Below are 71,488 nucleotides of genomic sequence, written 5' to 3'. Positions count from 1 at the left end.
CCTCCTCCCGGAACCAGAATAAACGTGGATCCTCCCCGCCCTTAGTCCATCCGCATCAGAGCTGGGGGGTTGGCACCCTTCTGTTGGCACCCAGGATGCTGAGGCCCCAGGATGGCTGATTTGCCTGAAGCCGCAGATGGACCGGAGCACAGGGTTGGGCTGGAACCTGAGCCTCCACGCTCCAGCTGGTGCCCCCCGGCGGCAGCTGCCCTGGCTCCTCAGGAAGGGTGTGGGGTGTCGCTGCCAGGGCCACCAGCCCCGCCCCACTCCCGGGAAACAGAGTGCCTGCTTCAGTCACACACTGTGGGCTCACTCATGTGCGCCTGATGCCCAGGGCCCTGCAGATGTGGAGTGGGGCGAGACCCTCCAGCACCCGCCTCTGCCCTGGGCCTCTGGGATCTGCTGTAGGTGGAAGGATGGACACCCCCTCCATCCCGGAGGGTCAGCCTTCTCTGGGGAGTCTGCTGGGCTCTGGGACAGTGAGAACAGGAAAACGGGTGACCGTCCCTTTCCGGATGTGGGGTGGGAGCAACACAAAGGGAAAAGCTGTCCACAGCTGTCACACAGAGCCGGGACAGTCACCCCAGTCCAGCCTGGGTTCCGCCCAGCGCCAGCCCAGCACAGACCGAGGCCCTAATAATGTTTGCTGGATGCCTTCAACACAAGTGTCAATGCCCAGAATCTCCTTGAGGCTTCAGCCAGGCATGCCCGCCCCATCCCCCAGTCTGGGAGCTGAATAAGGACGGGGTGGTGGGGGTGGGGGGTGACAGGGGGCACCGTGAGGTGGTGGCGGCCTCCATGAGACAGGCAGGCCGCCAGCCCAGGGCCGGGGGTAGGGGTGCCTTGTGTGCGGCTAATTAAACAGTGACTGTGATGAATCGGGGAGAGGCTGCTGCTTGCTAATTAAAGGTGCGGGCGTCTTGCCTGGCAAGGGTGGAACCGTGTCGTGGGGCCAGGCCAGCAAGGACGGTGCTGGCTCCGGGCCTCTCAGCAGGAGCCCCGTGACCCCCTCCCCACTTCCCTATCTCTCCTCCCCACCTTGCCCGGGGCCTCGGACTTCCCCTCCCCACCAACCCAAATTGCTTTCCTGATAAGGGCCTGGGCGTTGGGGAGGAGGAGCCTGGTGGGTGGGCATCATTTTGAGCCCTTGAATCTCCTATCACCCCCTCCCTCCAAGACCCCAGAGTTGGGCAGAGGAGTCCAACCCTGACAGCAGCTGGCTGCTGGAAACGAGGCCCCAGGACAGTTTTTAGAGTCGTAGACGCTGAGACTCACAGGCTTAGGCATCATCCAGGTTTCCGGCAGATGTTGCCAGGCTCCTGCTTTGCCTCAGATGCCTGGTGGGCGTGAAAGAGATGGAGGGAAGCTCTTTGGGCCTCAGTGCTTCAGTGCCGAAAAAGGCCTATCAGAGCAAATGCTCTCTGACCCCTGAAGGTTCCTAGAGAGTGGATACGAGGACCCCAGGGCTGCCTCTCTCTGCCCTGCGTTGGCTTAGCCAGGAGGCTCAGTACCTAAGAGCCTGGGCTTTGGAGGCCAGACGCCAGGGTCCAGGTTCCAGCCCCACCATCGGTCAAGTGTGTGACCTCAGGCAACACAGCTTAGCTGCCATGTGCCTCGGTGGCCCCGTCCTCAGCTGGGGGAGGTCATGCTGCCTACGCGAAGGCTCCCAGAGGGGATCAAAGAGAGAGACAGAGAGAGAGAGAGTCTGGGTGAGATGCTCTGCACGGTGTCCGGTCCATGGAACAGACCCAGGAAGTGCCCGCCATTGTTATCGGAAAACTGGGGCAGGCGGGCGGGTGTGGCCTGACACCCGTCTCGCCTCCACGTGACCTCCGCGGGCAGCCCCGTGCTCTGAGGACCATCACGCTTGACACAGGGAGAGCGTGTCGCTCTTCACACAGGGCTCTCACATCCTCCCTGACCCCGACAACCTTCTGAGGAAAGCAGAGCAGCAAAGCTCAGGGAGGCTCAGCAAGCGGCCCAGAGTCCTGTGGCTGAGGAGCAAGGGCAGCCCCACCTTTGGGGGGGACCCCGAGTCATGAACCAGCCACCACGGAGGGAGCTGAGGGGAAGGAGAGAGCCACTCTTGACCTTCGAGGGGGCCGGTCTGCAAGGGGAGAGAAAAGTACAAGTAATGGGCTTCCCTGGCGGCCCAGAGGTAAAGAATCTGCCTGCCAAAGCAGGGGACACGGGTTCAATCCCCGCTCCGGGGAGATCCCACATACCACGGGGCAACTAAACCCAGGTGCCACAGCTTCTGAGTCTGTGCTCGAGAGCCCCAAAGCCGCAACGACTGAAGCCCACACGCCTGACAGCCCATGCTCGGCAACAAGAGAACCCACCGCAACGAGGAGCCCATGCGCTGCAGCGGAGAGTAGCGCCCCCACGTGCCGCAACTAAAGAAAAACCCATGCGTGGCAACGAAGACCCAGCGATAAACAAACACCGGCACACACAGAAGTAATGGAACCAAGGCGAGCTGCAGGCATCCAGGCGAGGGGCTGTGGCGTCCCTCCGTGCCATGGGCTGAGAGAGGCTGCTCTGGAGCTTGGTGGCAAAGCAAAGGTTCTGCTTCTGTTTGAGGGTCCGGTCAGCATTAGGAGAGTCTGGAAGGAGCCTGATGGAGCCCCTCTGGCCTTCTCAGGAGAATCCTTTACAAACAGGGTCAGACACTCTGCTCTCGGAAGTGCCAGGTGGTCCCTAAGGTCCATAGTCCCGATTTCTACAGTTCCGGGGTCTGCCATGTGAGGTATCCAGGGGTCCAGATACTGTGGTTTCTGAGATTACACTGTCCAGGGCCCCCATTGAGAATCCATCCATATGCAAAACGGGCTGTGAGGTGTCCCTTCCAGGTGGCCAGGCACTCCCCAGGATAGGGGCTCCCTACTGCTGGGTAATGCGGTGGGGGAAGGGTGCATTACCCATAAGAGGCCTAGAGACAGTGGAAACCTTTTGAGGTTGAGAAACTCAAGGCTATTGGCGTTGTCAATGGGACATGGCCTAATGAGGCCAACCCAAAGCAGACAGAGATGAGGGCAAGGTTGCTGGCTTTGGCCGTAATGTCTCCATCCTCCCTCCTCAGAGATCCGTGCTAAGCCAGAGCGATGCATAACCACTAGTGGCTCCAGGAAAACACGTCCTGCCTTTCAGCCTCCCTGGGGCCACCTGCACCGGAGCCGGGCCAAATGCTGGTCTGGGGCGCCCTCTGGTGGTCTTCCTGGGGAGCGGCAGAAGCAGCAGTGGGTTTAGGGATGTGTAATGGCACCCCACTCCAGTACTCTTGCCTGGAAAATCCCATTGATGGAGGAGTCTGGTAGGCTGCAGTCCATGGGGTCGCTAGAGTCGGACACGACTGAGCGACTTCACTTTCACTTTTCACTTCCATGCATTGGAGAAGGAAATGGCAACCCACTCCAGTGTTCTTGCCTGGAGAATCCCAGGGACGGGGGAGCCTGGTGGGCTGCCGTCTGTGGGGTCGCACAGAGTTGGACACGACTGAAGTGACTTAGCAGTAGCAGTAGCAGTCAGAAACAGGGGAGGAGGCAATGGCACCCTACTCCAGTATTCTTGCCTAGAGAATCTCTTGGACAGAGGAGCCTGGTGGGCTGAGATCCATGGGGTCACACAGAGTCGGACACAACTGAAGCGACTCAGCATGCCTGCATGCATTGGAGAAGGAAATGGCAACCCACTCCAGTATTCTTGCCTAGAGAATCCCAGGGACAGAGGAGTCTGGTGGGCTGCCATCTCTGGGGTTGCACAGAGTTGGACACGACTGAAGTGACTTAGCAGCAGCAGCAGCGATCAGAAACAGAAGGACTTGAGTGGCTCACTTGTTCCTCTGCACAGATGGAAACACCGAGACCCAGGGAAGGAAGGATGGAGCGACTTGCCCAAGATCATGTAGAAATATAGCGGTCAAGCCAAGAACAGAACCCAGGCTTCCCTCTGTACCAGTGGCTGCCCTTGGTGGGTCTCAAGGCATCTCTACTAGGGGAAGGAAGGCTAAGTGTCCAGCAGGCTTGACTCTCCAGTGACTGTGGACAGCTGGACGGAAGGTGGCTGAGCAATTGTGTCATGGGGCATGCAACACTTCCCCTCCCTGGCCTTGGGGTCCTCACCTTTAAAACCTGGGGCTACCATGTTGGCAAGGGGCAAGGGGACTGAGATCCTTCTCATACACACTGGTGGTAAGACTCTATCCAGCCAACCTCCCAGGAAATCTTAAAATGAGCCTTCCTACAGTGAGTACTGCATTTAATGGTGAAAGACTGGGTGCTTTCCCCCTGAGATCAATAACAAGGCAAGAATATCCACTCTCACCATTTCTGTCCAGCACTGTACTGGAAGTTCCAGCCAGGGCACTCAGGCAAGAAAAGAAAGTCATTAAGATTGCAAAGGAAGAAATAAGACTATCTCTATTTTCAGGTAACTAACGTATATAGAAAATCCTAAAGAATCCACCCAAAAAGACTAGAATTAATTAACAACTTCAGCAAGGTTGAAGGATAGAAGTGGAATATACAAAAATCAATTGCATCTCTATGCATTTGCAATGAACACTTCAAGAATGTAATTAAGAAAATAATTCCATTTACACTAGCATCAAAGAGAATAACATGTAAAGGACTAAACGAAGGCAGTATGAAACTCATACTATAAAACCTATAAAATAGTATTAAAAAGAAGTTAAAGAAGACCTAAATAAATGGAAAAACATCCCATGTTCATGGATCTGAAGATCTAATATCATTAAGATGGCAAGACTCCCCAAATCCCCATCAAAATGTCAATTTGCACCTTTGCAGAAATTGACAAGCTGATCTTAAAACTCATATGAAAATTTGTGACCCCCCAAATAGCCAAAACAATATTGAAGGAAGAACAATGTTGGAGGACTCACCCTTGTGATTTCAAAACTTCCTGCAAAGCCACAGCGATCAAAACAGAGTGGTCCTGGCATCAGGACAGACACGTGAGATGAACGGAATAGAATTGAGAGTTCAAAAATAAGGCTGCACGTTTTCAGTTAATTGGTTTTCAGCAAAAGTACCAAGACAACTCAGTGGGGGAAAGCACAGTCTTTCCAGCAAATGGCGCTGGGACAACTGGCTGTCATTTGCTGCTGTTTAGTTGGTAAACAACTAAACTCTTCTGCAGCCCCAGGGACTGTAGCCGACCAGGCTCCTCTACCCATGAGGTTTCCCAGGCAATAATACTGGGGTGAATTGCCATTTCCTGCTCCAGGGGATCTTCCCAATGCAGAAATTGAACCTGTATCTTTTGTGTCTCCTGCATTGATAGGCGGATTCTTAACCATTGAGCCACCAGGGAAGCCCCCTTCCTCACACCCTACACAAAAATTTACTCAAAATGAATCTAGACCCAAATGGAAAAGTTAAAACTGTAAAACTCTTTGAAGAAAACATAGCCATAAATCTTCATGACCTAGTATTAGGCAAGAGTTCCTTAAATATGACATCAAAAGCATAGCAACAAAAGGAAAAAAAATAGAAAATCTGGACATCATCAAAATAAAATTTTTGTGCTGCAAAGGATATCATTAAGAAAGTAAAAGACAACCCATAGAATGGGAGAAAATATTTGCAAATCATGTATTTGATAAGGAATCACAACCAGACTATATAAAGAACTCTTACAGCTCAATAATAAAAGACAAATAAGCTAATTTAAAAATGGACAAATGATGACCACACATTGATCCAAAGAAGATATATAAATGGCCCTTAAGTTCATAAAAGGTGCTAAATATCATTAGCCATCAGGGAAATGCAAATTAAACCCATAAGATACTACATCATGACCACTTGGTTGCCTATTAAAAAAAAAACAGATAATAACAAGTGTTGGCAAGGATGCGGAGAACTCAGAACCCTCACATACTACTGGGAGGAATTTAAAAGGATGCAGCCACTTTGGGAAATCATCTAGCAGTTCTTCAAAAGGTTAAATGGAATTAGCATCAGTTGACAGTTCAGTAGCTCAGTCGTGTCCAGCTCTTTTCAACCCCATGGACTACAGCACGCCAGACCTCCTTGTCCATCACCAACTCCTGGAGCTTGCTAAAACTCATGTCCATCCAGTCAGTGATGCCATCCAACCATCTCATCCTCTGTCGTCCCTTTCTTCTCCTGCCTTCAATCTTTCCCAGCATCAGGGTCTTTTCCAATGAGTCAGTTCTTTGCATCAGGTGGCCAAAGTATTGGCACAAAGAATTAGCATATGACCCAACAATTCCACACCTAGGAGATGTATATCCAAGAGAAATGAAAACATACATTCACACAAAAACTTACATGAATGTTTACATTCATAAAAGCTAAAAGCAGAAACAACCCAAATGTCCATAGACTGATGAATGAATAAAATAAATTGTGGTGACCATGCAATGGAATACTGTTCACCAATAAAAAGGAATTAAGTCTGATGCATGTATGACATGGATAAACCTTGAAAACATTAAGCTAACTGAGTCAGTTACAAGGGTCACACATCGTATGATTTCATTCATAGAAAATGTCCAGAACAGGCAAATCCACAGAGGTCCAAAGAAGATTGTCTTTTTAGGGGAGGCACATGGCATGTGGGATTCTAGTTTCCCAATCAAATCTGTGCCCCCCTGCATTGCAAGCATGGAGTCTCAACACTAGACTGCCAGGGGAGTCCCAAGAAGATTGTGTTTTATGGGAATGGCTGCCTCAGACCAGTGGAGAGGACTGGGGGAAATGGGAGTGGGGTCCTTCATGGGATGATGAAAATGTTCTAAAATTGACGGTAGTGATGGTCTCACAGCTCAGCGTGTGCTAAAAAACACTAAATCATATGCTTTAAATGGGTGAATTATGTATGTTGGAGAAGGAAATGGCAACCCACTCCAGTGTTCTGGCCTGGAGAATCCCAGGAATGGAGGAGCCTGGTGGACTACAGTCCATGGGGTCGCACAGAGTCGGACACGACAGAGTGCGCACACACACATATGTCATGAGCCTCATATCTGAAAAAAGAGCCTGTGCTTTGGACCCACGATAAGACTTCTAGAAACTCCTAGGGAATTGTTCACAAAAACATGCCAAAAGCTTTCCATCACAGTGTTGTATGTAACGGCAAAATTGTGAGAATAACCTAAGTGTCCCTCAGTAGGGAAATGAGTGGGTTATGTTCATTCCTAGGATGGAACAATGGATTCATTAAAAATGAGAATCACAAGGACAAGGCCCAGGATACACTGCAAGATTTTTTAATTTTTTAAAAACAAGTTACAAAAATAAACCTGTAGCTTAAAGGGACTTGGGGCTTCTTGGTAGCTCGGTGATAAAGAATCCATCTACCAATGTGGGGGGTAGGGGTTCGATCCCTGGTCCAGGAAGATTCCACATGCCTCAGAGCAGCTAAGCCCGTGCACCACAACTGCTGAAGTCCACACGCCCTGGAGCCTGTGCTCTGCAACGAGAGAAGTCACGGCAGTGAGAAGCCCACATGCCACATCCAAGAGTGGCCCCTCTCGCCACAACTAGAGAGGGCACAGGCCCAGCAGCACAGACTTCGAGCTGCCATGAATAAACAAGTGTTTTAAACAATAAGAAACAAGAAAGGGATTTAAAATACAAGATTTTTTTTAAAGCCAAATTATAGCATCTAGGGTTTTCCTCGTAGCTCAGCTGGTAAAGAATCCACCTGCAATGCAGGAGACCCCAGTCTGACTCCTGGGTCAGGAAGATCTCTTGGAGAAGGGAATCGCTACCCACTCTAATATTCTTAACTGGAGAATTCGATAGACAGAGGAGCGTGGCGGGCTACAGTCCATGGGGTTACAAAGAGTCAGACACGCTTGAGCGACTAAGCACAGCACAGCATCTAGGGATGCACACTTGAGTGATAACAAGCAAGAAAGTGATTGTCTTAAAAATCTGGATAGTGGAAACTTTTTTGGGGGGAGGTAGGGAGCATGACTGAGATGGGGCACACTGAGGACTTCTCGGGGCAGGGAAGAGTTCTTCCACCCGGGCAGAGGTTCCAAGGTGTTTGCCTTATAATATGCTGAGCTGAGCAAGCATTTTATGTAGTCTTTCTATGTGTTATATTTTACAATAAAAAGATTTAAAAGGGACTTCTCTGGTGGTCCAGTGCAGGGGACGAAGGTTTGATCCCTGATTGGAGAGCTCAGATCCCACAGGCTGCAGGGCAACTAAGCCCAAGCACCACAACCAGAGAAGCGGAGAGCCACGACGAAAGGTCCCGCGTGCCGTAACTAAAATCTGATGCGGTCAGATAAATAAATAATTTTAAAAAAAAGAAAAAAGATTTAAAAAGGAAAGTAGGGCTTCCCTGCTGTCTCAGTGGTAAAGAATCTGCCTGCCAGTGCAGGAGACATAGGTTTGATCCCTGGTCCGGAAAGATCCCACATGCCAGAGCAACAAAGCCCGTGCGCCAGGATTACTGAGCTTGTACGTCAAAACTACTGAAGCCCGTGCGCCCTACAGCGCATGCTCTGCGGCAAGAGAAGCCGCCACAGTGAGAAGCGTGTGCGACGCAACTCGACAGAAGCGCCCGCTCTCCGGAACTAGAGAAAAGCCCAAGCAGCAGTGAAGACCCAGCACAGCCAGAATTAAGTAAATAATTACATACTTTTTAAAAGTATTTAATTATTCAATTTTTTAATTAAAAATATACTCATTCCAATTTTTAAAAATTGAGTATCATAGGATTCCATTCTTGTAAAAACTCTCTACCCCTATATGTGGATATGCAGAAAAACAGTCAGAAGTTTGAAATTTGGGGTGCTCTTTTTTTTATATTTTTCTATTTTTTTTCCTGCAATGAACAGAAATTACTTTTACAGCCAGAAAAAAAAAAAAAAAGAATAAAGCTTTTTGCTGTGTCTTGGATATTTCCCTGGAGCTCTGGCACTGTGTGAGAAGAATGGGAGATTGGGATGGCCCTGAAGCAGCTGGCAGACGGCCCAGGGGCTGGGCAGGAGAAGACCAGGCCTAGCCACAACCCCAAGGCCCAGCCTGGACACTCGGCCACCTTCAGGTTGCAGGTGGCAGCTGCTGCCGGGCCATCATGCTGGCTTCCTTCTCCAAAGATGCTGGGAACGCAGTTTGGCCTGGCGAGCTGGATGGATGTCACACCGCTCCCATCTGTCCAAGTCTCCTATCGTGGGCCAAGGAGGAGAGCTGCAGGCAGAGGGTGGGGGCGGGAGAGGTGTGGGGCAGGTGCTCACCCTGCCTGGCTTTGCTACCACCAGCAAAATTCCCATGGAAAAAAGATAAATGAGTACTTTCTGCATGCTAGGCACTCATGCTGGTTGGAGCTGGGGGAAGGGGGTCTTGTGGTTCATTTTATTGAGAACTCCAAATGACCTGGGGCTTCCCTCGTGGCTCAGATGATAAAGAATCAGCCTACAATGCAGGAGACATGGGTTCGATCCCTGGGTCGGGAAGATCGCCTGGAGAAAGAAATGGCAACCCACTCCAGTATTCTTGCTTGGAAATCCCATGGACAGAGGAGCCTGGGAGGCTACAGTCCATGGGGTTGCAAGAGTCAGAAACGACTTAGCTACTACGACCATCAGCAGATGACCTAAAGGGTGGGTGGGATTGTCATCTTCATATTACAGGTGGCCAAAGTGAAGGCCAGGGAGGACTTCCCTTGTGGCCTAATGGTTAGGATTCTGGGTTTTTGCTGTGGTGGCCTGGGTTCAATCCCTGGTCAGGGAAGATCCTTCGAGTGCGTGGCCGGGGAGGCCCCCGGAGCAGTCACTATCCTTGAGTCTGGACTTAGCCAGGCCCCTCATGTATACAGCTTCAGCGACTCCTCACAGGATCCCTGGAGGGTGGCTGCCCTCACTTTGCAGATGAGGGCGCAGAAGCTGAGGGAAGAAGTCAGCTGCCCACCCCTTACAGCACCTGTGCGAGAAGGATGGCAGCCTCTTGCAGCCTTGAGGGGGTGGCCATGTGCCCACCTCTGCGGACCAGCTCCTAGTCGAGCTAGTGATTGTATTATAATCTCGGGAGCATGTGTGACAGTGGCCACTTTCATGGACACCCTCTCATTTGCTGCTTTCAACAGGCTTATAAATCTTCAGTCTGGCTGTATTTCCCCCCATTTTAAAGCCTGGAAGCCCAGACAGTTGAGTGAGGGGGCCAAGAGGACCTGGAGCCTCCATCACGCAGCTGCTGTCCCTGGCCTGCCCTGGGGATGACAGGCGCCAAATCCTGGAGAGGGGTGTGGACAGTCTGCTTCCCGCTGCTCTCCAAAGGAGCAGGCCCCCCTCCTGGCTGAGTGCCCCCAACACCTACACTCCCAGTAGGAGAGAGGACACCCAAGAGCAAAGTGCCAGGGACAGCTGCCAGGTCTCATGGGATCCAGAACCCTCCACGACCTCTGCCCGAGAGCATCTTGTACACTTCATCGGTCAGCAGCCAGCCAGCTGGTGTCATGGGGCTCACATCACTAGAGAGGCCAGACCGCCACCCAGGAGAGGGGCCCCTTCTCCCTGAGTGACGGCCGCCAGCCAGGCACTGACTGTGCTAGCCACCAAAGCCTCCCCATGCTTTCAATATCAGCCTCATTTTACAGAAAAGGCAATGGAGGTTCAGAGAGGTTGAGTGACACAGCCAGCAAGCTTCAGTTTTAACCAAGGAGGGACAGAGGAAGGGACCCTTCAGTGGGAGGGAAGGGAGCCATATGGAAGAGGTGGGAGAAGGCAGGGCTGGCATTGTGAGCTCTGACTCTCGTGGGACATAACTTACTCATCCATCCACCCAGTCTTGGTTCCTCTGCACATCCGTGGACCCTCTTCACGTGCCAGGGTCTTTGCTGGGCACTGAGGACTCAGGTAAACCTGGCTGATCTCCGCTCTCCCAGAGCTCATGGCCTGGCAGGGCAGGAGGGAAAGGGGAAGTGAAGCAGCCTGAGGCCCCTGCTGGCCTCGATTCACTAGTAGTTCCTGAGGGTCTACTGCAGGCCAGGCCTAGTGCTGGGCTCTGACGGTACAGGGCTCCTGCCCTCCTGAAGCATACATTCCAGAATGTCCAGCTTTGAATCCCAAAAAAGCCCTGCTTGCGTGACTCCTGAGCTCCAACTACAACAGGAGATTTCTTGGGAAGGGCTGGGGGAGGCAGCAGACCTCATGGGTCTCCATGGGTCATACCGAGGCCTGGTTCTGGGCTGGTGAGCAGGGATCTGGAAAAGGCAGGGAAGCCTGATAAGTGCCTTGCTAGGGACTACATCAGGGCCGTGGGGAGGCCTGAGCTATTCCAAGGGGTCTGGAGTCATCCAGTCTGGACAACCGGAATGCCAAGGGCCAGCCATTTGGAGGAAAGCCACAGACTCCTGGGGCCGGGGACAGGGCAGAGAATCGGAGCCGGGAGAGGGTCCATGGCTCTTACAGGGCAAAGGTTCCTTGCTGAGGCCACCCAGGCCCCACCAAGCCCTGGTTCCTTTCGTCCCTAGTGAGGCAGTGCTGGGTCAGAGGCGCCATCATGGGGTTTGATTCCAGCCACTCCAGGGTCAGTTCCACGCTACAGCCTAGGGAGAGGAGATACGGAGCCGTAAGAGGACTTGCCCAAGTCCACACGTCAGCTCATCACAAGCAGAGGGTGAGCAGCGAACGGCCCAACCCTTTCCTCCAGCTGGCATCCTGGGACGCTGCCCAGAGGACGGGCACACCCACGCTGGCTCCGGGCACAGAGGGAAGCCCTCTTCCTCACCCTCCCCGGTGGTGCTGCTAGGTTTTATTGTTCATTTTTTCCAAAAGCTCATCCTTTGTTGTTGCTCAGAGATGTTAAACCAAGGGTCTTTCTCAGTGTGACTGGCAGACAGCATGGCTGAGGGTCCTTCCATCTCGGTGACCGAAAAGCTGGGTTTATATTTTTAAGTGGAAGTTTTAAAACTGCCCAATTCCCTTGGTTAAAAAAAAGAGAAAGAGCATCAAAAGAGAAGAATTAAAAAGGAGGAGAATGGCTAAATTATTAATAGAATATTATACAGCCATTAAATAACTTTAAAGGAAATATGAATGCTGTGAAAAAGTGTTCACAATATAATGTAATGTGGGGTGGGGGGAGGAGGGGGAATCAGCTATAGAGTACGGCCACAATTAAAACACACACTAATATATTCATGTGTGACCCATGCAGAAAAACAGGACTGGAGAGAACTGCAACAAAACTGCAAGTGTTATCTCTGAGCACCGGGATGATGGATGACTTTCATTTTCTCCTTTCTACCTTTTTGTAGTTCCCAAATTTTATAATGAGTACGAATTGCTTTTATAATTAGACATAAAACAAAAAGCAGTGTCGGGCTTACTCTAGCCCAAGCTCACCCTCCCCACCTTGCCCCTTCCCCCACACCAAGCCGGGGGCCGCTGGCCTCTGTCCCCGCCAGAGGTCAGGGGACTCACCAGCCACCCCAGCCCATGGAGGAACCAGCAAGGGGATGCTGCCCTCTTGGGGCCCAGGCTCCCCCCAACAGGTCCTCTGGAAGGGTCTGTAAATTTCCTGGCTGGGGACTCTGGGAGATGATCCTCCCCAGGGCTGAGAGTCAGAACATTCATTATCTACTATGAGAGAAGCCGTCTTCTTTGTTCCTTGTGTTTTTTTCAGAGAGCAGGAGGGCAGAAGGAGAACTGGCCTTTGTCGTCTTCAGGCAGGCTCCCAGCTTCCCCGTGTGGGACTGGAACGCCTGGGCCACCTGGTCCCCTGGGGCCCTTCCAACCCCAACGCTCCCGGCTGTGTCTAACCTGAGTGGCAAAGGCCCAGGGGTGCTGGCCCTGTCTTAGAAAAGCCATCCGGATTCATTCAAGAGCAGTGTTTGGAGAAGACTGGAGAGTCAGAAAGTGGCATTTGCCCTGTCCCCAGTGGCCCAGCCCTGTGGCTGGCAGGCACCTGCTTTTGCCCACCCTGCTCTCACCCACAGGGGCTGGGCCAGCAGAGGTTTCCAGAGGCGGGTGGGGGGGTGCTCCCTGCTCTCCAGAGGGGGACCAGTTCCCAGAACAGCGCCCTCACTTCCTTTCTGCCACCTCCTCCTGGTTCTGGAAGCTTCTGTCCTCCTCCCCGGCTATTTTAGCAATCAGGTCACCCGTGGGCTCCCTCTGAGCTTGTGGCCAATTAAAACCCACAGGACTCTTCACAGAAACGGTGGTGCCGCCTCCTCCTCCAGATCCTGCCTTGGTCGGCGTCCTCGGGATGAGAACACAGTGAGCTACTGGTCCTCGCGTAGCAGGAGGCGGGGTTCTTGCTCAGGAACGGAGGCCATGCACTGCTTCTGTCCCCATGGTGGCAAGCGCCCTGCAGGGGCGGCTGATGGCAGGGAGGGAGCGCTGGGCACAAGGACACTGGGGTGGCCTGCACTTCTGTGTGCTCCCACACGATGCCCCGTCAGCGCTGGAGAGAGGACAGACCTCCCTGTGTCTTCACCGGCCCCAGGCAGCAAGCTAAGACTCATCTGGAGGGGAGTTGAGTGACCCGTCGAGGTCACGTGCTGGTGAGCAGCAGAGCTGAGACGGACCCTGGGGAATCCCAGCAAACCCCAAGTCCTCTGGGGCTGCCCTGGTGTTTCCTGAGGGCCTGGCAGATGGTGGCAACTGGCCCGGCTGCCAGATGAGTTCTCATGAAGCCTGGGAGGCTCTGCAGCCCGAGGTCTACTCAGGCAGCAGGTTCCCAGCACCCCACGAAAAGCCCAAAGCCCCTTTACAGCCCGTGTGTTCCACTCAGAGCCACTGACTACCTACCCCTGGTTCAGGGAAACCCTGGCCAATAGCAGGAGGAGCCCTCTGACCTAAGACCCCTGCCCCCACCTCCAGGTGGAGGAGTCTGGGCCAGCTCTCATCCTTCCCCCGAACTCAGGCCTCTGACTGACCATCGGCCTTCCCCAACCGAAGAGGACTCAGGTACTGGACTAAAACTAGAGCCTCCGGAGTCTGCATCCCATCTGGAGGGAGAAAGATGAAAAACACCTGCCAACAGGACTTCCCTGGTAGTCCAGTGGTTAGGACTCTATGTGCCAGTGCAGGGGACACAGGTTCGATCCCTGGTCCGGGAAGATCCCACATGCCCCAGGGCAACTCAGTCCGTGAGCCACAACTATTAAGCCCGAGTACCCTACTCGGGTAGGGCAGAGCCCACGCTCTGCAACAAGAAGAGCCACCGCAATGAGAATCCCATGCACCACTGTTTGCGGCAACTAGAGAAAGCAATGAAGACCCAGCACAGCCAAAAAGAGAAAAATGTTGAAACAAAAACAAAAACATGCAAACAGAAGGGTTCTCTGTGGTCCTGCAATGGAGGCATGTGGTCAGGCAGCAGGGGTGGGGGTGGGGCGGGGCAGCTGAGACGGGGGTGGAGAAGAGCTTTGGGAAGAGGGATCAGGGGCTGGGAAGAGCTTGGCGCCCTGCAGGAGCTGAAGGAAAGCCAGCGCGGCTAGAGAGGCACCGTCCTATAGGAACAGAACGCCAGCCACATGTGCAATTTACAATTTTCTAGTAGCCACAGGAAGAAGAGGAAAAAGAGGGAGTTGGTACGGGGTGTTTGTCCAGGCTGGTTCCACCACAGTTTCCTTTAAGATCACACTGACCTTGGACCCAAGGCTGCCTTACAGAGTACTCAGTGTTCCCAAAAATACACCTTTCACAACAGTCTTAAAGTTTGCAGCAGAAGAATTTAAAGTTCCTTTAGCAACAAGTGCACCTATTACCAACGGTGACACAGAGATAAATCCCGTGCAGACAGCTGGAAATGCTTTTCCAAAGCATGGTTCAGAACCATTAATTATTCCTAGAGGTTTAGAGATCATGTTGGAAGTTGTTATGCTACTTGGAACACACAATTACCTTTCAGAATAAATACCAGGATTGTTGTTAAAAAAAAAAAAAGTAAAAAGAAAAAACAGGTGAATTTCATTTTAATAATGTATTTTATTTAACCCAATATACCTCAAATATTATCATTTCAACATAGAGTCAATATAGAAATTATTATCATTATAACCCTGTGATAGACATGTAACCCTGTCTTAACAGTTGCCTTCCTCCCAGGAAGAGATCTGCATAGTTGCTATTTAACAAAGTCTACAGGAACTCAACCAGAAACATTTTGCCAAAGGCTCAGAACTGAAACGGCTGCCACTTTCTGTATCTCAAAGAATCACTGCATTTCTGAGCAAGAAAAGATAAATCTTCTAACGCTCAGTATCATCTAGTGATGAGGTGATCTCTGGGACCAGCCTGCCTGCTCTTGAATCCCTGCTGTCTTTCTAACTAACCGTGTGACCTTGGACAAGATAATTGACCCTTTTGGGCTAGTGTTTCCTCATCTGTATTCCAGAGGTATCATAATCTCTACCTCTGGGGGTGACTGGGAGGAGTAAATGGGTTTATACCTATAAACGCAGTTGGCTGACTTCCCTGGTGGCACAGTGGCTGAGAATTTGTCTGCCAGTGCAGGGGACACAGGTTCGATCCCCGGTCCGGGAAGATTTCATATGCTGCAGGGCAACTAAGCCCGTGCACCACAACTACTGAAGCCCACACACCTAGAGCCTGTGTTCCACAAGAGAGGCTACCGCAGACAGAAGTCTGTGTACCGCCACGAAGAGCAGCCCCTCGCTTGCTGCAACTAGAGACAGCCCAAGCCCAGAAATGAAGACTCAGTGCAATCAAAAAATTAATAAAAATTTTTAAAAAGTAAAGTGTGCGATTTTTTTTTGAAAAAGAAAACCAGTGGCTAGCATAGTGCCTGACACATATGAGGCACTCATTACACCTGATCTATTATGATTGTTGCTGTTATTACTAACAGATGAGATGACTAAGGCCAAGGGACAGGAGGGGACCTGCTCAGTGTCACATAACAAACCTGCAGCCAGGCAGGAAAGAGACTCTAAATTTTCTGATTTCTGGCTCCCAGTTGGAAATGCTGGTCATCCCTTCATTCAGACAGTTTGCATGTTCTCCTCATGTGCCAGGTGCCATGCCGGCCGCTGGGGGACACGCTGAGATGGCACAAGCCCCATCGCTGCAATATCAAGGCTTTCTAGTTCAGAAGGAAAAAAGCTCTTTGTCAGCCAACCTGGACTGCAGGGGGAGGGAGGTTTTGTTCAGTGCAGGCAGAGAGACACATGCTGATTACAGGGCAGTCAAAACAGTGCTGGCCCAAGAACTGGAGACCCCAGGCCGGGCTGCCTCTGCCTGAGCCGCTCTGTGCTGTGGGCAGAGAGCTTCACCTCTCTGATCTTGGCACCCCTGGCTGCAAGGCAGTGAGCAGATGTTAATGAGCACCTCCTCTGCAGAGCTGTGAACTCCAAAGTGCTCACGGTCTGATTGGGGAGAAGGAATGAGCTGCCAGTCAGATTGGGATGTGGCCGCCAAGTACATGGACCCTACCGACGGCCCTGATTTTCTGGAACTTTGCTGACTGACCCACTCTTTTCATAACAGGCATGTGTATACTGGCCCACACATCCTAGTTTTTAAAATATAATTAGTCACGATAATAGAGTTATGAGAATCTGGTTCTCAGGATTTCACAGACCAGTAACATTTCTAAGGAAACCTTAGGGAACCTTCAAAGGACTGAAAATTTGTTATTCTGCCAAAGTAGGCCCTTAACACCAAACAATGAATGGTGCTGGGAAAACTGGATATCCATGAGCAAAAGGATAAAACAGGACCCTTATCTTCCACCATATACAGTCAACTCTAAATGGACTGAAGACTTAAACGTAGGACCTGAAACTATGGGACTGCTAGGAGAAAACACAGGGAAAAGTTTTGTAACATTGGTCTCAGCAATGATTTCTTGGGTATGACACCAAAAGCGCAGTCAACAAGAGCAGAACTAGACAAGTGGGTCTATATCAGCCCAAAAAGCTGCTACACAGCAAGAGAAACAATCAACAAAAAGGCAACCTTACAGAAAGAATTCGTGAGCCATATATATGATCGTCTTCCCAAGTGGAGCTAGTGCTAAAGAACCCGCCTGCCAATGGAGGGGACGTAAGAGATGTGGTTCGATCCCTGGGTCGGGAAGATCCCCTGGAGGAGGGCACGGCAACCCGCTCCAGTACTCTTGCCTGGAGAATCCCATGGACAGAGGAGCCTGGCGGGCTACAGTCCATGGGGTCGCAAAGAGTCAGACACGACTGAAGCTACTTAGCACATAGCACTCATATATTATAATAGATGAGAAACTCCTACAACTCAAAAGCAAAAATGCAAATAACCAAATTTAAAAATGGGCAAAGGGGGGCTTCTCTGGTGACTCAGTAGTAAAGAATCCACCTGCCAATGCAGGGGACACGGGTTCGATCCCTGCTCCGTGAAGATCCCACAGGCCTCGGGACAACTAAACCCTTGTGTCACAACTGCTGAGCCAGTGCTCTAGAGCCCATGTTCCGCAACAAGAGAAGCCTCAGCAATGAGAAACCCAGGCACCACAACCAGAGAGTAGCCTTCGCTCGCCACCGCTAGAGAAAAGCCCAAGCAGCAGCAAAGACCCAGCGCAGCCATAAAGAAAGAAATGAAATAATGAATAAACACATCCTAAAAAAAATAAAAAGGGCCTGAACAGACTTTTTCCCAAAGAGACCCAGATGGCCAACAAGCGTGTGAAAGGTGTACAACATCCCTTATCATCAAGTAAATGCATGAACTGCAGTAAGATGTCAGCTCACACGGGTTAGAACGGCTATTATCGAAAAGACAAGAGTTAACAAGTGTTGGGGGATATAAAGAAGGGAACCCTTGTGCACTGTTGGTGGCGATGTAAAACGGTGCAGCTGTTAGGGAGGACAGTACAGGGGTTCCTCAAAATAAAGTAAATACCATGTGATCTAGCAATTGCACTTTCAGATATATATCCAAAAGTGAAATCAGGATCCCCAAAATACATTTGCCTTCCCATGTGGACTCTAACATCGCAACAGAACTGGAAAGCTCCACGCTCACTGACGGATGGGTGAGAGTGAGGAAAATGTGGTGGCGCCTCCCTGGTAGTCCCGTGGCTGGGAGTCCACCTGCCAGTTCAGCGGCCTTGGGTTCAATGCCTGGTCCGGGAGGATCCCTCATGGGCAACTGGCTCATGTGCCACAACTACTGAGCCAAAAATAAAGCAATAAAAATTTTAAATAAAATAAATACAATGTTTAAATAATTGAAAGATGCACGTTAAAAAAAAAAAAAGAAAATGTGGTGGATACGTACAATGAAATGCTATTCAGCCACAGAAAAGAAGGAAATCCTATCTTAGGCTAAACACTGATGAAAACTTGAGGACATGCTAAGTGAAATCAGCCGGTCACAGCAGGATAGATATTGTATGATTCCACTTACACGAGGTACCTAGAACAGTCGAACTCATAGAAACAGAAAGGAGAAGGGTGGTTGACAGGAGCTGAGGGGAGGGGAATTGCTGTCAACGAGGGTGGACTTTCAGTTAAGCAAGAGGACTAAGTTCTAAGGATGTGCTGTGCAGCACTGGGCATCCAGTTAACAATTCTGGGCCGTACACTCAACGTTTTGTTACAAGAGCAGAACGCATGTTATGTCCTCTTTAACCACAATAAAAACAACAACCAAGCGCCTTCTGGAAAGGACATCAAAACACTAAAAACCAGGAAGGCTATCGTTTCAGACTGAAGAACAGCGCTGCAAATTAAGTAGCCTAGTTCTGTGGGGGGAAACGAGCCACAGCGTGCGTGCGTGCGTGCGTGTGTGCGTGCGTGTGCGTGTGCGTGTGTGTGCGTGTTGCTTCCCATGCCCTCCCTATTTCTCATCACACCAGACCTTATGTCTGGAACTCTAGGGGAGGAAGTCATGGGCTCTTCCTTCTCTGATCACCGCCCCACCCTCCCCTTCTTCCTTCAAGCCCCCAGTGTTTTACACACACAGTTCTAGAAGAATATTTCTCTCCCTTACTTGGAGATGGCCCTGCATCTTCCCACTGGGCTGTGAGCTCCGGAGGGCAGGGTGCGGCCCACCCTCTGTCCTGGTCTCCCCCCAGCCCGTCTAACTAGCCCTGGCATCACGTGGGGGCCTGGCGCACACTGTTGGGTGAAAAGGGGATTCTGACTAGACCTGGGGAGGCGACGCTGGCATCAGGCCCAGGAGACCCAGAAGGACTTGGGAAGGGAAGGATGGAAACTGTTCAGAAGGAGTGTCCATAAAAGAAGCCCGCCCCCAGCACCAAGACCCCTCTGCCAGGAGGGCTGGGCACCTCTCTGTCCCCCCTCACAGCCTGGAGGCACCTCTCTGTCCCCTAGGGAGAGGCAGAGGGGACGGGGTGGGGAGAAGCCATGGAAAGAGTCCTTTCTGATAAGGCCCGGGGCTGGGACAAATGGCAGGAAGAAGCTGGCCGGGCCCTGAGAACCACAGACAGCAGGGAGGCAGGAGGCCCCGGCCCCTCCTGGGGCCGTCCCGCTGCCTCCGCCCGCTCCCCTCCGCGCTGGCCGAGGTGTCCCGGCCCCAGCAGCCAACCACAGGGAGAGCAGGGGGTGGAAGTGGCCTGCTCCTCAGACCTGGGTGCCGGAGGTGGGCTCAACAGCCACAGGCTCCCCATATGGCAGCCACCACAGGTCCCCCAGGCCCAGGGACCCAGGTGTGGCTCCAAGGGACATGAGACGGACAGATGGCAGCTTCTGAAGCGCACGCTGGTCTTTCTGCTTGATTTTCACTAGGTCACCCCTCCCCTGCTTAAAATCCCTCACAGTGACCCTGTGCCCTCAGCATAAGGACCGGCTGGCCAGCTCCAGGCTCCCCTGACCCTGCACTCATCTGTGCCTCTTGCCTCACCGTTTGGCTCCGTTTGCACACGTGTGTTTATTTGTGAGATTCTTCCAGTATGCACAGACACGTCTGCTTTTGCTCCTGTGGAGTCCCCTCCGTGGTGCAGACAGCCTGGCTCTGGTGGCCACGCAGCACTGTTTTGCTGATAGAATGAATGAAGAAGCTGGGTAGGATGGTGGGGTCGTGGAGTAGCAGAGGGTCTGGCGATCAGGCAGGCTTGGGAAGACCCGCTAGCTGTGCAAGCCTGGGCAAGGCACTGCCTGGCCAGCCTCTTCCAGCCTTGGCTGGTTCAGCTGTAGGTGAGTCTTAACACACCCACCTGTGAGCACAAAGCAGGGGCTTCGCTGTTCAGAGAAGATTGTTTCCTTACTTTGTTTCTTTAAAAAAAAAAAAAAAAATCCAGCCCTTTCATTTTATGGCCAGGACACATGGGGGAAGTGACCCACCTCGTCTCATCTTGGTGTTTATGTTAATCTGAACCAAACTGTTTTGGAAAGAGAAAAATGCTAGCATCTACCAACTCAGCCCTGGTGCTTCTAGGAACTTGTCCTACAGAAGATATGTTGTTTTTGGATGTATTAGTCTGGTATTCAGAAAAAAGTACAATACTTTGCTATGTGCTTAGCCGCTCAGTCGTGTCCTACTCTTTGGGATCCCATGGACTGTAGCCTGCCAGGCTCCTTTCTCCATGGGGATTCTCCAGGTAAGAATACTGGTTTAGGTTGCTATGTCCTCCACCAGGGGATCTTCCCAACCCAGGTACTGGACTCAGTTCTACCGCATTGCAAGTGGATTCTTTACCAGCTGAGCCATCAGTGAAGCTCAGTAGTAAAGGAAAAGTGAAGTCGCTCAGTCATGTCTGACTCTTTGCAACCCCATGGACTGTAGCCCACCAGAATCCTCCATCCACGGAATTTTCTAGGCAAGAGTATTGGAGTGGGTTGCCATTTCCTTCTCCAGGGGATCTTCCCAACCCAGCGATTGAACCCAGGTCTCCCGCCTTGCAGGTAGATGCTTTACCGTCTGAGCCACCAGGGAATCCCGTAATAGTAAAGGAGAGCATCCTTAATAAAGGAGAAAAAAAATGCAAGTGCGGGAACCTTCAGTGTTTTTAGAACTGACCACCAGGGGACGCCTTTGAGTCAGGGGTTCCATCAGGTTAGCCTAGAGTGCGCCTGGATTTTTTTTTTTTTTTTTTTTGACTGCTCCACACAGCATGTAGAATCTTACTTTCCTGATCAGGGATCAAACCCTACCCCCCTGCATCCCTATATTCCTGAACCACCAGGAAAGTCCCCAGAATGCCTAGATTTATTTATTTGTTTTTAAAATATTTATTTGGCAGCATCAGTCTTAGTTGCAGCATGTGGGATCTAGTTCCCTGACCAGGGAGCGGACCCAGGCCCCCTGCATTGGGAGTGCAGAGTCTTAGCCACTGGACCACCAGGAAAGTCCCAAGTTCCTGAACTTACAGGACAAAAATGACAATACCCAGCCCACCTCAAAGGATGTGCCAGGGTTACTTCATCCCACCTTCAGAGCTTTTGATACAGATAGTATCTATGTCTGCTCTTCCTCGCTAAAAAACGCCTCTTACCAAAAAAAAAGAACAAAAGAAAAAAAAAAGGCAATTTTAACTCTTTCATCCTTATATTGTTCTGCTGGGTTTATTTCTGTCCAGATCTTCATCTCTCAAAGCTTGCTGTTGTGGTTCAGTCGCTAAGTCGTGTCTGACTCTTTGCAACCCCATGGACTGCAGCATGCCAGGCTCCTTTGTCCTCCACTATCTCCCAGAGTTTGCTCAAATTCATGTCCACTGAGTCAGTGATGCTGTCTAACCATCTCATCCTCTGCCACCCTCTTCTCTCAAAGCTCCTCAGTCAGAGTTCGGATGGTTAGAATTTGGAACTTGACTTGTGCAATGTCTTTCATGGGCTTCATGACAAATGGATGCTACAGATCTTGTTATTCCTGTGAATAGGTAGGAAAACCGAGGCCGGCACGGCCCATGCTGCACAATAGACAACAGCCCAGAGGAGAGAACCCAGATAAACTCAGATAAACTCAATGAGCTCAGCCCTGACCCCAAGCAGGGACCCCAGTCTTTAAGTTCCTGCTCAGCCTGCTAACCTCTCCTCTCTCTGCATTTTCGTGATTCCATGTCCCTGTACCCAATCTCTCCCATTTGCTGGGAGCATGCCAATCATTTCTGCCACAGGTTTGGGGCCCTCCTTGTGGGCCATGTTCACCCCCCTCCCCTTGCCACACCCCAGGGAATCCAGGCAAGGATTCCTCCCTTTGTCTGTGTGGCTAAAATAATCAGAGACTTCCCTGGTGGCCCAGTGGCTAAGACTCTGTACTCCCAATGCAGGGGCCCTGGGTTTGCTCTCTGGCTGGGGAACTAGAGCCCACAAGCTACAGCTGTGGGTTTGCATGCCACAACTAAGGCCTGATGCTGCCAAATAAATAAATATTTTAAAAAAGACTTCAACCCCCAGGGTCCTTCTTACCCGACACCCTCTCCTAGGGACACCTCTACAGCGTGGCTGGGATGCTGGGCTCAGAGGAGGAGAGGCTTGTCTAAGGTAAGCTCACCATGGCGTCCACCGCTCGCCCTGCCACCCAATGACAGGAAGGGAGGATGTCTCCTTGCGGAACCCAGCCACCCACAAGCTGCTCCTGAATTTCCAGGTGTCCAAAGGGCCTTCCTCCTGCCCGGCCCCAAGGGTTCGAGGTGTCTCCTGCAGCATCGACCCTCTTGTCGCTGCTCAGATGCCAGGACACACCCAACACTCACTTCGGAGTCACACCATGCATCAGGCACCCACACTGAGGGGAACAGCAGTGCTCCTGGCTCATTCAGCAAGCTAGTCTTTCAAGGAGGAAAAAAGAATGAAAAAGGAATCTTTTTCCTGGCCTCCAGGCTGCTTATTTACAATGACAGTTCATGAGGAACTGTGCTGTGAGTTGGAAAAAAAAAAATCCATTTTGGAAGAGGTGGGGCCTGGAGAAGGAGGCAGAAAAAGAGGCAGTGGCAGACTCTAGGCTGGTCTCCCGCCTCCCTCTCTCCTCACCCTCACAGGGCGGCAGGAAGGCTCTTTAACAACACAATTGTGGTCTTGTTGTTGCTGCTTTATTACAGTCCTTCAAGCTTTTCCCGCCCTCTAGGAGCAGCATGTGGCATGATGAGCAAGGCCCCATGGGATCTAGCACATTCATTCATTCATTCATTCAGCAAATATGTATTCAGTGCCGAGCTCTGGGCTTGGGAGAGAGACAAGCCGCAGCATAGAAACATACTGTCGGACTTGATGCAAGCGCCAGAGGGACCTGGGGGAGGGGAGGAGGCAGAGGCAGGTGGCCAGGGCAGGCCCCCAGGAGGAGGTGACACCTGAGCTGAGACTTGGCTAAGGAGGAAGAGTTAGCCCAGGAGGCCACAGGAGGCTGGCACTGCAGAGGCAGTGATGGGGAGGCCGGCAGGACGGGACGTGACAGGAGAAGGGGGGCCTGACAGATGGGGAAACCGAGGCAGGTCCCGGTGACTTGCACACGGCCCTGCGGCTAGGCGGCTGCTCCCTTCCTAACTGTCCCCACTCAAGGTAACAACTCTCTGTTCAAACAGAGCGGAGTCACCTGGTGCGGGTCATGCGTCCACCTGGGGCTTCCCGGGGCAGGGCTGCATTGGCCGCCGCGGGGGCCCAGTGCTCTGCGTGTAGTAGACGCTCATCCCATTCGTTGAGTGGGATCTCAGCATCACATCTCCAGGATGCTGCCCAATGCCTGCAAAACATCAGGGGCCCTGAGAGCGAGCAGGCTGCGCCGAGGCTGCCCTGGCCCAAGTTGCAGCCCACAGGCAGAGTCAGCCGTGCAGCGGCTGCATCTGTGCCTGGGGGCCCTCCTGGCCCTCACTGCTTGCTGCTGATTAGAGCTGTCATCACGATGTGGGGGCTTGGCGGGGCTGAGAGCATTGTGGATCCCCAAAGAGCCAGTGCCGCATCCGGCTTCACCTCTAATCTGCATCCCAGTAAGCCCACTACTAGCTCACATGTCAAGGGCAGAAGCCAGCAGAGCCACGCTTCAGGACTTCGGTGACTGGGGGGCTGTTTATTTAGCCAGCTGTCCCCCTCTACCTTGCTGGTGCCTGGGGAAGAAGACCCCACCCCATGAGAGCAGGTATCCAGTAATCCATACCGGGCACCTCCGAGGTTTGGGGCCTTCTAGAAAGCTCCGCTGGGGGAAGTGTGATGGGGGTGGGTTTATCAGCTCTGGTAGAGGAACAGAAACCTCGGTTCAGGATGTGGCAGGTGTGAAAGGAAGAGGAAGTGCATGAGCTGAAGCTGGGCTCCTTCCTAAGGCCAAGGCTGTTGTCTGGGCAACCTCTGGCTTCTCCTGGTGGTGCGACAGGGTTTCTGCAGTGGCCGCCTCACCTAGAGGAACCCCGGCAGAGAAGGGGCAGCGCAGAGAAGTCCCGGTGGGAGACGCCCTGCCTCCTGTCCTCCCCCTGCCGAGATGGTCGAAGTGTCCACCCACCAAGAATGGGTGTCGGCTGTGGGTGCAGGGCCCTAGAATTCCAGGCCTGTGCTGTTTAGGAGCCAGACATGGAGAGAAGCAAGTACAGTTCAGGTGATCGGACGGAAGCCCCGTCAAGACCCTGTGCGGTGAGGTGGAGGGGATGAGGGAGATGGCTGTCTCCACTCGGGATTAGCAAGAGGGGTGCTGGGCGAGGTGTCACACCAGCCACAATGACAGCCACCCCAGCAGTGACGGCTGCCACCGACGGGCTCACTGCGCCCCAAGAACGCATGCTTGTCGTCACGCATTCCTCCCACTGTTCCAGAATAGCCATGGCTCCCAGATCAGAGATGAGGAAACCGAGGCACAGAGAGGTGAGAGACTTGCCCACGGGCCCCCGGGCACTAAGGGTGGTCTGGAAGGAGGAGGCTGGCACATTGCTCCAGAGATGCTCCCCCAAGGTAACTGCGGCGGGGCTTCCGGGCGCCAGTGTGTTTAAACCTGCCACCTGGTCCGCCTTATTGTCAGCATCACTAGCCACCCTTGCTACTCTGCTCATCCCAGCCTAACAGCGTGGGATCTCTTCCCAGGTGTGACACAAAGACCAGGACCAGGGGGCAAGGCTGACTCGGCCTGCAGACAAGCCTGGGAGGAGGAGACCGTGACCCAGGGGGTTCACAGTCACTAGATTTCCTCTGCTCTACAGAGGCTGCCTCCTCTCCTCCACCCCCACCGCCTGCATCAGTAGCCTGCAAATTGCCAAATGTTGATAATTACTGGAGGCCCCCAATCATCTAATCAACACCTGAGAGGGAAGAAGCAGGGTGTGGGTGTGTGTGTGTGTGTGTCTGTGTCTGTGTGTCTGTGTGTCTGTGTGTGTGTGTGTGTCTGTGTGTGTGTGTGTGTCTGTGTGTGTCCTAGAACCCTGGGTGTGGGTGTCCTAGAGCCCTGGGCATCCTGCTATCACTGGGCATCCTTCTGAACCCTGAGGATGGAGGCATAATGGGGGTCCTGGGCCTGGTTCTCTGAGACCTGGGCAGGCCAAGGTCACTGGACCCTTCCAGGCCAAGCTCTCCTTCCCTGAGCTGAGCAAGCCTCACAAGCAGAGTGGGAGGCCCACAGGGAGATGCCCCTGATGGCCATAGCTGGCCAGGACTCTCAGGCCAGCCAGCATCCAGCCTCTTCCAAAACTCTGGGCCTTGGCGAGGTGGTTTGAGGAGGAAAATGCTGCCAAGGAGCAGGGATCTCAAAAGCATCTAGTTTAAATTTTCCCTGGTCCAGATAGGGTAACAGAGGAGCAGAGAAAGGGCACAGGTCACCCAGGATCACCCGGCAATTTAGATGCAAGTCCCTGACTCCCCCATCCCCTACTTCTCACCAATAAGAGGGGCCCTTCCTCCCAATTCACCTTCTTCACAGGCTTTCTCTCCAAGAGGCAGGAAGTGACATGTAAGGAATGGCTTTGGACCTCGGCAGACTGCTTTGAAGCCTCACTCCCCCACTTAATTTGACTTTGGGCGAATGCATTTCCTTCTCTGAGTCGATTTCCTCATCTGTAAAATGGGGAAAATAACTACTTCTTAAAGGAAAAAGGAACTCTCCTGTTGGTTCAGTGGTTAAGACTCTGTGCTTCCAATGCAGGAAGTGTAGGTTCGATCCCTGGTTGGGGGTACTAGCATCCCACATGCCATGTGATCAAAAAAAAAAAAAAGAGGAATAACTGCTTCTTAATTTTGTGGTGAGAATTCAGTGGAATAAGGTGTCTGTGGGATGGACCGCTCCTCCCTGCCCCCTGGCTGGCCTTTCTGAGGCCACCTAGGCTGTCAGACACTCCGTGGACTTCCTCCCTGTCTCGCTCTGTGATGGCAAATACACCCAAACTCAGAAACACACGTTCTCTGCCCGGCCTTTCCGACAGGCCTGAACATCCTCCTCCGCTGGCCTCAAGCACAGGGCTTCTCTCTGGATGGCTTCTCTGACCTGGGGCGGGATGCAGAGAGAGATGGACGTCTCCTGAAAGAGAGCGCTCCCAGGGGCTGGAGCGGACAGAGGATCCCACTTCGCTTCTGCCACCCTGGTTTTCTGAGAGCTCAGCTCCCACTACCCCCATCCCCCAAGAGTCTCCTGATTGCAGAGGGCGGGGGCCTGCTGGGGGGAGGGGCTCCTGGGGAGCAGCCTTCACCCCCTCCCACGGCGGGCTCATGCCTGCTGAAGGGCACTAGGCGGGCAGTGGAGCTGAAAGCTGCTGACAGCAAGCCTCTGAGGAGGAGTGTGGAGGGGAGGAGGGGGGAGATGGTAAAGGAAGACACGAGGAGGAGGAGGAGAGACGGAGGGGGTCCTGCTCACCCCCCATGGCCCACCCCGGACAAGCTAAGAAAAGCTCTGGGGGGAGAACAACCGCCAAAGATGCACAGTTGCCCGCCCCAGCCCACTGAGCTGGGGGCCCTTCCTTCCCCCGAGCCAGCTGCCCCTGGCAGATTAGCATTCGACTCCGGAAAAGCAGGCCCCACACACCAACCCATGGGAGGCTGCCAGCTGAGTCAGCCGCTCTACCTGTCAGGAAATCATTCATAAAATATGACACCTTCCCAGCCGCCAGCACCCGGCCTCGCCCCAGCCACTGTCCACACCGCCCCCAGCTCCACAACCACAGGGCCTCCAGCCCTCCCTCCTGCACCCCCCGAACCACTCTGTACTCTTCTTCTGGGATTACAAGAAATAAGGCCAATTCAGCCTCCATAAATCAGTATTTACGTATGGGTCGCCTGCCCTGGGGACAACAGCCCAACAGCTGAGTCAAGAAGACTGACTGCTTCACTCAATTATGAACAAAAGTCAGTGACACAGCTTCCAAAGGGTTTTCTGTGTCATGGCCACTTTTCGGGTCATGGGCACTTCTTTATCTTCGGTTTCTGTATGAATAGCTGGAGGCTCCTAGGACACCTCACTCAACGTAGCTAGACACGGACCACACACAGCCAGTCCTCCAACAGAAGAAAACTAGGGGGGCCAGGGTGGTCAGCAACTTGCCCCAGGTCACATGTGAGTTCAAACTGGAAGCCCACATCCTCGAACTGCCAATGATATGCCACGTTCTTCTCACTTCCCACCACTCAAACCCCGATGCACTCTCTCACTTGGGAGATAAAAGGCAGGTGACTCTCCTGCTGAAGAACTGGATTCTTTATCACAGCCCTGTGTGCCTGGGCCCTGCTTCCCTCCACCCTCACCACATTCCCATGTGCTCTCCTTCTGCAACCACTTGTTTCTCAAGCACACCTAGGGTGCCTCAGGGCCTTTGCACATGCCTGCTCCTTCTCCCTTCCATTCATTACATGTCAGGCTCCCTAGCATCCTGCAGGATTAGGTTCCATGTCACCTCAGAGAGACCTTCCCTGACCATCACGAGAAACACCCCCCAACACTATTCCCTAGCCTCGCATGAAAACTACTCCCATGCTAATCCATAGTACATGTTAATCATGTACTTCTTCACCTGTCAACTGCCTGTATCCCCGGGGAGAGTAAGCCTGTGAGGTTGATTTTACTCACGATGATGTCAAGGCCTTGCACAGTGCTTGGTATGAAACAGGCCCTTGATAAATATTTGTTGCATGAAAAATGAACGATTTCTCATTGTGTACCATCAGAACCCCTCAGGCTGGCACTGAAGTCCCTTTATCCTCTGACCACACCACTAAGTTGAGCAGTTAAATGATCAGAACACATCTTCCCCGTTCATCATTCTTATTTGGTGTTCATGACAGAGGGACTCAGAAGAGCCCTGGAGGGTGAGGGTGGAGCCAGGAGCTGGAAGCCCAGGAACAGGGCCTCTCGGGCCGCCCAGCTAAGTAGGTGCACTGACAGCTGGGCGCTGTGGGTGCTGCAGGAGGCTGTTCTCTGAAACTGCCCTTGTTTCTATTCTCTGTGCCCCCGGGAGTGGCAGAGTCGTCAAACACTCACTGCTTCATGAGAAGGGTTTCAAGCTACATCTGGGTCACCCTTCTGATCAACTGCTGATCAGCTCTGACCCACCAGGACTCAGACCTACTTTAGAAGCTGAGGCAAACATACCCAAGTCAGAGGATCAAGAATCTCAACATTGTACATCCATTGGAATCACCCAGGGATCCTGTGAGGACCGCAGATGCCCTGACCCCTGCCTGCTTGGGCCCATGCTGATTGCACAGGTTTGTCTGAGCTTGGGCAAGGCAAGCACCCAGGGAGGTTTTGACGCACACACATCATTCCTCCAGTGATGGAATCACTGGAGGCTGTCAGTAATTCCAGCGCTGGCCGGACACTGTAGTGACCTGAGCAGCTCTGGAAAACTGACACCAAGCCCCTCTGTACAGAGATCCTGACTCAAGGGCTGGGGGTTTTCAAGCATTCCCCAGGTGATTCTACAGTGCTGCCAGGGTTAGGAACCACTGCCCAGGTCTTTGCTTTCTAGACTGCTTTCGCTGACCCAAGTCAGGGGACCTGGCTCTTCTTGTGGGCTGTGGATGTTAGGTAAACACTGACTGAGTGCTTGCTGTGAGCTGTGCTGGACATGCCCTTGCCCACTGGGGCTGGAGACAGCCTGGAAGGGGACCAGGCCGGGGGTGGGTGGGCACTGATGCTCCTGCCCCTCTCCTGCTTAACCCCTGTCTGTGACTCCCTTTAAGATCAAGTTCTAAGGCTCATCTGGTAGGATCTGGTCCCTGACTATCTTCCCGGCCTTCTCTCCTGTGGTTCTGGTTCTCCAACACATACCCCAGGGCCTTCCTCATCTTAAATGACCTCCAGTTCTTCCACAAGCACCACAAGTTTTTCCCACTTCCCTGCCAAGGGAGCTCCCGCCGTTACCCACTGCTGGGTCCTCAATCTCCCCTCGCCAGCCTTCCTCACTCCTGCTGGGCTTCACCCAGTCGGTCAGAAGGCTCCATCGGGGCTCCTAGGGCATGTTCTGCAGACTTCCTCTAGTGGGCATCTGTCATGTTGTCTCAAAGTCACTGTCCACCTCCCGGAAAGGAGGCTGGGTGTCCCCAGCATCTGACACAGGCACTTAAGGGTCTGGGGGAGAGGAGGGTAGCAAGGGCAAGTTGTGTTTTTGGTTTACTTTGGCCAAAGTTCTAAAGACTTCTTAGAGAATGGACAGCCTCTGGCTGGGCAGTCAGGAGACTACTTAATACCAACTCAAGGACTATAAAGTTGCCATGAGAATGGAAATCCAGAACTTGACAGGCTAGATATTACCAAGATACCTTATCACTCGGTTAAAATCCAGACTCTGCCGTGTACCAGCTGTGGGCCTTTGGGCCAGCTATTTAACTCTCTGAGTCTCAGTTTCCTCATCTGTACAATAGAGATAATTATAGTGCTAGCCCAGGGCTGCTGAAAGAAGTAAAACAAGCCAATGTATATAAAGCTTTTAACGCAGCAGTGCCTGGCATAAGGAATCTTTCAGTAAATGCTGGCAATTATTACTGTTATTATTGCTCATGGAACACCCATGCTGAAAAAGCCTTAAGAGATCATCTAAATTAACTCTTGCATTTTAGAGCCAGGGAAAAGGAAGGTCTCACTGGCTTTTCTGTCTAGGCTTGCAAAGCCAGAGCAGGACCAAGCCAATGGGGTCTCCTCCCGGGCCATCGAGGAGAGCAAGGAGGGCCTGCTGGGGATCAGCTGATGTGTTGGCCAGACGCCAGCTGGACCCTGTAATGACTTGGAGTTTGACAGTCCCTACATCTCGGCTCTGTTTCAGGCCAAATCACCAAGCATATTTTAGGATCAGCAAAAACCCACAATGCCTTTGGCTGAGCACTTTCCCCCTTCTTGTTGAAGCCCAGGGGTATTTTCGAGGAAATTGAGTCCATCTGTTTCTGATTCATTTGTACTTAACTCATCACCAAGCTGTTTTGTAAGAGCCCTTTGATGTGAAAGCAGCCTTATTCCATAAGCCTCTCTAAGCCTTTATTTAGTCAACAGTAGGTAAACGGGGCTCTCCAAAGAGGCCAGAGGCAGCTTCTTCATTTCTCACAATGCACAGGCCACGTGACTTGGAAGTGTGGCCCTCAGATCCCTCTCTTCCGGCCTGTCAGGGCAAAGTGACCACGCCCTGACTCTGGACCAGTCTGGAGCTCCTGGCCACCTCTCCTCCCAGGGCTCTGTGACCCAGTGTCCTCCTCCACTCCACTGCTTGTCCACGTGGATTTACAATTTCCTGTGCATTTCTTGATTTCAAGTTCCTCGAGGGTGAGTGGCAGGTGTCCTAATTCATCACAGCCCCTACCACCCCAGCACCGTGCCCTTTGCACAGTTACAGGGACCATCACTTCCAAATCAAAAACCCATGGGAAAGATCTAACAAGTATAAGGGTCCCCAAAGGGACAAAGGGACGGAATATTTGAAGTTGGGGCTGCCAAGAACGTAGTGAGCAGCTCAGAGAACTGCTGATTGAACTGAAATTCCCAGGGTATGAAGGGAGAGTCTGTCTCCCCTTCTGTCTGCAGCCCAGACCAAAGCACCCATGAAGTCTCACAGCTTCTCTGTTTCATTCAGCAGGATGAAAATTAGGAATCTCTTAACTCAAGGGAACGGATGAAAACTCTTCACTAAATTCAAGGCTGAGTCACAAGTTGCTCCTGAAGGGAAACCCAGGTGTTTTAGGGGCTGTCCCTAAATTTTGGGGTGCTTTCAAGGCTCCACAGCCCAATCTAGAGGTGTCTCTGTTAGATGGTATGATCTTAGAGGGGGGTCTCCCCTGGGCTGGTCATACCCTGTGTTTATTAACGACATAGTTGGTGGTCTCTTAAATGCAGGGGGTGGGATAGCCCAGTGGCCTCAAAGGCAGGCGTGCATCATAGTTACCCTCCGAGGGCCGGTTACCACGCAGAGCACTGGGTCACAACCCCAGAGTTGCTGATGCACAGGTCTAAAGGAGGGCCCAAGAACTTGTATTTCTCCAAAGTTCCCAGGAGATGCTCACACTGTGGGTCCTGGGACTACACTTTGAGAACCACTAGTCTAGCCTCTCATTTAGTCCTGGGGTGAGTCCTGCGGCATCCACCTACTGCCACTGAACGTGTTTTGTTTTGGTTTCCCCTTTGCTCAGAATACCAGGCTCAGTACTAAGTTAGTGAGGGGATGACGGTGCAGGCTGCGTGCCCCATGGAGACCACCTCATTCAGTCCTCACAACTGGGCTTCCCTGGTAGCTCAGTGGTAAAGAAACCACCAATGCACCAATGCAGGAGACATGGGTTTGAGCCCCGATCCAGGAAGATCCCACATGCCGTGGAACAAAAAAGCCAGGACGACACAGCTATTGAGCCTGTGCTCTAAAGCCTGGGAGATGCAACCACTGAGCCCATATGCTGCAGCTACTGAAGTCTGCATGCCCAAGAGGCTATGCCCCACAACAGAAGTCACCGTGATGAGAAGCCTGCACACGGCAACCAGAGCGGGGAAATAATGGCTCCAAGAACCTGACAAGTAACAGGACTAAAATGAAGCAAGACAATTTGGGCATCACTCTAGAGATTCATGGGCTAGAAAGAAGCTGCCACAATGTCAGAGAGACCTGGAGGCTGTGAACTCCAGGCTCTGTGGGGCGGAGCTGAGCTCAGAGCCCAGGAGGTCTCTGGAGAAGGAGAAAAGCAGCCTGATGAACAAAGCCTCCAACTATGAGAAGGAGCTGAAATTGGTTCGGCAGGAGAACCACAGGGACATGCTGCTGTCTGTGGCCACCTTCCTCCTCCTGACCCTCGTCTACGCCTCCTGGGCCTGGCGAGCCTGAGATTTCTCCGGTCAGCGCAGCAATATTTAATAGAGTCCCGGAGTCATTATTTCCCTGCTCACTGAAACTAGAGAAAAGCCCACGCAAGCATAGCCAAAAATAAAAATCGAAAATTAATTATAAAAAGACCCTCACAATTACCCTGTGAGGTTGACACTGTCTCCATTTTACCAATGAACCAGAGAGGAGAGGTGAAGCAAACCTCCTCAAGGTCTCACACCGCTTCACCCAGGAGCGGGTGCACGGCGAGAGAGTCAAAATATTCTCACCGAGTGAATGCATCTGTGAACATAGATAGCTATTTGAACCCACGTCTGATGTCAAAGCTCAGACTCATTCCACCACACTAGCAGGAAGTGCTGAAGGAGGTTATGGAAGCTCTGGGGCGGAAGGAAGTTTTTCTCTCCCTCCTTCCTCTCTCTATGACTTTCTTTTCTCTATGAAAGCAGTGATCTGACTAAAGCTTCTCTGAGTCTCCTGTGAGGGTTCAGGGTCTGACCCAGGGGAGCAGAAATGAAAAGCAGTAGGGAGAAGCTAGTCCCAGAGGGGCTACAGGGGAGAAGTGGGATCACCTGCCAGAGGAGTGAAGACAAGGCCCAGGTTAAGGGCCCAGATCAGCCCCAGGGCGTCACCCGACCTCATCAGAGGCGAGGCATCTAGAAATAATTCAGGTAGGTGGAGTGGAGGAAGTGTAGTTGTTTTGGTTGAAAAAACTTAAAAAAAAAAAAAAACAGATGTTCTTTTTAGCAATCTAGGGGGTAGGGAAGGAGTTCTCTTTGAATTTGTCACTGTGCACCTTTCATGTATTATCTCTACAAATAGATCACACTAACTGGGCTTCCCCGGTGGCTCAGTGGCAAAGAATCTGCCTGCCACCTCAGGAGATGCAGGTTCAATCCCTGGGTCAGGACGATCCCCTGGAGAAGCAAATGACAACCCACTCCAGTATTCTTGCCTGGGAAATCCCATGGGCAGAGGAGCCTGGTGGGCTACAGTCTGTGGACTCACAGAATCAGACATGACTTGGCGACTAAACATCACAAATTGATGCTTACATTGAAAAATTTAGATAGTACGGATAACCAAAAGAAAAAATTCAAAACCTGTTATTCCATGGCTCAGAAACCACCACTGATAATATTTTCCTTTATATTCACTTTATCAACTAATTTCTATGTAAACTTTACAAGAGTAGGTTCACCTTGATCTTATTGTTTTGTAACCTGATTTTTTTTAGCTGTATATCATGACCAAGGTCCTTTTACTGTCTTCTTCAATATCCATTTCAATGGCTGCATGCTTGTCCATTACATACCTACACCATAATGGATATACCCAATCTATTGCTTTATATTAGATTGTTTCCATTATTTGTTATATCAATTTTAGTTTATTTTGGACTAGTACACTTTATTCATTTTAGAGTTACCCATGGTTTAAAAGAGCCCCATTGGATCAAGAGATAACACAGAGTGAGAAATGAAATATTCATGGAGATGTTTCAGTATGGGTTTGATTTTGTAATACTTCTTAATTTACGTTAAGTTCAATTAAAACCTTTCTAGTTGTAATTCTATGGAATGTGAATTGTATCTTGGTAAAAAACAAAAATCCTTTCTAGTTGGGAGGCAGAAGACTAAAATCCCAACTGTTGCCATGTGACCTCATGTGGCGTAACCGTTGGTGTGTCCTTTTTCTCAGACACTGGTGTGACAATATGCAACTCTCAGAGTGTCCTGAAGTTCAAACAAGATGATGGATCTGAAGGAATGAATGCTGTTCTTTATTCATAATCACTGAAGCAAGAAATAATCCATTCCAGATTTTAGAAACTGGGATGTAGCCTTAAGTCAGGGATAAAGAGGAAAAAAACTACTGACATGTCAATAATATAGAGGAATCTGAAATATACTGTGCTAAGTGGAAGAATTCTCCAAGCCAGGCTTCAGCAATATGTGAACCGTGAACTTCCTGATATTCAAGCTGGTTTTAGAAATGGCAGAGGAACAGAGATCAAATTGCCAACATCCGCTGGATCATGGAAAAAGCAAGAGAGCTCCAGAGAAACATGTATTTCTGCTTTATTGACTATGCCAAAGCCTTTGACTGTGTGGATCACAATAAACTGTGGAAAATTCTGAAAGAGAAGGGAATACCAGACCACCTGATCTGCCTCTTGAGAAATTTGTATGCAGGTCAGGAAGCAACAGTTGGAACTGGACATGGAACAACAGACTGGTTCCAAATAGGAAAAGGAGTCCGTCAAGGCTGTATATTTTCACCCTGTTTATTTAACTTATATGCAGAGTACATCATGAGAAACGCTGGACTGGAAGAAACACAAGCTGGAATCAAGATTGCCGGGAGAAATATCAATAACCTCAGATATGCAGATGACACCACCCTTATGGCAGAAAGTGAAGAGGAACTAAAAAGCCTCTTGATGAAGGTGAAAGTGGAGAGTGAAAAAGTTGGCTTAAAGCTCAACATTCAGAAAATGAAGATCATGGCATCCGGTCCCATCACTTCATGGCAAATAGATGGGGAAACAGTGGCTGACTTTATTTTTCTGGGCTCCAAAATCACTGCAGATGGTGACTGCAGCCATGAAATTAAAAGACCCCTACTCCTTGGAAGGAAAGTGATGACCAACCTAGATAGCATATTCAAAAGCAGAGATATTACTTTGCCAACAAAGGTTCGTCTAGTCAAGGCTATGGTTTTTCCTGTGGTCATGTATGGATGTGAGAGTTGGACTGTGAAGAAGGCTGAGCGCCAAAGAATTGATGCTTTTGAACTGTGGTGTTGGAGAAGACTCTTGAGAGTCCCTTGGACTGCAAGGAGATCCAACCAGTCCATTCTAAAGGAGATCAGCCCTGGGATTTCTTTGGAAGGAATGATGCTAAAGCTGAAACTCTAGTACTTTGGCCACCTCATGCGAAGAGTTGATTCATTGGAAAAGACTCTGATACTGGGAGGGATTGGGGGCAAGAGGAGAAGGGGACGACAGAGGACGAGATGGCTGGATGGCATCACTGACTTGATGGACATGATTCTGAGTGAACTCCGGGAGTTGGTGATGGACAGGGAGGCCTGGCGTGCTGCGATTCATGGGGTCGCAAAGAGTCGGACACGACTGAGCGACTGATTTGATCTGAAGTGGAAGAAGCTAGTCACACAAGGCTATGTACTGAGTTATTTCATTTATACAACATTCTGGAAAAGGTAAACTGAGGGGACAGTAGTTACCAGGGCTAGGAGTGAGCGAAGGGGACTGACTGTAAAAACTCCTGAGGGGGGCTTCCACCTGCCAACGTAGGGGACATGGATGCAATCCCTGCTCGGGGAAGATCCCACAGGCTTCAGGGCAACTAAGCCCATGCGCCGCAACTACTGAGGCCCTGTGCCTAGAGCGGGTGCTCCGCAGCAATGAGAAGCCCAGGCACCACAGTCAGACAAAGCCCCTGCACGGCAGTGAAGACCCAGCACAGCCAAAATTAAAATGAAAAAATAAATCTTAAAAAAAGGCCCACGAGGGGACTTTCCGGGGTGGTGGAAGTATTTTACATGTTGATTGCAGTGGCGGTTATGGTTTTCAAAACTCATTGAACTGCAGCCTTAAAAAAGGGTGAATTTTACTGTATGTAAATTATGCCTTAGTAACTTTGACTCCCCTCAAAAAAACAAAAAAACAATGTTTAGGGAATTCCCTGGCCGTCCAGCGGTTAGGAGTCTGCACTTTACTGCTGAGGGCCTGGGTTCAATCCCTGGTCAGGTAACTAAGATCCTACAAGTCACGGAGTGCAGCCAAAAAAATTTAAAAAAAGGTCTAGTGCTTCCCAAGTATAAAGTATCATCCATCAGGCACTATCTATAGTACTTTTCATAGAAATTCTGAAATACCTTTGTGAAACATGGCAAATATAAAACATACAATCTCGAAAATACCAAACACGCTCAGCAAAATAAGTGTTACTGGGTTGCCTTTTGGAAAGCTCATTTCTACATTCTAACAAATGCTCATGGTTGGGCAGCTGGTCTCACTGGGGAACAGCTGACCATTGGACTATTTGGGGATTCTCCTTGTTATCACCTGTTTTTTGTTTTAACATCACTAGAGGAAAAAGAAACAACGGTGTCAGAACTGAAAGAATAGGAAACGCCCCCTTCCACCCCAACCAGGACAGCCTTTCCCCTCCAGGGAAAGAATACAGGTCTTTCTGGTTGATCTTCTCTTGGCCTGACCACTGCCATCTTACTGAACACCATGCTCCAAAAGTAAATAAAATATAAACAAGAATAACCTGCAGCCAAAAACTACCCTAACGGATAGCAGATTTCTAATAAGAATGGGAACAAGAGGGGATCAATGCAAAGATGAAGTGCTAACAGTGAAAACCACTCTGCTCACAGCACTGCGGTAAAACCCCTGCCCTGCAGTGTGAGGCCCTGATCAGTGCGCCTGACCCAACAGCTTACATTTGTGATGAAATTGCAGTACAACCAAGGGATTGAAGCAGTTCCCGGAGTTCGTGACGGAATTGGAGCTACAAATGCAAGTGAGGGTGTAATCTCTCTCGGAGAAATAAGGTCGCTGAAAACAAAGGCTCAGTTCTCCGTATGCGCAGTTTATAACTTGCTCCCACAGGGCCCGGTGGAACTCTGGCCCACAGGAGGCGCTCCAAGAATGTTTGTGGAGTCAGGGAACAAGGCATCGGAAGACGGGTGCTCAACCCAGCTGCTTCACGCTAAAGACTCATCTATGATCCATGTTAAAAATGATCAACAATCAAACCAGTTTCCCCTCATTTATTCTAAAGCCATGCAGGGAATTGCTGCATTGTCCAGGGGTTACGATGCCATGCTCCCAAGGCAGGGGGTGTGGGTTTGATCCCTGATCAGGGAACCAAGATCCCACATGCTGCAGTACAGCCAAAAAATAAAAAATAAAGCCACGCAGGTTTGTTAACAGTCTGCAGTGGAGGGTCTACAAAGCCTCATTTCAACTAAGAACAGGTGAGGGGAGGGACACAGGGAGTTTGGGGTTGACATGTACACACTGCTTTATTTAAAATGGATAAACAATGGAGGACCTACTGTATAAGGCAGGGAACTGTGCCTTATAATGTAAGTTCCTATTCTACATAACTGTTAGACTGTTACATAACAAATGGGAAAAGAATTTGAAAAAAAGAATAGATACCTGTATAACTGAATCATTTTTGCTGTATTCCTGAAGCTGATGACAACATTATTAATCAACTATACTCCAGGGACTTCCCTGCTGGCACAGTAGAATCCACTTGCCAAAGCAGGGGGCACAGGTTTGATCCCTGGTCCAGGAAGATTCCACATACCGAGGAGCAACTAAGCCCAGACGCCACACTACTGAGCCCGAGCTCTGGGGCCTGGGAGCCAAAACTACTGAAGCCCGAGAACCTAGAGCCTGTGCTCTGCAGCAAGCGAGGCCACAGCAACGAGAAGCCTGCACTTGGCAACGAAGACTGGTCCTGCTCAATGCAACTGGAGAGAGCCGGCGCAAAGCAATGGAGACCCAGAGCAGCCAAAAATAAATGAATAACATAAAAACAACACTCTGATGTAAGTTCAAAAAACCTAACGACAGGGCCTGTTACCCCGTTACCAGACAGGGGCGGGAGGGAGTAGAGCTGACTGATACCAGGTGATGGCACGACTGAGCTGAAAAGCAAAGCTCTTATCAAGAAGTTCACACACTAGTGGGGAACAGAATTCTGGAAACAGTGATACTAATTTGATAATGAAGAGCTGACTGTTAGTCGAGCAGGCATTGTGCTAAGTGGCCTGTCCAATAACGTTGAGAGGTAAGAACCATGCCCATTTTATTTTTCAAAAATTTTTGGCCATGCTGGGCGGCTTGTGTTCCCTGACTACTGATCGAACCCATGCCCCTTGGTGTGGAAGCACAGTCTTAACCACCGGAGCTCCCAGGAAGTCCAAGAACTGTACCCATTTTATAATTTTTTTATTTGGCTGCACTGTGTCTTCGTTGCTGCATATGGGATCTAGTTCCCCAACCAGGGATCGAACCTGGGCCCCCTGCATCAGGAGCTCAGAGTCTTAGCCACTGGACCACCAAGGAAGTCCCATATACCCATTTTAAAAAGAGGAAACTAAGGTTCTGAGAGGTTAGGAGCTTACCCGAGGTCACACAGGCAGTGAACAGAGGGGCTGGGAAAGGAACCTGAGAGACGTGACTCCAGGACCGCCCTCCTCGCCCCTGCAGCCGAGCTTTAGGGAGCGGAGGCCTGGAGCCGTCAAGGGAGGCTCTCAGACCTGTCAAGGATGCTACGTCTAGAGGTGTGGGGAAGCACTGGCTCCCAAGGGCAGGAGAGGCCGATGGCCTCACGGTGGACCAGACCCTCCAGTATAGGACCTAGCCAGGAGGCCGTGGAAGTGGAGCTGTGGGAGACACAAGCAGGGCCAGACTGTCAGGCTTTCGCACTTTATCCAGGACCCCGGCAGAGCCATGAGCCTTTGGATCTGTTGGTTGACATGAGTCTTGCCTAGGAGAATGCTCACGCAGGGACAGGCCAGGCTACAGAAGCTGGAAAGCTGAGAACTGGGGTGGAGCCAACAGGAAGCCACTGCAGTGGTGCAGGTGGGCAGGAGAGCCTGAACTGGACAGGGCCAGGAACCCCTTGGTCAGAATCCACCCAGTGGAGCCAGGGTCAGGTCTCACAGAGCATCTAATGCAAACCAGCCCTGGGTAGTTTGCTGGGCTGATCGTCTTGGGTCTCTCAGGATTCTGCTGTTTCTAAACCAGGCAGACCCCATGGTTCACAGGGCAGCCCAGACCACTGGCCAACAACCAATTTCGCTCTCTAGTCTGTTTCCCCTTCTGTAATACGAATGGATTTAATTCGATTGCACTTTAGGTAACTTCCTGTTCTGACATTCTGTGAATTCTTTTTATATGAGATTCCTATAGTGTCAGGCACACGAAACCTCATGGACACATTTGTAAGTTCTGTTCAAAGGCACTGACTTGCTCTTCTTTGGGACCTGTGGGCAGTGACCTTCCGTAGACTGAAACAGGGCTTCCCTGGTAGTTCAGCTGTAAAGAATCTGCCTACATCGCGGGAGACCTGGGTTCAATCCCTGGGTCAGGAAGATCCCCTGGAGAAGGGAATGGCAGACCACTCCAGCATTCTTGCCTGGAGAATTCCATGGACAGAAGAACCTGGCAGGATACATACAGTTCATAGGGTTGCAAAGAGTCGGACATGACTGAGCGACTCACACACATACTGAAGAGGTGAGTTTGGCACTGTGATGGTTTCGTGTGTGTGTTAACTTGGCTGAGCCACTGTGCCCAGATATTTGGCCAAACATTATTCTGGATGTTTCTATAAAGGTGTCTTGGGGATGAGATTAACATTTAAGTTTGTGGATTTAAAATCAGAGTAAAGTAGATTCCCCTGCATAATGTGGGTGGGCCTCATCTAATCAGTTGAAGGTTTTATTAGCCCAGAGACTGACTCCCATGCCTCCTCCCAGCAAGAAGGAATTCTGTCAGCAGACTGCCTCTGCACTGGATCTGCAACTCATCCCTGGGTCTCGAGCCAGCCAGCCTACCCTACAGATTTTGGATTTACCAAACCTCCATAATCCTGTGAACCGATTATTAAAACAAATCAATCCCCTCCTTCTCTTTCTCTCTCTCTCTCTCTCACACACACACAGCTGGTTCTGCTCTCTGGAGAACACTAATACCTGCACTATTTATCAAAATAGCAAATGCTGGTTATAACCCATCCACATATCAGAATATGCTGTAGTCACAGAAAACGATGCAGTCTATTTATGTACTGACATGGGAAGATCTCCAAGATATATTAAGAATAATGTGTACAGTATGCAAGCAACAAAAATACTAAAAGTCCTATTGCTTACATGTGTGTGTGTGGGGAACTCTGGAAGGATAGCTAAGAAACTAACAGCAGGGTTACCTGTTGGAGGAGGGCAGTGGGGTAACCGAGTAATGGGAAACCAGGCAGAGGGGCTTTTTGCTTTACTCTTTCTACATTCTTTGATAAATGAACATATTCATTGATAAACTGACCCAGCAATTCTACATCCATATGTTGGTGGCTTAGTTGGTAAAGAATCCACCTGCAATGTGGGAGACCTGGGTTCAATCACCAGGTTGGAAGATTCCCTGGAGAAGGGAACGCTTACTCACTCCAGTATTCTGACCTAGAGAATTCCATGGACTGTATAGTCCAAGGGGTCGCAAAGAGTCGGACGAGACTGAGCAACTTTCACTTTCACGTTTACCTTATAAATACACTTCCCCTCGTGTAAAATGGTATTATATATATTAGAAAAAATATCCAGGGGATTTCCTTGGTGGTCCAGTGGCTGAGATCCTCAATCCCAATGCAGGAGACCCAGATGTGACCCCTGGTTTCAGGGAACTATCAATAGACCCCACATGCCGCAAAAGATCCTGAGTGCCACAATTAAGACCTGGCGCAGCCAAACAAGTAAAACAAAAATAAATGTTTTTTAAAAATTCAGTTGTAGCATCATTCATAAGAGAAGAATGGAAAGCACCTAAATACCCATCAGCAGGAAAGCGGTTAAATAAACCATCCATTTGTTACAAAGAATGAGGCTACTCTCTTTGTTCTGATGTGATTTCCAAATGAGGTGGGAAAGAGCAAGATGCAGGATGCTGTGTATATAGGATGCTACCATTTGTGTGGGAAGAAAAGTCAAATTCTGTGCCTATATATTTGCAAATGCATGATCACAGAATAAACTAAAGACAGGACTTCTCTACAGGGAGGGGAACTAGCTAAGTGGGAAGTGGGCAGCAGAAGGAATTACTTTACACTGTATTTTTCGAATCATGGGCATGTATTATCCATTCAGGACTTTAAAAAATTTCTGAGGCAGAGGGGAGAGGTAGGAGGAGAAGTCACATGCCAGGTTGGTACTAAAGTTATCTGAACACAAAGTATTCATCTACTCCACTTTTCATATTTTTGACCTGAGTCTCCCCTGAACTGCTCTTACAAACACCCACTTGGGACTACAGCGAATTTCATTGAAGCCCCAGGGCCCTCACTAAAACCAGGAAGATAATTTTTGAAGATGAGAGCACTAGTTCTCTGCAAGGCAAATGACTCTTTAATTCACGCACAGAGACAACCGGATGCAGACCTGTTCTTCAGAATCTTTATTCTTCAGCTAACCACCACAGAAGGTCAGCTTGAACCAAAACAAGCTGAAATAACCTCAAAAGGTCCGCCTCATTACCCACAACGGGGCAAAACCTGAAGTGAAGCCTGTTTTTTTTTTTTCAGAGCAGACCCAGCCCATACTTTTACACAGGTGTCCACTAAAGACCGATCAGCAAGGCCCCACCACCACAAACTGTAGGAACTCTGCTGGGAGCTTCCTTTGGGTCATTCATGAAATCCACCTCTTCCTTAGTCATAAACAAGCCCTTGCTGTCTTGTGGGGAAGGTCATCAGTGTTGGTATCTTGAGCAACAGACCATTTGTGTACTCTGGAGCTTTGAAGGGGAGGTGACTTGACTTACTTCCTCCCCTGCATCTGAGATGCAATCACCTTTCTGAATATCTAAACAGTGACCTGGGAGATATGTGGTGGAGGGTGCCTCATGAAGACTCTTCAGGGTCATCATGTCCGGGCTCCTTCAGTACTTAATCCTTTGTTTTTCAGAAACTTTGCACACGGGCTCCCAAGAGGCAGGCAGGCCCAGAGGAGAGGCCACAGGCCTGGGAGCCCAGCAGCCTCTCAGAGTGGGTCACTGGGAAAGAGGAGGAGGGGGTGGGGGGTGGGGGTGGAGATGCAAGGCAGGGACAGAAATCAGCTGAAACACTCCATGCTGGTTCTGACTCGCTCCATCTCGTGCAGGAAGCTGTAGAACTGAGGCAAGGTTAATTCTGGGGAGAGAAAACGCGGCTTCAGGTAAATGTTTCCAACTCCACAGAATCACCCAAGAAAATGAATTTCCACCCAGCGACTTCCTTTTTATTTTTTGACTTAATACCTCTAAGCAGTTCTGGATGGGTAATTGATCATAATAAAGAACTGAAGCCTTGAACACAGAAAGTTCTCAGCTCCATTTAAAAAAAAAAAAAAGTGGAGGGGGGATTTTAAATGGCATTAACTCCCCAACACAAAGGGATGAAAAGAGTGCCATTCAGGACAGCTGATGTGATTCCCATAGCCCCAGAGCTTCTTGCTCTTAGATATTCACCGTTCCTACCCCAAGCTTCCCTGATAGCTCAGTTTGAAAAGAATCTGCCTGCAATGCAGGAGACCCCAGTTTGATTCCTGGGTCAGAAGGCCTGCTGGAGAAGGGATAGGCTACCCACTCCAGTATTCTTGGGCGTCCCTTGTGGCTCAGCTGGTAAAGAATCCTCCTGCAATGCGGGACACCTGGGTTCGATCCCTGGGTTGGGAAGATCCCCTGGAGAAGGGAAAGGCTACCCACTCCAGTATTCTGGCCTGGAGAATTCCGTGGACTGTATAGTTCAGGGGTCGCAAAGAGTCAGACACAACTGAGTGACTTTCCTACCCCACACTTTCCCTTTAGCAAAAAGTTCATTGACTATGGGGTCTCCAACTTGCTAATGGCTTATCATTTAGGAGAGCAAAGGTGGAAAAATGGAGATTCCACAGTCTAATTATGACTTTTTTTATGGAAAAATGATCAGTGGTGGGCTTCAGGAGCCTAAGGAGAAGGAAATGGCAACCCATTCCAGTATCCTTGCCTGGACAATCTCATGGACACAGGAGCCGGGTGCACTGCGGTTCATGGGGTTGCAAAGAGTCGGGCATGACTGAGCGAGTAACACACACTCAGGAGCCTAAGGACTAAAGAAAACATGGAAAAAGTGGAAGGATTCAAATGGGAATCTGGACTCACCTATGTATACATTTTCAGTTTGATTTCCTTTCTTAACCACCAACTTTAACTGAGCCAAAAAAGGAAAAAAAGAAATAAAATATTTAAATTAAAACGATGACAATTGGGCATTGAAATTCCTGAAACCTGAACTTTCACAGAAACATTAAACCATCCAGTGTCTTGAGAGTTACTTGAGAGCTGTCTAGATTGTCCAACACCAAAACTTCTAACAATTCCCATGATGACAGGAACAATCAAAACTTTGAAGAACGATATCCAGATCTTATTCATCTGAAAGTAAGCATGTTAGTAACCACATCTTTGGCTGACCACATTGCTCTGAAATACACAAGGCACTTCAGTGGAACATTGGTTTAACTGGATAGTAAAGAAACCCAAGGTAGATTTGATGGCTTAGATGGTAAAGAATCTGCCTGCAATGCAGGAGACCCAGGTTCAATCCCCAGGTGGGGAAGATCCCCTGGAGGAGGGAATGGCAACCCACTCTAGTATTCTTGCCTGGGAAATCCCAAGGATAAAGGAGCCTGGTGGGCTACAGTCCATGGGGTCGCAAAGAGTTGGACACGACTGAGTGAGTAACTGCATTAGAATATTGTAGAATGTGAGCGCTTCCCTGGTAGCTCAGAGGTTAAAGCATCTGCCTGCAATGTGGGAGACCTGGGTTCGATCTCTGGGTTGGGAAGATCTCCTGGAGAAGGAAATGGCAACCCACTCCAGTATTATTGCCTGGAGAATCCCATGGATGGAGGAGTCTGGTGGGCTACAGTCCACAGGGTCGCAAAGAGTCGGACACTACTGAGCGACTTCACTTTCACTTTTCATTGTAAAATGTAGATGTAATACTTTATAACCAAGTCAAAAATCTCCCAATTTTCAGAGATCAGAAAAAGACTTACTTGTAAAAAAATACTTCCTACTTTTTCCAGTTCGCTGCTCCCAGACGTCACTGTGACACAAAAGAAAAAAATAGTAAGTGACTGGTTGAGGACTAACTCTGAAGAGCCCAATCTTGTAAGTTTTAAAGCAGGAGCCATGTGGGGGCCAGGATGAAGACAGGAGAATGTGCTTTTCAGGAAGTGAACTCACGGACAGCCGTGGGTAGAAAGAGCTGCTGAATGTGGACAGTGACACAGGGAAGCAGCTGCTGGACCCAACAATCTTAGGGGACCAAGGATCCCGCTTCTCCATTGAAGTCATCTGAGAGCCTCTGCCACCCAACCCTGCATCATCCAAGTGACCCAGGACTGGCTCTAACTGGTTACCTCCAAATTTCCATTCCATATCTACAAGCTGGTTAATCATCAGAGTCTGACCTACGGCCCATCGAGCAAGGGTGGGGGCGTTCTGCTTCCACTGGAACAAAAGCAGAAAGCCAAAGTCATCACAATGGAAAGAAAAGAAAAAACCCTCTTTATTCCGCCCCCAATGCAACGTTTAGTCTTTACACAGACAGTGGGCAGAGTGCAGAGGCACGGGCTCGGCCTGTGTGCACAGATCCAGGTCGAGAGGGGCAGCGGGAATCTTCCTTTATTCCAAGATTTAATCCAGGTTGGAACAAAAACTGTATGATATTTATATTTAGTCAAATCAGAGGGAAAATATTAGGTGCACTAAGTAGTGTTTTCAGGCATGTATGTCATCTGCATGAAACCGAGTGAAAACTGTAAGCTGGGAAATGACATAAGATGATTGATGGTTTTTCCTTGGTCGTTTTCCATTTGTATGTTTTCAGGAAATAAAAGCAAACAATCTTAATTCACTTTGATTAAGAGGGATTCTGATACCTTTTCAGAAAAGTAGATGGCTTTCTCCTCACTGAGACCTGGAAGAGAACAGAAGGCAGACATGACCACGGGGAAGGGCCACAGGGCCTGTCACCTGAGGAACCTGGGGTGGCCACCTACCCAGAGTCATGAAGTCGGCCCGGACCTGCTCGGCTGTGAGACCCTTCTTCAAGGCACCTGGGAGAAGAGAAAAATCAGTCAGAAAGGGCAAATCAATCAATCCGCTGGCAGGAAGTATTCAATGGGCACAACTTAAGTGGCAGGGACGACAAAGGGAACGCACAGACTCAGCTCACTAGGCGTGATCTCGGTGCAGCCAGGCAGGAAGGAGATGAGGGGAACAAGGCAGCACGTTCTAGGCGGCGTTTTTTGGCAGATTCCTGAGCAGCTCCAACGGCAAAGAATCTGCCTGCAATGTGGGAGACCTGGGTTCAATCCCTGGGTCGGGAGGATCCCTGGAGAAGGGCATGGCAACCCACTCCAGGATTCTTGCCTGGAGAATTCCATGGACAGAGGAGCCTGGCGGGCTACAGTCCATGGGATCGCCAAGAGTCTGACACAACTGAGCAAATTTCACTTCACTTTAGGTGCCACACAAGCATTGGCCCCTCCAGAAAGTATAGATGAAGTTACAGACAAAAGAAAAGACTGTCTGGACTTGGGGAGGGGGTGACTCATCTGAGGAAATAAGGCCAAGACTCCTGGAGCCAAGTGGGGGAGTTCAAGGTCAGGCGGGCACAGGGGTAACAGCCCAAAGCTGCCACTGTGCCATCTGTAACCACCAAACACATGAGGCTCTTTAACTTTTTCTTTTTTGGCCTTGCCACGTGGCTTGTGGGATTTTAGTTCCCTGACCAGGGATGGAACCCAGGCCCTCGTTAGTGAAAGTGCCAAGTCCTAACCACTGGATCTCCAGGGAATTCCTTTCTTTAACTGTTAATGAACTAAAATGAAAGGAAATGTAGTGTTCTGTTCCTCAGCTGCACCAGCTGTTCCAAGTGCTCAGGAGCCACGCAGGCCCAGTGGTCACAGCACCGGTTAGGGCGGATTACAGAGCATTCTTGTCTCCACACAGGACAGCCTGCCCCAGAAGGTCAGCCCTCCGGAAGCAAACGCAGATGGACTAAGCAGTTCAGCCTCTACAGTTGCCAAGTGGCTTGCGGAGGGGCTGTCAAGCCCCTCCCCTCAGGAGCCCTGGGAAACCCCACCCTCCTACTCTTGCCCTGCACCCCCCTCCTTTGTTCCGCTCACAGGCTCCCATTTCTGAAAATAAAGTGCTCCCAGCAATCCGGGCTTCTCAACATTTAACCTGCAGGCTACAGCCTCCAGTCACCTTGAAAATTTTCCACATTTTAGTCCTTCAGAAGATGACTAATCAAAGTATAAGAAGTTGTCCACCATGGTCCAGGGAGGGCCCTGAAGTAACACCCTAAACCCGAGCCCCCACCCCCATCCCACTCCAGAAAAACAATCTGAAGGGCTGTTGTCCTCTGCAAAATCAACGGTGTCAACAAAGGGAGGAAACCTTTTATCTCCAAAATCAGACTGAGCAAGGAAGCCACAGGGAAATAAAAAAAAGGCAAGACCCCAGGAAACCTTGGCCATAAAAGCTCTCCAAGAAGGCTGTTAGTCCAGTCACTCCAATCAACTCTTGGCGTGCCGCTCCTTAGTTTATACCAGTTCAAATCCAACATTCCATCTGAAGATCCCCAAATACTCCGAGGTGGAGAATACCATTGTAACTTTTAATTTACCAGGAAATTAAAGATGAGAAAGGTTAAGCTTTGTGGGGAGAGGATTTGACAAATCCAGAGTCGACAACTGCACTGCTAAGAGCTCACCTACAGCTCTGCCCCACCCCCATACACTGAGATCTGCGAGGGAAGCTCTTTAGCAGTGTGGGCAGGAGAGACGGAAACTCAGAAACGGTACACTGATTTTGGTGTGTCCACACAAGCAGCCTGGGCGCCAAGGTAATTTTGTTAAAACTTAAGTCAGACCGTGTCTCCTCTCTGCTCAAAACCCTCGAATAGCTCCTGTTCCACTCATTGTAAATCCCGAAGTTCTCACAATGCCCTGTGGATCTGAACTTCTGCAGAACCCTCTGCTCTCTCCCTCGCTTACTCAGTTTTTTCCCATTATTTACTAGGCAGGTTCCTACCTCCATGCCTTCACCCCTGCAGTTGCTCCTGCAGGAAACATGTTTCCTCAAATCGGCACATGCTCACTCCTCACTTTCCTCAGGAATGGGCTTGAATTGCACCTCCTCTGAAAGGGTCCCTGATCAATCTTCAAGTGTCCTTTTCTGCACTGGCAATTTATAACTATCCAACTTCATGCTACGTATTTATTGCCAATTTTCTCACAAAAGTCAGTTTGTTGAGAACAAGGACTTGGTTGGTTTTGCCCACTGCTGTGTCCCAAGTAACTAAAAAAAAAAGCCAGGCACTGTTCGCTTGTTGGCCCTCAATTCATTAAACACATGATGAATCAAAGAATCCGTACAACGGAATGCTATACAGCCTTTAAAAATAAGGTAGCTCCTGACCTGCCTATTTGCAAAATATAATTAAAAGAAAAGAAAAGGTATGAACAGTCTGCTTAATGTGGTCCCTTTTGCATAAATAAAGAAGGGTATATTATCTATTCTTATAGCTTTCAGAGAGAGATGAGTCGCGCAGTCGTGTCCGACTCTTTGAGACCCCATGAATCGCAGCACGCCAGGCCTCCCTGTCCATCACCAACTCCCGGAGTTCACTCAGACTTATGTCCATCAAGTCAGTGATGCCATCCAGCCATCTCATCCTCTGTTGTCCCCTTCTCCTCTTGCCCCCAATCCCTCCCAGCATCAGAGTCTTTTCCAATGAGTCAACTCTTCGCATGAGGTGGCCAAAGTACTGGAGTTTCAGCTTTAGCATCATTCCTTCCAAAGAAATCCCAGGGCTGATCTCCTTTAGAATGGACTGGTTGGATCTCCTTGCAGTCTAAGGGACTCTCAACAGTCTTCTCCAACACCACAGTTCAAAAGCACCAATTCTTTGGCACTCAGCCTTCTTCACAGTCCAACTCTCACATCCACACATGATCACTGGAAATACCATAGCCTTGACTAGATGAACCTTTGTTGGCAAAGCAATGTCTCTGCTTTTGAATATGCTATCTAGGTTGGTCATAACTTTCCTTCCAAGGAGTAGGCGTCTTTTAATTTCATGGCTGCAGTCACCATCTGCAGTGATTTTGGAGCCCAGAAAAATAAAGTCTGACACTGTTTCCACTGTTTCCCCATCTATTTGCCATGAAGTGATGGGACCGGATGCCATGATCTTCGTTTTCTGAATGTTGAGCTTTAAGCCAACTTTTTCACTCTCGACTTTCACCTTCATCAAGAGGCTTTTTAGTTCCTCTTCACTTTCTGCCATAAGGGTGGTGTCATCTGCATATCTGAGGTTATTGATATTTCTCCCGGCAATCTTGATTCCGGCTTGTGTTTCTTCTAGTCCAGCGTTTCTCATGATGTACTCTGCATATAGCTTTAATTACATGCTTATCTTATGGCTAAATTGAGAGATGTGAGGTACATTTTTGGTGAACATATCCACAAAACAGAGGATCCCTTTGAGGAAAGGGACTGGGTGGGACTTTTCTTTCTTGGTGTCATTTAAAAACATCCTAGCTGCATGTTCTTTCTTAATAGGAAGGCAGTAAAATTGTGAGTCATTTTTGTGTGCTTTCCTGTGCTTTTCTATAATTAAAAAAAAAACAACCCTCCCTCCCAGGAAAAAAGGTTAAATGTATTGCCCAGGGCCACACAGCAGGCAAGTAGCAGAGAAAGTAGCTTATGGGGCAGTTGGCCCCCCAATTCAGGCTCTTTCCATTCCAGGTCATTCTGAGATGCTGTCGGGGAGTAAGACCAGGCCACAACTGGACAGTAACTGACAACTGAGGCTACTGTGCTGCAGGGGCCGAAGCAAGCTCTCTGTCCTGATGGAACCTCACTACCTGAGGCAGGCAGGAGCCATACTTTAGAAACATACAGAGAGGGACTTCCCAGGTGGTCCAGTGGCTAAGACTCACACTCCCAATGCAGCGGCCCTGGATTCAAACCTTGGTCAGGGAACTAGATCCAACGTCTCAACTAAGAGTTTGCATGCTGCAACTACAACCCAGGGCAGCCAAATAGATGAATAAATGTTTTTTAAAAAAACAAAAAAAAACATGATCTTAAAAAAAAGAAATACACATATTTGCATCATGTTAGGCCTCAAGCCCTTAGCTTCTTTTTCAGCTTTTTCCTTTGGTGATTCCTCTGTCTTGTAAGCACAAGACAGGGCTGCAGCCTTGACCCCACGTCAGTCAGAGAAATCTGAACTCCAGGGCTGCAGTCACTAGAACATGTCACTAGGGTAAATCTGAGAATGTCCTTTAAATACAGATAACCATCTGGGATGGTTTATAAGTCCTTGAGCTCCACTTTTCATTGGAACAGTTGCCTTAGGCAAACCCCCACTGCCATCAAATAGCGTGGGTGACAAGCAGAGGGTTTCAGGAAACGGCTGGAAAGTTAGCAAACACTACTCTTCTAGCCAAAACCTTCCTAAGTTTATTCAAAGAAGTAAGGGAAGTCCAAGGAACAGAACTAAACCTTGGTGAATCAGATGGGAGAGCATGTGAGCCCCATTCACTCAGTGATTACTGACCCTGAAGGCTCATCAGCTGAACCCACCCCTGCAAGGTTCCCGTGCAAATAGAGGTCACAGTCACTGTATACAGATGTCCTGAGACTGCCATGTGCCAGCACTGAGCTGGATGTTGGAAGGCATCAAAAACTGAACAGGCAACAGTCTCTATCCTCCTGAGGCTCACAATCTTTTGAGATATAACAATATAACATATATAATACATTATAACAATAATGTAACAAGTAGGTAAGTCCTATAGTGAAAGTGTTAGTCGCTCAGTCACGTCCGATTCTTCGCGATCCCCTGGTCTATACCTCACTGGGCTCCTCTGTCCATGGGATTCTCCAGGCAAGAATACGGGAGTGGGTTGCCATGCCCTTCTCCAGGGACTCTTCCCAACCCAGGGATCGAGCCCAGGCCTCTTGCATTGCAGTGGATTCTATTATATGGAGTATTATTCCATGTAGGGGATTACTGAAAAGTGCCACATAGGAAATAGAGCAGGGTAAGGTTGGGAACCCCCAGGGAACTTAGTCCAGCATTTGATTAAATACCATTTGTGATTATTGTTCAATGCTGATTATTCCTTTTTTGGCCCAGCCAGACAGACTCCTTTAAGTGTGGAAAGGAAGTTATTGCTTTTTTTTTAAACAAAAACAAAACCCACCAACCAGTGGAGATTTCCCTGGTGGTCCAGTGGTTAAGAATCCTCCTGCAATGCAGGGGACATGGGTTTGATCCCTGGTCAGGGAAGATTCCACATGTTGAGGAGCAAATAAGCCTGCGCACCACAAGAAAATCTGCTTGCATGATGAAACTAAGACCTGACGTAGCCAAATAAATAAGTGAATAAATAACAACCAGTTACTGGGTACCCACAAGGGCCAGATATTAAAGTAAAAACCAGCTTAAATTATATCCCTACTGCAAAGTTACCTGTAATCTTTTCTAGGTGACAACTCATGATAATGACTATCAATACTAACAGCACTGTAGCTACTACCACTTACTATTGAAGCAAGCACTTTACATTTATTATCTTTCTCCATATTTTAAAAAGAAATTCTTTAAAAATTATTTTTATTTTTTTGGCTGCACTGCATGGCTTGTGGGATCTTAGCTCCCTGACCACAGACTGAACGGGACCCCTGTGCTGAAAGTGCCAAATTTAACCTTGGATCGCCATCTTTCTCCACTCTTGAAACAAAGTATGAGCTACTAGTATTAATTAGCTCCATTTTATTCCTGAAGAAACTGATTCTCAGAGTGGTTACCCGACTTGGCTCAAGGTCTCAGAGCTGTGAAGTAAGCATACAAGGGCCGTGCAGGAACCAAATGCAAGGTGGGGCCTTATCTGGATCTTAATGAGAACACTTACAAACAAAATGGATGAGACAATGGGGAAGTTTGAACTCTGACTTTGTAGTTTAATTTTAGATATGATCATTGCATAGTGGTTTGATAAGGAAGAGAAAGTCCTTTATGTTTTAGAGATATATAACTAGGAATTGAATGAAATGATATGATGTCTGAGATTTGTTTAAAAATAATCCAGTTTGGAGAGCAATGGGTTGAAGTAGGTGGGGCACCGGTGAAGCAATCTGGACATGAGTTGATAAAGGTTGAAATCAAGTTTTTTTTTTTTTAAGAGAACAATTCTTCATGGACTTATTTTTATTTATTTATTTTAGTTGTGCTGGGTCTTTGTTGCTGTGAGGGCTTTTCTCTAGTTGCAGCAAGCAGGGAATACTCTTTCTAGTTGCAGTGCTTGGGCTTCTCATTGCGGTGGCTTCTCTTGCTGCAGAGCATGCGCTCTAAGGCACATGGCTTCAGTAGTTGTGGCACATGAGCTCAGTAGCAGCAGTTACCAGGTTCTAAAGCCCAGGCTCAATAGTGATGGGCACAGGCTTAGTTGCTCCGCTGCATGTGGGATCTTCCCAAACCAGGAATCGAACCCATGTCTCCTGCATTGTCAGGTGGATTCTTTACCATTGAGCCACCAGGGAAGCCCTCAGGAGCTTTTAAGAATTACATACTTAATAGTAAAAGAAAAATATTAAATAAAAAACAACAAACCCACAAGCTTTGAGCTAATCAAGGAGGGTGCAGCAACAGCTTTTCGTCTATAAGATCTAAAGCAAGTCACTTCCCCTCTCTGGGCTCTGTTTCTTTATCTCCAAGACAAAGATCAGACTAGATCAGCGCTTTACAAAGCTTTTACTTAACCCTCCCCCTGTGCACTTACTCCTGCCCCCAAAAAGAAGAGTTCCAGGGTTAACTGTTTCGCAGATACTGGTTAAGCAGGTCAACCAGTTTACTGCAGGGCTTTTCAGAGACTGAGGTATGTTAATGTGTGTGTGAATCTCCAAGATTCCAAGGCTGGGAGGTGCAGGGACAGAACTTTATGACCCTGCCTGGCCACTGAAGTCTTTTCTGGATGAAAACACCAATTTGGGGAAGACTGATCTAGAAGGTCTTTGGGGTCCCTTGAACTCCAACAAGCCATACCAGGATGAAGGAAGGATAAGGCAATGAGGGCACTTTCAGACTAGACAGGGGAAGGCCTTGATGGCCAAGTTAAGGACTACAGAGTCCATTAGGCAAAGTAAACAGTTGAGAGGAGCAGCAGGGTCCAAGTCGTTCTGTGTTCCAGGGCAAACTAGAATCTGGATGGGAGAACAGAAATGGAGAGGCTGCTGCCATAACAAGGCATGAAGGGCCGGGAATTTGTTCTGGGATGGCAGCCTTTGGGACTGAAAAGATAATCCCTCATCAGGCCAAGGGATGAGGAAGAGGCCAAGAGACTTACAAGCTACCTCAGATGATTAGCAGATGCTCTGGAAGAAATGCAGAACTCTTGAACTCTGTAGGAAGGGAAAAGTCAGATTGCATGAGAACAAAAAAAAAGAGTAAAACAAACAGAAATTGTTGAGAGCTACTGAGGAGTTCAGCAAACCTGAGACTTCAACTCTAGAACTTGAAAAGCTTGAAAAGCTTTGAGGCATGACATCACCAATTGGAAGGACATGAGTTTGAGCAAGCTCCAGGAGTTGGTGATGGACAAGGAAGTCTGGTGTGCTGCAGTCCATGGGGTTGCAAAGAGTTGGACGTGACTGCCTAAATGAACCGAACTGAACTGAATTAAACAATCAAGAGAATTCATATCCTCTCCATTGAGGGAAGGGGTGTTTTATCTGATGATTTGACATCGAGGCACATAAGAGAAACTAACTGAACTATCAATAAACAATGTAGGGCTTTCCTGGTGGCTCAGTGGTAAAGAATTTGCCTGTCAGTGCAGGAGACACCAGTTTCATCCCTGGTCCGGGAAGATCCCACATGCTGTGGAGCAACTAAGCCTGTGAGCCACAACTATTAAGCCTGTGCTCTAGAGCCGGGAACCATAGCTACTTAGCCTGGGTGCTGAAACTACTGAAGCCTGTGCGCCTTGAGCCTGTGCTCCAAAACCACAGAAGCCACGACAGTGAGAAACCCTTATGCCACAAGTAGGGGGTAGCCCCTGCTCACCCCAACTAGAGAAAACTTATACAGCAATGAAGATGCAGCACAGCCAAGAATAAATAAACAAACCATGTAAAGTTCAGCAGGCATGGTATTTGGATGCTGAACATCCAAAAAGCATGGTATATCCATGCTTTATGGATACTAACTCATTTATTCCTAAAGCATCACCATAAACTGCTCTTACTACTCCGTTTTTCAGATAGAAACTGAGGCCCCAAGAGGCTGATTTGTCCAAGGCCAAATAGCTACCTAAAGTGATATGCCCAAGACTCAAATCCAGGTGAGCTTGCAAAGCCCGTCCCTGGAACTCAGCACACCTGTGTTCTCTGGACCTACAGAAAACGGTCTGCTATAAACACTGCTCATCAATCCTGCTTGAAGAATATACACCCAACATCCCCTGGGAGGGTCACAGGATCTCCCAAGTTCAGCTCGAGTCACCCAGCATGAATCAAAAGCTCTTGTTCTATGTCATCATTTCACTTGTAACTGTGGCTTAGGAAAGTAGTACAGACCCGCCCAGGACTTCAAGGAACTATCTGTTAGGACCACGAGATAGATACATACAAAACAGCATGATCAACAGAAGACTAAATCATTATGCTCCAAAAAGGGCTGCAGATAAAAGAACCTATCTCAGTTGCAGAGCAGAAGGGGAGGTCACCATGGATTGAGATGGTTTGGGAAGACACTGCAGAGGTAGTACTGGGGCTAGAGCGCAGGACTGAGCAGAACTAAGGCAGTCTGGCAGGACTGAATGGGGGCAGGGTGCAGAGATGACAAAGACCGGGAAGAACGGAGGCAGGGACGACAGACAGAGGTCTCCTGAAAAATCAGTGCCCACAATAGCTCCCAGGTTTCCTCATTCCCACAGGTGTAGGCTGGACAATGAGAATAAAGAGGATAAAAACTCCTGGTTCTATAAGCTGGACACCTGTCCTACAGAAATGCTCACACACACTAAATACACAGATTTCCTAAGGATGTTCACTGTGGTACGGTACACTTTCTAAGAGTGAAGGATCAGAACTAAAATGTCCAGCAACAGGAAATGGATTAAGTAAAAGAAGATTAATTCAGTTCAAAGTCCACTGCAATTACCAGAAGAATGAAGCTGATGTGGGGAAATCTTCATGATGTACTAGGTATGGAAAAATGCAAGCCACAGAGCAATTCTGTGGTTTATTGCCACTGATGAAAAACAAAACGATATGAATGTATATGGCTCTGTCTGTCGGTGTACATAAAAATAGAAAAGGATACATGCCAAAATTATACCACGATTATTTCTAGAGACAAGAGTCGGATGAGGGTTAAAAAAGAAATTTCCCTTTTGACTGTCCAGAGTTCTGCAGTTTTAAGTTTGCAATGAAAATTAATTCTTGTGTTAAGTGAAAGTGAAAGTCGCTCAGTTGTGTCTGACTCTTTGTGACTCTCTGTCCATGGAATTCTCCAGGCCAGAATACTGGAGTGGGTAGCCTTTCCCTCCTCCAGGGGATCTTCCCAACCTAGGGATCGAACCCAGGTCTCCAACATTGCAGGCGGATTCTTCACCATCAGAGCCACCAGGGAAGACTGCAATTCTCATCCAGCCTTGTGGTTCTGATGCTTTTAACCCGCCATGAGAGCAAAGAAGGCAAGAATCTCACAAACAGAGGATCATAAAATTCCACAGCTGGAAACCTCAGGGACCTTCTGATTCACACCCCAAACCCTTAGGAGCACAAGACAGGGCAAAGAAAAGGATCTGCATGAAGAATATACCAGAAGGTACAAACAAATCATGTTCCCAACTTTTAATGCATCATTAGGCTGAGATATTGGGAAGATCAGCTTATTACTAATTTTTAAAATATGCAAACTGGGGATACTGTTTTACCTCCTCTCAGCCCAGTCGACATTTATTCATTCTTTAAGCCTGGGCTCAAATGTCACCTCTCTTTAAATAAAATTAACTTTTAATTAAGTTGCCAAATTAATTCTAGCAACTTTTAAGACAATATTTAGCTAAAAATAAACAAGTAAACTCCCACCTCATGCGAAGAATTGACTCACTGGAAAAGACTCTGATGCTAGGAGGGATTGGGGGCAGGAGGAAAAGCGGATGACAGAGGATGAGATGGCTGGATGGCATCACCGACTCGATGGACGTGAGTTTGAGTGAACTCTGGGAGATGGTGATGGACAGGGAGGCCTGGCGAGCTGCGATTCATGGGGTCGCAAAGAGTTGGACACAACTGAGCGACTGAACTGAACTGAAACAAGTAAGATAACCTGCTGTCTTATCACCCAGACAGAGCCACAGTTAACTTTTTTTTTTTTTACACAAAAATAGGACTGTGGCAGACAGAACTAAACAGAATATTGTGAAAGGTTTTCCATATCATTACATTTTTCTTAACATGTTAAAAAATTAATATTAATACATAACATGAAAAATAAGAACCTTTTGCGGAGAAACTGTGCTAAGCATTTTATTTCAGTTCAGTTCAGTTGCTCAGTCATGTCCGACTCTTTGCAACCCATGGACTGCAGCATGCCAGGCTTCCCTGTCCATCACCAACTCCTGGCACTTGCTCAAACTCAGGTCTATAGAGTCGATGGACATTTATTTATTAATATTTATTCAGTATTTTATTTACATTATCTTAATTAATCTTCAAAACCACCCCCCACACACACCAAAACAAGCTTAGATGGGAGTGGAACAACTGCTGGGGGAGGGTTATTGCTAGGGATTGAAAGAGACTGGGTACCAAAGCCACACTACTTATCAAGAGTCAGACTGGGATTCACACCTGGTTCCTACTAACTCAGACTGAATTCTTGATCACTACCATGCGTGTGTACTACGTCGCTTCAGTCGTGTCCAACTCTTTGTGACCCTATGGACTACAGCCCACCACGCTCCTCTGTCCATGGGATTCTCCAGGCAAGAAGACTGGAGTGGGCTGCCATGTCCTCCTTCAGAGAATCTTCCCAACCCAGGGGTTAAACCTACATCTCTTACATCTCCTGCACTGACTGGCAGGTTCTTTACTACAAGCACCACCACCATACTCCTCTGCAAAACTGGATCACAGCACATCACAACAATTTTCAACAGCTGGGTAACTGGATTGCTTCTAATTTTTCTGTGATAAACAGTGTTACGACAGACAACCCTGAAGCTCAAGCTTTGTGATCACCTCCCTCCTGGCTAGAATCTTTCCCTGACTGCTCTAAAGCAAACCCTGCTTCTCAAACCATCTGCATCAAAAGACCTATTTTTAAAATTTTCAATCTACCATGGACTGATACTTTTGTACAATACAATGAAAATTAATTCCTAGAAATATGAAATGAAAAAAAGCTTACAAAATATAAGCCCCAAATAACTCTTAGTGAAATGTGAATACACATCACAGATTAGATAAAAGTGTTAAATCAGTATAAACTTCCTGCTTTTGATAACTGTGCTGCAGTTGTGAAAGAAAATGTTTTTGTTCTTACAAAATATGTACTAAAGTCTTAGCAAGGATAAGGGTGAGGATAACTGAGCTAAAGGCTCATCCAATAACTGGATCAAAAAATTTTTTTAATTTAGATAAATTTCTATGCTATGATTACCCTAATAAATCATTAAAAGATTGTGAGACTCTCATTTGTTCAGGTTTTTGTTGAGCTCCAGGCATGCTACCCTGCTAGAAAAAAATTTATGTATCCAAAACTGGCCACAAAACATGTACTGATTAATGTTTAGATCTAGGGGAAAAAAAAAAAGCTCCAAATGGTTACAATGGTCAATTATATGTTACATATATTCTACCACATTAAAAAAATGCAAGTCCCATTTTTTAAAATTAGTAGATTCAAGAAACTTTGTCAAGGGACTGCCCCTGATGGTTCAGTGGTTAAGAATCTGCCTTGCAATGCAGGGGACCGAGGGTTCCATCCTCTGTCGGGGAACTAAGATCCCAGGTGCCACATAGCAACTAAGCCTGTGCACCACAGCTAATGAGTCTGTGCCGAAACGAAGATCCTGCATGCCGCAGCTCGGACCCAAGGCAGCCAAATAAATAAATATAAATAAATAAATATTTTAAAAAGAGAGAAACTTTGTCAAGTTGCTATAAAAGTTTATAAACCCTTAGTCTCAATCTTGTACCTACCATGTAGAGGAAAGGTAAGTCTGGGGAACGAAGTGGGGATGCAGACTGCAATTATGCTCTCCCACGGCTGTCTGTTCACCTGGCTTCCCTGCCTTGACTGCAGTCCCGCCCATGTCTGGTTCCCTACCAAGCGCTCTGGCTCAGTGCCCAGAGCACGCCTGCCAACTCGGTGGATTGAGGGAATGTTCAAACAATGTCTCTGGCCTCGGCTGCTGGGAGGGGCTACTCACCATTTGGAACCAGGAGGAGGCTCTTCACGATGCTTCTCAGGGGGCCAAGACTGATCTGGTTGGTGGCAGCAAATTCAGAGAGCTGAGCCAGAAACCTTTCCACCTGCAGATGGGGGACAGCACAAACCAGGCCTTCACTTCAAGCACCTCAGGACCGCAGACCCACCCTTGGGAACTCTCCTTATCACAAGATACTTCACCTCTTTTGGCTCAGTTAGGAAGTGGAAGAGCACTTCAGTCAGGGCTGAGAATTGCTGTGAAGAGAAGAACACAGAACATCAGAAAACTCTACTCCCGGATCAGTGTTTCCCCATTCCATCCAACTACAGCCCCTTAAGAGAGAAGAGGGGGCTTCCATGGTGGCTCAGTGGAAAAGAGTCTGCCTGAAAATGATCCTTGAACTGAGAAGATCCCACATGCCATGGAGCAACCAAGCCCATGCACAACTACTGAGCCTGTGCTCTAGAGTCCAGGAGCCAAATACTGAGCCTACGTGCTGCAACTACTGAAGCCCTCTCAAGAACAAGAGAAGCCACCATAATGAGAAGCCTGCAAACTGCAGCTAGAGAATGCAGCCACTGTTCATCACAACTAGGGAAAAGCCTGCTTGGCAACAAAGACTCAGCAAAGCCAAATAAAAAAATAAACAATTTATCTTTTTTTAAAAAAGAGAGAAGTGAAGAGAACATAGATGTTGATATCAGTTTTGATTATCTTAGAGTTACAAACATTTGTAATTTGAAAAGATAGAAGCACATTAATGCTCTGTTGCAGAGGGAGAGAGTGGGAAGATCTGGGAGAATGGCATTGAAACATGTATAATATCATGTATGAAACGAGTTGCCAGTCCAGGTTCGATGCACGGTACTGGATGCTTGGGGCTAGTGCATTGGGACAACCCAGAGGGATGGTATGGGGAGGGAGGAGGGAGGAGGGTTCAGGATGGGGAACACATGTATACCTGTGGCGGATTCTTTTTGATATTTGGCAAAACTAATACAATTTGTAAAGTTTAAAAATAAAATAAAATTAAAAAAAAAAGAAGCACATTAATGTTCACTGCAGCACTATGCACAATAGCTGAGATAATGAGGCAACCTAGGTGTCTATCAATAGATAAGTGGATAAAGATATGCTCCATACATACAATGGAATATCACTCAGCCATGAAAAGAATGAAATCTTGCCATTGGCAGCAACATGGATGGATCTAGAGGGTATTATGCTAAGTGAAGTAAGCCAGAGAAAGACAAATGCCATATGATCTCATACATAGAATCTGAAAAACCAAATAAAACAAAAATAGACTCACAGATACAGAAGGGAGAGGGGTGGGGTATGAAACAGGCTAAGGGGATTAAGAGGTTTGTACATTAGCCATAGGGATGTAATACACAGCATGAGGAATGTGGTCGATAATACTGTAAAAAGTTAGCATAGTGACAGATGGTTACTAGACTTAGCATGGCGATCATTTCATAATGTATGCAATGTCAAGTCACTACGTAGTTCACCTGACACTAACATGGTCTATGTCAACTATATTTCAGTAAAAAAGAAAAAAAAAACCAGTTACAAATACTCACAATACCCACCACCAGTGTCCATCTAACTATACCTACCACTCGATTGTCTAAAAAACTCATATTTTGTTGGGATGCTTACAAGATACATATTGAGAGACTGACTGTGTGCACACATGTTCACACATAAATCTTAAGGGGTCAAATACCTTCTAACACCTCCCCCAAAATAAGATCTAAAAAAAATCACTGAAATAGTGTTTTTTTTTTTCCTTCCCTTTGTTTTGTAAGGCCCAGGTGGCTCAAGTGGTAAAGAATCCACCTTTTATACAGGAGACATAAGAGATGTGGGTTTGATCCCTGGGTCAAGAAGATTCCCTGGAGGAGGAAATGGCAACCCACTCCAATATTCTTGCCTGGGAAATCCTGTGGACAGAGAAGCCTGTCAAGCTACAGTCCATGGGGTCACAAAGAGTCAGACACGTCTGAGTGACTAAGCACGCACATACTCGCTCTTTTTGCTTATACTTTCACATATTTATTATTCAAACATAAATCAACCCAAATAATATAATTTTTCCCATTTTCACTCTCATAAATGGTAACATACTATATGAACTTTTTCTCTACCTTACTTTTTTTTGAGGGGGGCACTGCATGTGGCATGTGGGATGTTAGTTCTCTGACTAGGGATTGAAGGTGAGCCCCATGCACTGGAAGCATGGAGTCTTAACTACTGGTACCGCCAGGGAAGAGGGAAGTAAGTCCCTCTACCTTGTTTTGAAAGCAGTTACTTCTGTGTGGCAAGATTTTAGGTGATTTTTATTTTCTTCTGTGTTGTCTATCCATATTTTCTGGGTTTCTCTTCCCCACAATAAACATCTTGTTGAATATGTGACAGAATAGCAAATTTTAACACGTTATTGTACATCATCTTAGTGATAGTCATTCAGTCGTGTCTGAGTCTTTGTGATTCCATGGACTGTAGCCAGCCAGGCTCCTCTGTCTATGGAACTCTCCAGGCAAGAAGACTGGAGTGGGTTGCCAGTCACTTTTTCTTTTGTGCATGTGAACCTCTTTATCAGTACTATATTACTAAGAACTGAGTATCTGTGTGCCCCAAAATTCATAGGTTGAAGTCCTAACCCCAATACTACTGTATTTGAAGAAAGTGCCTGTGAAGAGGTGACAAGGTTAAAGAGGTCATAATGGTGGGGCCCTAATCTGATAGGGCCGGTGCCCTTGTAAGCACCAGGAAGTTCTGAGGAAGTCACCCTAGAGCTCTTTCTGTGAGGCCCACGTTATGAAGACACCGCGTGAAGAAGGCAAGCCAGGAAGAGAGCTTTCACTAGGAAATGAATCTGTGGGTACCCTAATCTTGGACTTCCAGCCTCTGGAACTATGAGGAATAATTTCTGTTGTCCAAGCCACCCAGTGGGTGGCACTCGCACAGACTGAGACATTTATCATTATTTTCCAGTGTTCTCTCCTGATGGACACGGTGTGTGTGGCACAGTGAAGGAAACCAAGACACAAGAGTTTAAAAGACCCAGATGTGAAACACTGTTCTTCTGATCATCCAGGTGACCCTGGGCAAGTCACTTAGCCTCACTGTGTCTCAGTCACCATCAGAAAGACAGAGGTAATAATACATAGCTTCCAGAACAGTACTAATCAGCTCATACAAAGCCTCCAGTAGTGTCAGACTAGAAGCTCAACAAGCCTCTAGTATGTATGTATGTATGTGTAGCAGTTACCACAGCCACAGTTAAAGTCACTATGCCATTAGATCCACCTTTAACATTTAGACAAAAAAGACAACAGGCACATATTGCGGCTCAAAGCCCCCAAAACTGTACATATGACTGTCAAATGCATTTGCCCCTTTTTCCATGACACATAAACTTTACACAAACCCCTGGCAAGGTTCTGTATTATTTTATTCTAAAATGTGTTCTGTTTTAAAATATAAGACTAGTCTTTGGAAATGTAAAAGTAATATACATGCAAGGTTTTTAAAAAGACCCACCCAGCTAGCATAAAAGAATATAAAATAAAACATCTCACTCTCTCCCTGCCCCCTCCCACCTCAGTCCCACTACCCATAGGTAATTATGCGAACACCTCTATGGCCTTCCCATCATTTCATTTTTCTTTAGTTTCTTTTAAATAGAAATGGGATCATACTGAATCCACTCCCTGCACCTCACCTTTTTTCCCACTCAGTTACACTTTAGAGATCAATCATGTCAGCAGATATAAATCCACCCAGGTCTTTTAATAACCGCATGGCATTCAACAGTTAAGACAGCATAATTTAGCTCCCTAGAAATGAACATTAGTGTGTGTATGTGTTGATCTTATGTTAATGATGCTGAGACGAATATCCTCCCACATACTTCTTTATGAAATATGTATGTGTATGTCTATAAGATGTATTCTTAAAATGTATTTTAGGTGAAAGGATACGCTTTTAAAAAAATTGTTTTTTTTGGCCATGCAATGCCATATGGCAGGTGAAATCTTAGTTCCCCCATCAGGGATCAAACCTGTGCCCACTGCAGTGGAAGCACAGAGTCTTAACCACTGGACTGCTGGGGAAGTCCTATATACATTTAAAAAACTGAGGTATAGTTGATGTAAAATATTATGTAAGTTTCAAGTATACAACACAGTAATTGCTAACTTTTAAAGGTCATATCCATTTACAGTTATTATAAAATATTGGCTATATTCCCTGTATTGTACATTATATCCCTATAATTATTGTTGTTGTTTAGTTGCTAATTCGTGTCTGACTCTTTTGCAACCCCATAGACTAGCCAGCCAGGCTGCTCTGTTCATGGGATTTTCCATGCAAGAATACTGGAGTGGTTTGCCGTTTTCTTCTCTGGGGGATTCTCCCAACCCAGGGATCGAACCCGTATATCCTGGATTAGCAGGCAGATTCTTTACCACTGAGCCAAGAGAGAAGCCCATCCTAACAATAGCTTATTTATTTTTTACATAATAGTTTGTGTCTCTTAACCTTCTATCCCTATCTCCCCTCCCCACTCCCCTCTGGAAACCACTAGTTTATTCTCTAAGATATGTGAATTTTAAATTCTGAGAAAATGTTGCCAAATTGCCTTGTAGAGAAGTTGCACGGATCTACACTCCCACCAGCTAATGGTATCTTAGAGTCTCTGCTTTCCCAGAACCCCATGGATATTCCACAGAAACACTCTAGCCTTGCTGGTCCAGGGTTTTTCTTTCTGCGATATTTATGACATTGGGCATCAGTCTTGCACAAATGTTGACAGAGTGAAAACAGAATAGTCAAGACTAGCTTCAGAATGGGTCCTCAAACAGTTTTCCTCTATTCTTTTAATTTTTTTTTTGCTACAGATCTGTGGAACTGTCACATCTTTGGCCAACCATGTTTCCTATGCCACTAGGGCCTTAAAAAAAAACAGGGTGGCTGAGAGGGCCTCCAGCTGCTCTTTCATTTCCAGGCCTCGGCCTAACACTCAGGATGGAGCTCCTTGTGCGTTCTCATCCCTGCCTTCCCTCCCATGAACAGCCTCAAGCTACTCTGATCTGTAGGCTGTTATCAACCCCCACCCCTATCTCCACTTTTTCAAACCCTCCTTATCCTTCAAAGCCCTGCCCAGATACCAGGACTCTCCCAACAAGAAAGGGACCTATCCAGATTCTTAACTTCTGAGGCTCCCTCTTGGAACCTCACCTGGGGGCACTTAAAATTTTCTATCTTGATAAGGAGCACAGACCTGTCTTAACAGAGAAGGTTTCTCCTCCACCTTCTTAGGGTCACAGAACCTTAATTACTGTAAGTGCAGAGTTAAGTATCTGTTGAACAAATCTTCCCTAAACACTTTCCCCATTCTTTGCCTTTGTACCTGCATAGCTCTCTCTCCCTGGAATGCTTACCTGCTCATGACTAGCCATGAAATCAAAATCTTAACGAATTCTCACCAGTTAAACATATGAAAAGATGCCCAAGATTATTCCAGATGAGAAATGCAAATCAGCAGAACAAGGAGATACCATTTTTCATTTGTCAGATCTTCAAAACTAATTGTCTGATGGCAGCAGGGTTGGAAAGTAACAGACGTGACTGCACACTGTTGAGGAGATAAACTGGGGCAAACTTTCTGGATTACAATTTGGCAATCCATGTCTAATTTTTCAAACGATCAAACCCTTTGACCTGGTAATTCCACTCACGAAGCATACCCTTCAGAGATGTCCCCAAAAGTAAACCCAGACATAAACAAGGCAGTTTGTTGACAGCAACAAACAAAAATAAAAAACTGAAAGCAACTGAAGTGTCTATTAACAGGGGACTAGATTACGCTATATCCATTTTAAGGAATATCACAAAATGCCTTTACTGTCAAAAAAAAAAAGTTTTTAAACTTTTTTTACCCATAAATGTGATGGCAGATGCAGATTTATTTCTATAAAGACATATGAGAAACTATTAAAATGATGATTTCTGGAGACAAGAGAAATAGGTATTTTTATTTTAACTTTGTATCTTTCACTACTGTCTGAATTTTCTAAACTTGTATGCTGCTAAGTGAGAGACTGTTGACCATTTGTTTCCTTCTTTATATTTTTTCTGAATTTCCTCTGATAACCATGCTAAAAATGATTCTTTTAATCCTACCTACTCTCAAGGCTCCATGTTACCTAGAACTGATCACAGCATCACAGAAAACATGCAGATTCACATAATAATGTACTGTGTCACCATTTTCTGACCTGCCGCAGTAGATCACAACTTCCCTAGCACAACAGGCCTCATTCATCAAGACTTTGTAAACTTTACTGGGTTTAGCGGCTATTTATGATTATACAGTGGAAGTGAGAAATAGATTTAAGGGCCTAGATCTGATAGATAGACTGCCTGATGAACTATGGAATGAGGTTCGTGACACCGTACAGGAGACAGGGATCAAGACCATCCCTGTGGAAAGGAAATGCAAAAAAGCAAAATGGCTATCTGGGGAGACCTTACAAATAGCTGTGAAAAGAAGAGAAGCAAAAAGCAAAGGAGAAAAGGAAAGATATAAGCATCTGAATGCAGAGTTCCAAAGAATAGCAAGAAGAGATAAGAAAACCTTCTTCAGCGATCAATGCAAAGAAATAGAGGAAAACAACAGAATGGGAAAGACTAGGGATCTCTTCAAGAAAATTAGAGATACCAAGGGAACATTTCATGCAAAAATGGGCTCGATAAAGGATAGAAATGGTGTGGACCTAACAGAAGCAGAAGATATTAAGAAGAGATGGCAAGAATACACAGAAGAACTGTACAAAAAAGATCTTCACGACCCAGATAATCATGATGGTGTGATCACTGATCTAGAGCCAGACATGCTGGAATGTGAAGTCAAGTGGGCCTTAGAAAGCATCACTACGAACAAAGGTAGTGCAGGTGATGGAATTCCAGTTGAGCTATTTCAAATTCTGGAAGATGATGCTGTGAAACTGCTGCACTCAATATGCCAGCAAATCTGGAAGACTCAGCAGTGGCCACAGGACTGGAAAAGGTCAGTTTTCATTCCAATCCCAAAGAAAGGCAATGCCAAAGAATGCTCAAACTACCACACAATTGCACTCATCTCACACACTAGTAAAGTAATGCTCAAAATTCTCCAAGCCAGGCTTCAGCAATATGTGAACCGTGAACTTCCTGATGTTCAAGCTGGTTTTACAAAAGGCAGAGGAACCAGAGATCAAATTGCAACATCTGCTGGATCATGGAAAAAGCAACAGAGTTCTAGAAAAACATCTATTTCTGCTTTATTGACTATGCCAAAGCCTTTGACTGTGTGGATCACAATAAACTGTGGAAAATTCTGAAAGAGATGGAAATCCCAGACCACCTGATCTGCCTCTTGAGAAATTTGTATGCAAGTCAGGAAGCAACAGTTGGAACTGGACATGGAACAACAGACTGGTTCCAAATAGGAAAAGGAGTCCGTCAAGGCTGTATATTGTCACCCTGCTTATTTAACTTATATGCACAGTACATCATGAGAAACACTGGGCTGGAAGAAACACAAGCTGGAATCAAGATTGCCGGGAGAAATATCAATAACCTCAGATATGCAGATGACACCACCCTTATGGTAGAAAGTGAAAAGGAACTGAACAGCCTCTTGACGAAAGTGAAAGTGGAGAGTGAAAAAGTTGGCTTAAAGCTCAACATTCAGAAAACGAAGATCACGGCATCCGGTCCCATCACTTCATGGCAAATAGATGGGGAAACAGTGGAAACAGTGTCAGAGTTTATTTTTCTGGGCTCCAAAATCACTGCAGATGGTGACTGCAGCCATGAAATTAAAAGACACTTACTCCTTGGAAGGAAAGTTATGACCAACCTAGATAGCATATTCAAAAGCAGAGATATTACTTTGCCAACAAAGGTTCATCTAGTCAAGGCTATGGTTTTTCCTGTGGTCATGTATGGATGTGAGAGTTGGACTGTGAAGAAGGCTGAGCGCTGAAGAATTGATGCTTTTGAACTGTGGTGTTGGAGAAGACTCTTGAGAGTCCCTTAGACTGCAAGGAGATCCAGCCAGTCCATTCTGAAGGAGATCAGCCCTGGGATTTCTTTGGAAGGAATGATGCTAAAGCTGAAACTCCAGTACTTTGGCCACCTCATGCGAAGAGTTGACTCATTGGAAAAGACCCTGATGCTGGGAGGGATTGGGGGCAGGAGGAGAAGGGAACAACAGAGGATGAGATGGCTGGATGGCATCACTGACTTGATGGACGTGAGTCTGGGTGAACTCCAGGAGCTGGTGATGGACAGGGAGGCCTGGCGTGCTGCGATTCATGGGGTCGCAAAGAGTCGGACACGACTGAGCAACTGAACTGAACTGAACTGGTGCATAGTAGGCATTCAGATAAATATGTATCAAATAAGCAATAAATAGTGATGCCGACATTAACAAAATGATTCTCTTCCTCCTTGAGGCCTAGGTCTCAAGTAAAAAGCTAATGAAAGTAATAGCTAAAAGAAATAGCTAATAGCTAATAGACTGAGAAGGCAATGGCACCACACTCCAGTACTCTTGCCTGGAAAATCCCATGGACAGAGGAGCCTGGAAGGCTGCAGTCCATGGGGTCACTGAGGGTCGGACACAACTCAGCAGCTTCACTTTCACTTTTCACTTTCATGCATTGGAGAAGGAAATGGCAACCCACCCCAGTGTTCTTGCCTGGAGAATCCCAGGGACGGGGGAGCCTGGTGGGCTGCCATCTATGGGGTCGCACAGAGTCGGACACAACAGAAGTGACTTAGCAGCAGCAGCAATAGCTGATAGAAATTGCCAGAATAGCTGGCTAAAGAAAGCCAGCTAATAGACTGGCTACTCAGAGAAGTCTGATCACCCAAGAAAAGGGGTGAAAACGGCCCAAAGGACTTCAATAAGGGCTGCCTGCCCTTAAGTTCAGTTCAGTTCAGTTCATTCACTGAGTTGTGTCCAACTCTTTGCGACCCCATAAACTGCAGCACGCCAGGTCCCCCTGTCCATCACCAACTCCCGGAGTTCACCGAAACTCATGTTCATTGAGTCAGTGATGCCATCCAACCATTTCATCCTGTGTCGTCCCCTTCTCCTCCTGCGCTCAATCTTTCCCAGCATCAGGGTCTTTTCAAACGAGTCAGCTCTTCGCATCAGGTGGCCAAAATATTGGAGTTTCAGCTTCAAAATCAGTCCTACCAATGAACACCCAGGACTGATCTCCTTTAGAATGGACTGGTTGGATCTCCTTACAGTCCAAAGGACTCTCAACAGTTTTCTCCAACACCAGAGTTCAAAAGCATCAATTCGTCGGTGCTCAGCTTTCTTTATAGTCCAACTCTCACTCCATACATGACCACTGGGAAAACCATAGCCTTGACTAGACGGAACTTTGTTGGCAAAGTAATGTCTCTGCTTTTGACTATGCTATCTAGGTTGGTCATAACTTTCCTTCCAAGGAGTAAGCGTCTTTTAATTTCATGGCTGCAGTCACCATCTGCAGTGATTTGGAGCCCAGAAAAATAAAGTCAGCCACTGTTTCCCCATCTATTTGCCATGAAGTGTTGGGACCGGATGCCATGATCTTTTCTGAATGTTGAGCTTTAAGCCAACTTTTTCATTCTCTTCTTTCACTTTCATCAAGAGGCTTTTTAGTTCTTCTTTACTTTCTGCTGTAAGCGTGGTGTCATCTGCATATCTGAGGTTATTGATATTTCTCCCGGCAATCTTGATTCCAGCTTGTGCTTCCTCCAGCCCAGTATTTCTCACGATGTACTCTGCATATAAGTTAAATAAGCAGGGTGACAATATACAGCCTTGACGGACTCCTTTTCCTATTTGGAACCAGTCTGTTGTTCCATGTCCAGTTCCAACTGTTGCTTCCTGACCTGCATACAAATTTCTCAAGAGGCAGGATCAGGTGGTCTGGTATTTCCATCTCTTTCAGAATTTTCCACAGTTTATTGTGATCCACACAGTCAAAGGCTTTGGCATAGTCAATAAAGCAGAAATAGATGTTTTTCTGGAACTCTGTTGCTTTTTCCATGATCCAGCAGATGTTGCAATTTGATCTCTGGTTCCTCTGCCTTTTGTAAAACCAGCTTGAACATCAGGAAGTTCACGGTTCACATATTGCTGAAGCCTGGCTTGGAGAATTTTGAGCATTACTTTACTAGTGTGTGAGATGAGTGCAATTGTGTGGTAGTTTGAGCATTCTTTGGCATTGCCTTTCTTTGGGATTGGAATGAAAACTGACCTTTTCCAGTCCTGTGGCCACTGCTGAGTCTTCCAGATTTGCTGGCATATTGAGTGCAGCACTTTCACAGCACTCTTAAATTGCCTTAAACTGCTCAAATTATTTCCCTAAACCATTTTTTCTTATCTGTAAAATGGGAATGGTAATAGTACCTGACTCCTAGGGTAGTTGCAAGAACTCAGTGACTCAATACACATAAAAGCACTTAAAACTGTGCTATGCAGTACAATGGTCACTAACCATATTGAGCTCTTGAAAAAGGCTAATCCAAAAAAAAAACAACGCTAATCCAATTTGAGATGTGCTTTAAAATACAGACTAGAATCAAAAACCTTAGTACCAAAAAAAGTGAAACATCTCATCGCTATTTTTTTATGTGGGTTACACATGGAAATGATAATACTTTGATAGAGTGGGTTAAAGAAAACACATTAAATTCATTTCCTCTTTCTTTTTAGTTTTTAAATGTGGCTACTATAAAATGTAAAAGTAGGCCTGTGGCTTGTAGTTTATTTCTCTCGGACACCACGGCCGTAGAACACGACTGCCATCACAGTTAGTGTTCCTTTATGAGAAAACACCAAGTCGTGAGGATGCTGAGACGACAGAGAGTGGCCCCACCTCCTGGGAAGTTACAACACGGTGGGGGGAACAGATGTACCCTTGCAGTGATCCTGAGACCTGTCATTTTAACTTGCTTAATTTGGCTGCCTTGGTGGTAGGAAAGGGACATCCCAAACAACACAGGAGCAGGAAGCCTTCAAGGTTGACTGGCTGGCACCTGCAGCCTGAGGAGTGAGAAGAAGCCTTTGACAGCTCCACTATCATCAAGGACCTGCCCTCCACTGTATAGGGTACATGGTTCTTTCCTTGGGGACTCCAAGTGCTGTGCTGTGCTGTGCTTAGTCGTGTCAGACTCTTTGTGAGCCCATGGACGGTAGCCACCGCCAGGCTCCTTTGTCCATGGGGATTCTCCAGGCAAGAATCCTGGAGAGGGCTGCCATGGACTACCATTATCTCCCTTAACTGGGGGGTGGGGGTGGGGATGAGGAGAGGATGTCATCACCAGCCTGCCCACAGAGCCACTCTGGCTTGGCTATTACCTGCACCCACATCCCATTCTCAGATGACGTGCCCCACTCCAGGCAGCTTCTGCCCCCTTGAGATGTTAAGACCCTCCTCAGTCTCCCCCAAAACCCCCCTCCCCCCGTCTTCCTACTAAACGTCTCAGTCCCTCACCTGACCCACCAAATTCCACAGCTCCCCCAAACTCCATCGGCCTCCCAAAGCCCTTACTGCGTTACTTTAAACTGCTTTCAGCCACATCAAGACTCCCCTCAGCCCTTCTTCCGGGATCCTGCAAACTCTCCTCCTCCCCAGGACCCTCGGAAGTCTCCTCGTACCATTTCTTGGCCGCCGAGGTTTCCCTGGGGCCCTTCAGCTTGGCCTCAGGCCTCCCTTAATCGCCCGGCCCTCAAAACTGGCCTGAGACCCTAACTCCCCTAAGCCCTTCTCCGAACCCACCACCCCCCAGCCAGGCTCGCACAGCGGCCTGCCGCGGCCTAACCCTCCTCCCCTCCCCCGGAACCGCCCCGGCCCCGCGCCGCGGCCGCCGGGCCCACCTGAGCGCTCAGCTGGTTCAGCTGCTGCATGTCGCCGCCCACGGCCTCGGGCACGGGGTCCTGTGTGCAGTGCAGCCGGCCCATGGCGTCCGCCCGGCCCCGCAGGCCCCCGGCTCCCGCGCCTCCCCCGACTTCCTCCTTCGCGCGGCCGGAGTGGCCGCGCTTCCGCAGCCGCACTTTCGCCACCGGCTGCGGGCGCCGCCGCCGCAGCGCTCCCCCCGGGCGGGTCCGCGGGGGCGCCCTGGCCGAGCCGCGCACTCGCGCGCAGACCCCGTGTGGGGCGGGGCAGGGCCGCCCTGGGGGAGCCCAGGATACCAGCAGTCGCTGTGCCCAGGCCAGGACCCTGAGCAGCAAATCGGTGAGACCCGGACTCCCAGCGGGGTCTCCCGCCGCCGCTGGATGACCCCTGGGCACTGCGCTTGCCCGCTTCACTCTCCGTGTAAACGATCGCTGGGGTGTAAACTTGTTTCACTCTCCGTGTAAACGATCGCGGGGGTGGCGCCTTAAATGAGCTAACTCTCCTAAAATATTCAGAAGATAGCCTAGCACACAGAAGGTCTTCAATCAATAGCTATCTGCTATCATTATCATCGTTATGATGCATTCTGCATGTATTCAGTGCATGCCTCCTCTTAGATGCCAGGCACTGGCAATAGAAAAGTGAACAGACAGGCCCAGTGTCCCTGAGAGAGCTTGGGTCAGAGCAGAGCAAAGCCATAAAATCTCAAACTTGGGCTTGCACCAGCGTCATCTGGAGGGCTTGCTATAATGCCAATTGCTGGGACCCACCTCCAAAGGCTCTGCTTAGAAAAGCCTGGGATGGATCCTGAGAATTTTCCATTTCCAACATCTTCCCAAAGACCGCACTTGGGGAAACTCTGGCGTGGAAGAAACTGACCCACAGAAGAGGAAGATGGTCAGATTGGTGGAGGGGAGATTTGGGGGCCAGTGACAATCACTGCAGCCCTTGAAACACTGTAATCCCCATGTTCTCTTCCCAAGGATCCCTTGAAGTCCCAGATATTACCTGATCCCCATTGGACAGATGAGAAAACCAAGGCATGCTCCCTGGAATCTAGGTCCGGACACCAAAGCCCAGAAGCATCTTCACCTGCCTCTTAGCTCAGACTTGAGAGTAGGGAGTGGGTGCCTAGAAACCTGGGTGGGGGAGTGTGGGGAAGACTGGCATTCCTCTACCCTTCCCCCAAAAATCCCTTCTGGAAAGGTATGAACAACACTCCTTCATGCATTCATTCAACAGATAATCTGAGTGAGTGCCACCCCTGGGGCACATGTCCTGACAGGTGCTGGGACTCCACAGTGACAAAATCAGATGTAGTGTATGGTCTAGAAGAAGTCAGAGTGTAATCTGGGAGATAGACACACACGTGAAAAATCACACATGTGTGAAATTATTAACTGATGCCAAGAGGTACAAAGTGCTTTGAGAATGTATACAGGGCACCTGTCCAAGTCCGAAGTACCTGGAAGAGAGTAAACCTTCAAGTTACTGACAGACAGGGACTGAGCTCAGACCCCCTGACTCACCGTCCAGGAATTTTAATTTTAAAATAGTCTTAACCTATTAAAAATGATCCCTGTCAGGGCCTTATATTTATTCATATCTTTGAGTATTAAATCAACTTTTTTCAGATATAATTTATATACAATGAAATGCTCCCATTTTAAGTATGTTTCTTTAAATTATTTTTAACTTGAAAAAAAAAAAAAAGAACCTTGCGGAAACCACTAGATTTCCTTCATTTCTGCTCTCACAGTGGCTGGTGCTGAGGCACTCAATAAATATTCGTGGAATTGAATGTGACAGAAAATAGATAAACGGAAAGAAATTCACTTGAAATTGCAGCCCAAAACCGTAGGTGAGACGGTAATTGTATTGTTTTCCAGTCTTTTTCTACTTCACAGGTCACTGGGGCTTCTGTGATTTGTTTCGTTTTTTACATATTCTGGGCTCTCCCACTTTGCCAAGCTATTTAATCTCTGGTACTCAGAGTGTGGTCCTTGCAGCAGCAGCTAGGACATCACCTGGAGCAGGGTGGAAATGCAGATTCCCAGGCTTACCCCAGACCTGCTGACCCAGCATTTTAAACTAAATCCCCAGGTGACT

General features: G+C 48.2%; 1 protein-coding gene across 3 annotated transcripts; it reads right to left on the bottom strand.

Moving 5' to 3' along the window:
• Positions 1 to 41,307: 41,307 nt before the first annotated feature.
• On the bottom strand, positions 41,308 to 69,537 carry COMMD7 (COMM domain containing 7). 3 transcript variants are annotated; one of them, XM_027558812.1, is made up of 9 exons: positions 69,361 to 69,537; positions 57,620 to 57,673; positions 57,420 to 57,522; positions 44,955 to 45,011; positions 44,835 to 44,872; positions 44,313 to 44,403; positions 43,947 to 43,996; positions 43,048 to 43,096; positions 41,308 to 42,058 (listed from the first exon to the last, which is right to left on the bottom strand). In XM_027558812.1, exons 1-9 carry the CDS (start codon positions 69,442 to 69,444, stop codon positions 41,982 to 41,984), a joined length of 603 nt encoding a protein of 200 aa, XP_027414613.1. In that variant the 5' UTR covers positions 69,445 to 69,537; the 3' UTR covers positions 41,308 to 41,981. The 3 variants fall into 3 exon arrangements, with proteins under 3 accessions (XP_027414613.1, XP_027414614.1, XP_027414615.1); XM_027558813.1 differs by lacking the exon at positions 43,048 to 43,096 and having other exon boundaries at positions 41,308 to 42,041; positions 69,361 to 69,536; XM_027558814.1 differs by lacking the exon at positions 43,048 to 43,096 and having other exon boundaries at positions 41,308 to 42,041; positions 43,968 to 43,996; positions 69,361 to 69,536.
• Between the last annotated feature and the right edge of the window lie 1,951 nt (positions 69,538 to 71,488).

The sequence above is a fragment of the Bos indicus x Bos taurus genome, chromosome 13 (genome assembly GCF_003369695.1).
Source record: "Bos indicus x Bos taurus breed Angus x Brahman F1 hybrid chromosome 13, Bos_hybrid_MaternalHap_v2.0, whole genome shotgun sequence".
NCBI classification, from domain to species: domain Eukaryota; kingdom Metazoa; phylum Chordata; class Mammalia; order Artiodactyla; family Bovidae; genus Bos; species Bos indicus x Bos taurus.
The sequence above is the reverse complement of the archived record's forward strand: the minus strand, read 5'-3'. Positions and strand labels throughout refer to the sequence as shown.

Coding starts and splice junctions, on each gene's coding strand:
- COMMD7 (XM_027558812.1), bottom strand. CDS start 69,444: ATGGGCCGGCTGCACTGCACACAGGACCCCGTGCCCGAGGCCGTGGGC. Junction 57,674..69,360: donor TGAACCAGCTGAGCGCTCAG/GTGGGCCCGGCG, acceptor TTCTCTTCACAG/CAATTCTCAGCCCTGACTGA. Junction 42,059..43,047: donor AACTGAAAATGTATACATAG/GTGAGTCCAGAT, acceptor TTCTCTCCCCAG/AATTAACCTTGCCTCAGTTC.